This window comes from Pseudophryne corroboree, chromosome 8 (genome assembly GCF_028390025.1).
Source record: "Pseudophryne corroboree isolate aPseCor3 chromosome 8, aPseCor3.hap2, whole genome shotgun sequence".
In the NCBI taxonomy this organism is placed as follows: Eukaryota; Metazoa; Chordata; class Amphibia; order Anura; family Myobatrachidae; genus Pseudophryne; species Pseudophryne corroboree.
This window is the reverse complement of record NC_086451.1, coordinates 322,368,279-322,440,367: the sequence shown is the minus strand read 5'-3', so window position 1 is coordinate 322,440,367 and position 72,089 is coordinate 322,368,279.

Below are 72,089 nucleotides of genomic sequence, written 5' to 3'. Positions count from 1 at the left end.
AGTGTGTACTCCGAAAGAGTGTTTAGTGCCGCCGCTCACCTTGTCAGCAATCGGCGTACGAGGTTACATCCAGAAAATGTGGAGAAGATGATGTTCATTAAAATGAATTATAATCAATTCCTCCGCGGAGACATTGACCAGCAGCAATTGCCTCCACAAAGTACACAGGGAGCTGAGATGGTGGATTCCAGTGGGGACGAATTGATAATCTGTGAGGAGGGGGATGTACACGGTGATATATCGGAGGGTGATGATGAGGTGGACATCTTGCCTCTGTAGAGCCAGTTTGTGCAAGGAGAGATTAATTGCTTCTTTTTTGGGGGGGGTCCAAACCAACCCGTCATATCAGTCACAGTCGTGTGGCAGACCCTGTCACTGAAATGATGGGTTGGTTAAAGTGTGCATGTCCTGTTTTGTTTATACAACATAAGGGTGGGTGGGAGGGCCCAAGGACAATTCCATCTTGCACCTCTTTTTTCTTTTCTTTTTCTTTGCGTCATGTGCTGTTTGGGGAGGGTTTTTTGGAAGGGACATCCTGCGTGACACTGCAGTGCCACTCCTAGATGGGCCCGGTGTTTGTGTCGGCCACTAGGGTCGCTTATCTTACTCACACAGCTACCTCATTGCGCCTCTTTTTTTCTTTGCGTCATGTGCTGTTTGGGGAGGGTTTTTTGGAAGGGACATCCTGCGTGACACTGCAGTGACACTCCTAGATGGGCCCGGTGTTTGTGTCGGCCACTAGGGTCGCTTATCTTACTCACACAGCTACCTCATTGCGCCTCTTTTTTTCTTTGCGTCATGTGCTGTTTGGGGAGGGTTTTTTGGAAGGGACATCCTGCGTGACACTGCAGTGCCACTCCTAGATGGGCCCGGTGTTTGTGTCGGCCACTAGGGTCGCTAATCTTACTCACACAGCTACCTCATTGCGCCTCTTTTTTTCTTTGCGTCATGTGCTGTTTGGGGAGGGTTTTTTGGAAGGGCCATCCTGCGTGACACTGCAGTGCCACTCCTAGATGGGCCCGGTGTTTGTGTCGGCCACTAGGGTCGCTTATCTTACTCACACAGCGACCTCGGTGCAAATTTTAGGACTAAAAATAATATTGTGAGGTGTGAGGTATTCAGAATAGACTGAAAATGAGTGGAAATTATGGTTTTTGAGGTTAATAATACTTTGGGATCAAAATGACCGCCAAATTCTATGATTTAAGCTGTTTTTTAGGTTTTTTGGAAAAAAACACCCGAATCCAAAACACACCCGAATCCGACAAAAAAAATTCGGTGAGGTTTTGCCAAAACGCGGTCGAACCCAAAACACGGCCGCGGAACCGAACCCAAAACCAAAACACAAAACCCGAAAAATTTCCGGCGCTCATCTCTATACCTGTGGTGCATTTAAGTTTTGCACAGTATATATAGTAGTAGGCCATTGCTATTGATATATTACTGGTATATAATTCCACACATTAAAAAATGGAGAACAAAAATGTGGAGGGTAAAATAGGGAAAGATCAAGATCTACTTCCACCTCGTGCTGAAGCTGCTGCAACTAGTCATGACCGAGATGATGAAATGCCATCAACGTCATCTGCCAAGGCCGACGACCAATGTCATAGTAGAGAGCATGTAAAATCCAAAAAAATAAAGCTCAGTAAAATGACCCAAAAATCTAAATCAAAATCGTCTGAGGAGAAGCGTAAACTTGCCAATGTGCCATTTACGACATGGAGTGGCAAGGAACAGCTGAGGGCCTGGCCTATGTCCATGGCTAGTGGTTCAGCTTCACATGAGGATGGAAGCACTCATCCTCCTGCTAGAAAACTTAAAAGAGTTAAGATGGCAAAAGCACAGCAAAGAACTGTGCGTTCTTCTAACTCACAAATCCCCAAGGAGAGTCCAATTGTGTCGGTTCCGATGCCTAACCTTCCTAACACTGGACGGGAAGAGGTGGCGCCTTCCACCATTTGTACGCCCCCTGCAAGTGCTGGAAGGAGCACCCGCAGTCCAGTTCCTTATAGTTAATTTGAAGATGTCACTGTTGAAGTACATCAGGATGAGGATATGGCTGTTGCTGGCGCTGGGGAGGAAATTGACAAGGAGGATTCTGATGGTGAGGTGGTTTGTTTAAGTCAAGCACCTAGGGAAACACCTGTTGTCCGTGGTACGAATATGGCCATTGACATGCCTTTTCAGAATACAAAAAAAATCAGCTCTTCAGTGTGGAATTATTTCAACACAAATGCGGACAACAGGTGTCAAGCCGTGTGTTGCCTTTGTCAAGCTGTAATAAGTAGGGGTAAGGACGTTAACCACCTTGGAACATCCTCCCTTATACGTCACCTGGAGCGCATTCATCAGAAGTCATTGACAAGTTCAAAAACTTTGGGTGACAGCGGAAGCAGTCCACTGCCAACTAAATCCCTTCCTCTTGTACCCAAGCTCCTGCAAACCACACGACCAACTCCCTCAGTGTCAATTTCCTCCTTAGACAGGAAAGCCAATAGTCCTGCAGGCCATGTTACTGTCAAGTCTGACGAGTCCTCTCCTGCCTCGGATTCCTCCGATGCATCCTTGAGTGTAACGCCTACTGCTGCTGGCGATGCTGTTGATGCTGCTGGGAGTCGATCGTCATCCCAGAGGGGAAGTCAGAAAACCACTTGTACTACTTCCAGTAAGCAATTGACTGTCCAACAGTCCTTTGCGAGGAAGATGAAATATCACAGCAGTCATCCTGCTGCAAAGTGGATAACTCAGGCCTTGGCAGCCTGGGTGGTGAGAAATGTGTTTCCGGTATCCACCGTCAATTCACAGGGAACTAGAGAATTGATTGAGGTACTATGTCCCCGGTACCAAATACCATCTAGGTTCCATTTCTCTGGCAGGCGATACCGAAAATGTACACAGACATCAGAAAAAGAGTCACCAGTGTCCTAAAAAATGCAGTTGTACCCAATGTCCACTTAACCACGGACATGTGGACAAGTGGTGCAGGGCAGACTCAGGACTATATGACTGTGACAGCCCACTGGGTAGATGTATTGCCTCCCGCAGCAAGAACAGCAGCGGCTGCACCAGTAGCAGCATCTCTCAAACGCCAACCCATTCCTAGGCAGGCTACACTTTGTATCACCGCTTTCCATAAGAGGCACACAGCTGACAACCTCTTACGGAAACTGAGGAACATCATCGCAGAATGGCTTACCCCAATTGGACTCTCCTGGGGATTTGTGACATCGGACAACGCCACCAATATTGTGCGTGCATTACATCTGGGCAAATTCCAGCACGTCCCATGTTTTGCACATACATTGAATTTGGTGGTGCAGAATTATTTAAAAAACGATATGGGCGTGCAAGAGATGCTGTCGGTGGCCCGAAGAATTGCGGGCCACTTTCGGCATTCAGCCACCACGTGCCGAAGACTGGAGCACCAGCAAACACTCCTGAACCTGCCCTGCCATCATTTGAAGCAAGAGGTGGTAACGAGGTGGAATTCAACCCTCTATATGCTTCAGAGGATGGAGGAGCAGCAAAAGGCCATTCAAGCCTATACAGCTACCTACGATATAGGCAAAGGAGGGGGAATGCACCTGATTCAAGTGCAGTGGAGAATGATTTCAACGTTGTGCAAGGTTCTGCAACCCTTTGAACTTGCCACACGTGAAGTCAGTTCAGACACTGCCAGCCTGAGTCAGGTCATTCCCCTCATCAGGCTTTTGCAGAAGAAGCTGGAGGCATTGAAGGAGGAGCTAAAACAGAGCGATTCCGCTATGCATGTGGGACTTGTGGATGGAGCCCTTCATTCGCTTAACCAGGATTCACGGGTGGTCAATCTGTTGAAATCATAGCACTACATTTTGGCCACCGTGCTTGATCCTAGATTTAAAACCTACGTTGTTTCTCTCTTTCCGGCAGACACAAGTCTGCAGAGGTTCAAAGACCTGCTGGTGAGAAAATTGTCAAGTCAAGCAGGACGTGACCCGTCAACAGCTCCTCCTTCACATTCTCCCGCAACTGGGGCTGCGAGGAAAAGGCTCAGAATTCCGAGCCCACCCTCTGGCGGTGATGCAGGGCTGTCTGGAGCGAGTGCTGACATCTGGTCTGGACTGAAGGACCTGCCAACGATTACTGACATGTCGTCTACTGTCACTGCATATGATTCTGTCACCATTGAAAAAATGGTGGAGGATTATATGAGTGACCGCATACAAGTAGGCACGTCAGACAGTCTGTACGTATACTAGCAGGAAAAAGAGGCAATTTGGAGGCCCTTGCACAAACTAGCTTTATTTTACCTAAGTTGCCCCCCCTCCAGTGTGTACTCCGAAAGAGTGTTTAGTGCAGCCGCTCACCTTGTCAGCAATCGGCATACGAGGTTACATCCAGAAAATGTGGAGAAGATGATGTTCATCAAAATGATTATAATCAATTCCTCTGTGGAGACATTCACCAGCAATTGCCTCCAGAAAGTACACAGGGACCTGAGATGGTGGATTCCAGTGGGGACGAATTAATAATCTGTGAGGAGGGGGATGTACACAGTGAAAGGGGTGAGGAATCGGATGATGAGGAGGAGGTGGACATCTTGCCTCTGTAGAGCCAGTTTGTGCAAGGAGAGACTGATTGCTTCTTTTTTGGTGGGGCCCAAACCAACCAGTCATTTCAGTCACAGTTGTGTGGCAGACCCTGTCGCTAAAATATGGGTTTGTTAAAGTGTGCATGTCCTGTTTATACAACATAAGGGTGGGTGGGAAGGCCCAAGGACAATTCCATCTTGCACCTCTTTTTTCTTTCATTTTTCTTTGCATCATGTGCTGTTTGGGGACTATTTTTTGAAGTGCCATCCTGTCTGATACTGCAGTGCCACTCCTAGATGGGCCAGGTGTTTGTGTCGGCCACTTGGGTTGCTTAGCAAAGTCACACAGCTACCTCATTGCGCCTCTTTTTTTCTTTGCATCATGTGCTGTTTGGGGACTATTTTTTTGAAGTGCCATTCTGTCTGACACTGCAGTGCCACTCCTAGATGGGCCAGGTGTTTGTGTCGGCCACTTGGGTCGCTTAGCTTAGTCATCCAGCGACCTCGGGGCAAATTTTAGGACTAAAAATAATATTGTGAGGTGTGAGGTGTTCAGAATATACTGGAAATGAGTGTAAATTATGGTTATTGAGGTTAATAATACTATGGGATCAAAATGACCCCCAAATTCTATGATTTAAGCTGTTTTTTAAGGTTTTTTGTAAAAAAAAACACCCGAATCCAAAACACACCCGAATCCGACAAAAAAATTTCAGGGAGGTTTTGCCAAAACGCGTCCGAATCCAAAACCAAAACCCGAAAAATTTCCAGTGCACATCACTAGTTAAAACCTAAATTATGGTTAATCACCGTATACAAGGACATAACATCCGGGGTGACCAATAAAAAACCTGGTTTCCATTCTGCCATCATTAATCTAGTAATTGTTGATATAGTATTCTTCAAGTATGACGTGGTAGTTTTTACTATCGGTTGTAGTATATGGTCTATAAAACATGATAAATTTGATAACAGGCATTAAATTCCTGCCACTATTGGGCAACCAGGGGGTGTTTTCTTATCTTTGTGAATCTTAGGAAGAACATAGAGTACAGGTAAAGCAGGACTCTCTATAGTCATATACCCATGTTCATCCTTAGTGATAACAGCTTTTGTGAGATATAGGGGGTAATTCTGAGTTGATCGCAGCAGGAACTTTGTTAGCAGTTGGGCAAAACCTTGTGCACTGCAGAGGAGGCAGATATAACATGTGCAGAGAGAGATAGATTTGGGTGTGGTGAGTTCAATCTGCAATCTAAATTGCAGTGTAATAATAAAGCAGCCAGTATTTACCCTGCACAGAAACAAAATAACCCACCCAAATCTAATTCTCTCTGTACATGTTATATCTGCCCCCCCTGCACTGCACATGGTTTTGCCCAACTGCTAAAAAATTTCCTGCTACGATCAACTTGGAATTACCCCATAGTGCTAGAAAGACTTCCAACTTCTTGACAGTAATGCTGGGGTTTCCCCTTAATTTTTGATAGGTGGTACTATCTATTAACTGTCGCTTTACCTCCTTATTATAATCTGCCAATTTAATAATGACTACACTCCCCCCTTACCAGTGGGCTTAACCACTATCTCCTTATTATTTCTGAGTGTATTTTAATTGCATTCCTTTTGTTTTTAGATAAATTTTACCTTTCTATTTGGTTTAAGTTCGATACTTTCCAAATCGGCCTTAACTAACTTTTTTGAATGACTCTATAAAACTGCCATTCCTGTGCTTGGGACAAAAAGTTGACCTCCTCTTAAATTTTGGTCCTACATTAATATCCTCTGTATTATCCTTGTCTGAGATTTCTCCAAAATGCCTTTTGAGTGTCAGTCGCCTGATAAAATCTTTTATGTCCACATGGACCTCAAAATGTAGTTGAATAACTAGACATAGGAAACAAGCTCAGTAAATGATAAAAAAAAAGTCAGCAGAGCTGGTCCTCGCCAAATTGGTGCTTTAGGCAAGATTATGGCTGGTACCCCCACCTTCCCATGTGGGACTCTGAATAGGGTGTGGTCTCATGGGAGATAGTTTGGTCCCCTTCCCCCATTGTGCTGTGCTCCCATACAATGCATCCCCATTATCCACTTATGTCTCTCCAGCCCTAGCCAAAAGTGACCTGGGAAATTATCTCACAATTACTTGCCAAGTGTAGCCCATAAGCTACAACTAAGGTAGCTGCAGGGGCCAATCTCCGGAATGCATCATATAAACAAAACCATATGTAATATAAAGTTATCCAACTTGTGTCCCCTACCACCACTGTTTTCACCCACCTCTTCCCCATATCTATTTTATTTCACCTTTCCTTAATGTCTCATATTGATTTTTTTTTATTTTTAAATCCATATTTACATGTTGTCTTTGTTAAAATGCATTAGTCCAACACTTATAGAAGCCACTCTACTTGATAGTACAAACTAAACCATACTGTATGTAGAGATTGGCAGGAACCCCATGTGCATTATTACAGGTATCATGCATTTTGTTTACTGGTAAATGGAAGTAGTGACCTTGTGACCTAGTGATGATTTGGACAAGTGCTGTAATTCTATCACGGCAAGTGTTTACAGCCATGGCCCTTCTGGCATTTAATAGAGGTTCTAGGAGTACACTTACATTTACTTGTCATAGGGGGTCATTCCGAGTTGTTCACTCGTTGCTGATTTTCGCTATACTGCGATTAGCCGCTAACTGTGCATGCGCATTTTACGCAGAGCGCATGCGCTTAGTTATTTTACTAAAAACTTTGCTGTTTTGCTATAGCGTCTGTGGTGCTTGTCTGTCGCACTGGTGTTCGGTAAATGATTGACAGGAAAGGGGCGTTTCTGGGCGGCAACTCAGCGTTTTCCCGGCGTTGGCTAAAAAACGCTGGCACGTCAGGGAAAAATGCGGGAGTGTCTGGAGAAATGGGGGAGTGGCTGGCCGAACGCAGGGCATGTTTGTAATGTCAAACCAGGAACGAAACGGCCTGAGCTGATCGCAATCTGTGAGTAGGTCTGGAGCTACTCAGAAACTGCTAAGAAATTTCTATTCGCAATTCTGCTAATCTTTCATTTGCTATTCTGCGAAAATAAGATACACTCCCAGAGGGCAGCGGCCTAGCATGTGCAATGCTGCTAAAATCAGCTAGCGAGCGAACAACTCGGAATGACCCCCTATGAGTGAGTACAGGCTAGACATATTGCAAAAAGCTCTCATTCCCTTAATTTTGAATTTGTATTGTGAATGTACAGTATGTTAAGTTTGTCTTTCTGTACAAACTAATATTTTAATGGTGTTATTATATTCATTTTATTTTATGCCAATCTGATTTTGAATATTTAGTATATCATTCTGAAAATGTAGGTGTTAGATCAGAAATACTGGCAAAAATAAAAATGAAAACTCTGAGATTTTCACATTAGGTTATTTTAATTGCATGAAGCCATAATTCAACTTCAAAACCAAAGTAGAGCATAATGATACTAAATGTAAGTACTTTCTAGTGTGTTTGACAGCTGTGCAGCCAGTATGTTTTACTTACTTTATTTCTTATTGCCTTCCAGGTGAGAACTTCAAATGGCGCAGGAGACACTTATCAATAATAGAAATTTTAAATGTGCTTTTGAGGCCAGGTAATGAAATTGTATTCATTGTATATTTTCCATCTATTTCAGATATTAATTTTGGCTATTTGCTGTCAGTGTCAAATCACTTCTGTCTACATAATGTATGTTAATAATTTTATACATCAAAGATGGTCCCACAAGGGTCTTCCTTTTTTCTCTCCTTGGTATACCCAATATATGGATCAAATACCCATTTACTGTTGGTTGAGTACTTTTCTGACCTATGGTATGCTAGCATTAGACCTGAATGCTTGAGATACTAGGTACAGGGGTAGAGGGACATGTGATTGAAGAAAAGCTGCTCACTGGCTGAGAACAGATGCAGATGGTAATGCAGAGTACTTGTTGGAGATCAGACATTGATTGTAATGCTGATTACTTGCTGAGCACTTGCTGGAGAGCAGGTGCTGAGTGATGCAGAGTATTTGCAGGAAGTCTGATATTCACAGAATCACCACTATAGACAGGCACTAAGTGAAAAGAACAATTGCAGGAATTCTGACACTTAGAGTCCTTTGCTAAGAGACAGGCACTAATGTAAACAGAGCACTTTCTGAAGAACAGGCACTAAGTGGTAACTACAGAGTCCTTACCAATAACACAGACATAATGAGAATGCAGACAGTTACTATAGGGGCATATTTTCACAATTGTGAACAGATATTGCATGGATACAATTTACTGAATAATTTGCACGTCTTTAAGTTGAAATAGGTTGTTATTTAAGGGAAATCTTTACCAACCTTAAACCCATACTGAAATAGATCCATATAAAGTATTATTTGGCTGTAGACAGTTGCAGATCCAGAAAAAAATTACAGGGGGAGCAACATGATAGGGAAAGCGGGGAAGAGGTGCTAGATGTGGCCTCACTACAAGAGGTGTGGAATAGCAAGGTATGCCATCCCCGTGAGCAGCACGCCTTATTTTCATCATGCAGGGAGTACATACAAAAAACAAGTATATCACCCTTACCTGCTTGCTATGCTGTGGGTCTTGTCTCCTGGTCGATGACTGTGTCCTCATGGTGGCTGCTTCAAGTGATGTTAGCCTGGCTGTGTGTTATAGTCAGTCATTAAAATAAATGGAGACAGCACAGTTAAAAAGAGATGTGCACTCACAGTACTACACCCCCTTCAATGTACGGCTCACAGCATTTCCGCCTTCAATACACAGCATCCTCTGCATCGGATTCTTCAAAGTTAAAACCAAAGCACTTTCTCACACCCCACCACCAGACCGCTCCATTGTCCACATTACAGTACTCCCCCAACCACAGCCCCTTCTATATCCACTTCATGTGGCAGCACTCTTCCTCTCCCCAGCCCCTTCAATGTCCACAGCACACACTTCCCCTCCCCAGCCTCAAGTCAGGCACCTCAAAAGATTTTTTGAAACCTATTTGAATAATCATACTTTAATTTCCTGATCTTACAAGGTTGTTCTATAGTTACATAAAGTTTAAGTACTTACTATTGGCAGAACCAATTCTCTCTCATCTGTGCAGCTCTTGAGCTCAAGTGTAAAAGGTTCACTAGGCTCTTGGGCTACCTATCTATCCCTCTTTCAATGTTAGCCCTCTTTCTGTTTGTGTCCAGACTAAATTTATTAATGTGTTTAGAACTTTACAGTTAATATTAAAACCTATTGTGGTTCATTTATTATGTAATGAAGTTCCTAGTAAACTCAGTGATGGTCAGAGTGTGACTGCTTAGCCCATTAGACAGACATAACAGCCGGTTTACATTCCAGGAGTGGTCCATGCCACTTCCTGGTTGCGTTCCAAGCCTCAATGTGAGTGCGCATGAGGCAGCGCACGCACACTACCAGCTGAGGCCATGATCATGTTCCCTATTGTGCTGGTGTGCAGGACGTCATCCTGCTTACAATGGGCAGCATCTGTACATGTCTAATCCTAGCTTTTTTGTACAATGCCAGTTTATTACTCAGGCTTGTGCTTTCCAACTGTACGTTCCAAATTGTGGCACTTCCTACTTCCGGCCTCACATAGTACATATAATCTGTGTAAGTGAATAATAATTATATTTGTCACTTTTTATATTTTAAAGTTTTGTAGTGCATAAATAAAGTACTGTAGCTAATAATTTTAAAATACTGTATACATTATACATCATATAATGATTTAGCATAGTACCGTATTACCAAATACATTATATTTTAATATTATATCAAAATTAAATTAGAAATAACATGTTATGTAACCTTAGTGGCACCACTGTGTTTTCCATTGATATAACATTTAACCTGGCATACATGCTCAATATAATGAATTGCATTCTTAGTTGACTCAATAGAACTTAACATGCGAATGATATCCAAAATCATATTGACAATTATAATTACTATTGAAAACAAATAAGTAGTTTGATTATTAACCAGCATTTAATAACAATTTTTCAGATAGTGTTAACCAACATTATGAGACAGGGAAACCAAAAAAGTTCCTATAGAAATCATACAATATCTATCCCTTTGATTAAGCCTCCAGGAATTTATGTAAGTGTAAAAATAACAAAAAAGTGTCATGGGAGGCTGTGGGTTTTACCTTTGTTTTTTATTTTGTTTTTAATGTTAATGTAAAACATAGAGAAAAACTCCAAGAACATTTGAGAGACATTAAAAACAAAGTTAAAACTTACAGCTTCCCACAACACTGTTTAGAGGCCTATTATTTAAACACTAATGGTTTAAAATGTACTATATTAGAGCATGGTAGAGAAAATGAAAGAAGAGAAAGCAGAGAGCTACAACTTTCCAAAAGAGTCTTTTTTGGAAAGCCCTCATTATATCTGGCAGTGGAATGCATTTGCAATTAACCACCGCCCACACTGCATCCGGTCACACTATTGTTGGGACAGTGAGGCAGTGGGGTGGTAGTGCACATTTGCATTCTGACCTCCACCATTATTATATCCAGACACATTTCCATTATGAGAAATTGGAACTTTGTGTTTGAAAAAAGGGGGAAAAGAAAAGCTCCATTTACCATTAACACCACTTATTCCCAATATTAATAGTGATAGTATCTATAAGTCAAAAGAATACATTTCCCATAAGGCTATGCAGCTGGAGAGGAAATGTACATGCAATGCATTATGGGTGCTATATCAATTTTACCTTTTAAATGTTCAAAACACCATTTGACAGACAGTTTAATTATAAGTCTGTCCTCACATTAAAGTTACACTGATTTCTTATTCAGAATATTCAAATGAAGTGTTTCACACTAAAATATAATTACTTTATAATGTATATGGTAATACGTTACTATGCTAAATCAATATATGATATATAATGTATATGTTAAAATCTGATTATAGGGGAAGAAGTGTGTCTCACTAGGAAGTATATTAAGGCCACATGGCAAGCTCACATTACACACTGCTGTTTCTTCCACACACTAAGAAATTACTTTTTAGGTAAGAGAATGGCAGTCCTAATCTCACTCTAATTAACTGACTCTATATTGGTTGTTAAAAGAATGTATCATGTCAGATTGCTAAAAAAGTAATGACAGTATATAAAAATTCTTAAACATTTTAAGGGAAAACTCCATCACATTTTCCTAATGGATTGGTTGGAGACGACCTTAGAAACGGATAAATGGATTTCCAAGTTCTTTGACTCCTGGGAAAATGACATAACTACTTTATCAACAAATTTCAGAAACGGATTAGGCGATCTGTTCAAAATATGGAATGGTATGAAAAACGACTCTTACTGGGTGAGTCCCCTATAATATTGGAATGTTAAGTTACCCTTCATTGCAATGTCCAGGGCTGTAGTGATCCCTCCATATTCTTGTAATGATACTGCTAATGGGTGTACTGAACATGTTGTGCAATGTTTTACCAATAACTTTATGGAGCCGGATATCTGTGAGTATGATTACTGATTATGGGGGGTCATTCCAAGTTGATCGCTAGCTGCTGTTGTCCGCAGCACACCAATCAGGCAAAAAAATCAGCATTTCTGCACATGCGTATGCACCGCAATGAGCAGGTGCGTCGTATGGGTACAATGAGCATCGTGGGTTTAAACAGAGTGTAACGAACATTCCAGTTGCACGGCCGAATGCGCGAAGATTGACATGAAGTGGGCGTTTCTGGGTGTCAACTAACTGTTTTCAGGGAGTGCTTAGAAAAACGCAGGCGTGGCAGAAAAAATCCAGGCGTGGCTGGGCGTTTGCTGGGCGTGTGTGTGACGTCAAAAGCCATCCCTCCGTCATAAGAATCAATGCACACGAAGAGTAACTACAGGGCTGGTCTTGTTTTGCACAAAATGATTTTGCTGGTGCTCTGCTGCACAAGCGTTTGCACTTCTGCAAAGCAAAAATACACTACCCAGTGTGCGGCGACAATGTATTTGCACGGCTGCTGAAAACTGCTAGCAAGCGATCAACTTGGAATGACCCCCTATAGCTGATATTGTGTGTGTAATTGTACATGAGAACTTATTTGATTACTATTGTACTGTACGTGATGTGATGCTTCAATAAAATATGTTTAAAAAAAATGCTGAAACACTGTTTTTATTCCTATGCATTTTTGTTATACAAATGTGAGTGTTTTCCCTTTGTCTGTTTTATAAAAAAAACTATGTAACACACTGTGATATTATGCACTTTATTCTACAAATGTATGTGCCCATGCATCAAATATGTGAGTGTCAATTATTATGCCAAATGGTTAATATATTGTGGCACTACCTCCATGTTTATGTTTATTATTTTCTTCTAATGGGTTATATTAGCCCACTTTTATTATTATTATTATTATTATTATTATTATTATTATTATTATTATTTTGTATATAGGGTATATATTTTTTTGCATATAGCACAGATCCCATCTAAGCCTAGAATTCTGTCAGCATTTTTTTAATAATTTCTTTTGTACCCACGTTATATCTATTTATTTTAATGACATGTATGTCTCTAATTGGAGTCCACACTTATATGTCTCTAATTAAACTTTGAAGCTACGGGTTTGCCAGCCGCACAGGCTCAATATATTAAATCAGTGTGTCATGATCAGTAGCCCATATTCATCTCTAACATTCATATATCTGGAAGTTCTTAAATGTGTTCCGGAATATGCTCTACACAGATAGCCGGGACGCCAGGGAGAAGGTTCCTGATGTACGTTTCGCCAGAGGGCTTTGTCGTAGGAGAAAGCAGCTCCTTCGACAAAGCCCTCCGGTGAAACATACGTCAGAAGCCTTCTCCCCTGCGTCCCACCTTTCTGCGCAGAGTAGGGGCGCCCGTCTCACAGATTCCGTATACGGTCTCCTAGTCCTCCGTGACTATGAAGCCGATGCTGTTTACTAAGGGCTAATGCTAGCCACAGTTACATGCTCATCTATCTGAGCACCTTAAGCAGGCATAATTACCTCTTATATGCATAAGTACACTGGGCAGATAGTTATAGAATATATGCGGTATACCATGGCTTTCTAGTTCAAGAACCCATGCTGATATAATCCATGGCAGTGACTGGCAATTTGATACAATTGTACTTTATTCTATCCTTGTGACCAATAAGGTTTGAACATTAAGGAATTTGCTTTTATGCATGACACCTGCATGAGAAACCCTTATTCTTGGGATAATAATAGTGTGGCAGGAATTTCCAGATGCTTACGTGTTTACATACAGTATGTCACCCATATGTGAAATCTCTGCTTCTGAGACATATAGCCTGATTTACTGCAGCAATCTCTGCTAAAGCTATGAACTATTTAGTTTATTCAGTAGGATAAATCTTTTGTGTATATTGAACCTGCAGCTACTCTAAAGGCAACAAGAACACAACACGCCTCACAGTAGCAATAACGGACACCACACTTTGCATTATGTCTCAGCAATAATGTGTTACATAATGATACACTAATTGGCGAATGGATACAATTGCATCAACACTGTTTCTGTAAAATGTATCCTGTATTCATGAATCACTTAACAACAACCAGGGGTGTGATTTAATACACTGTTTATGCTTACAAAATTATTTTGATGTGCAATTGTTGCAAATGACGTTAATTGAATCTCATTGGCAGGGCATTGCCTCTATGTATTAAAGGTGTTATCCCCTTTCAACAGCAGGGCATGAATGGTGTTCACCTGACTTGCTGCCATTTATCTAGCCATTTAATCACAATACTATTTTTATCTTCCTAAGTAAGCCATTATACTTTGTACTTCTATCACAGGGGCCTCACTGTGTAGTAGTTCTCTCATCGGCTGCACTGGCTTTTTGCCATCAGCCAACAGCAGAAACAAAAATTTGCATGCCAAGACCCAGGTGATTCAACTATTTTTCCATTGGCTGGTGCCAGTACGGATCTCTCACCCCACATTCGATGCACCAGCAGATGCATGGCAGCAGAATCTGGAAGTCACTTTCTCAAAGCCATGCCTGCTCTTTTTCCATATTAAATATCTAATATATAAGGTGCACAGTCATACTTGTGATATAACATTATTATACTAGAAATAAGGTGCATAGTTGTACCTGTGATAGAGCATTATTATATTACACATTTTTGGAATCTGTTCTTCTTTTACATTGTGTGTTAATGTTGTGTGTCAAATATTTTGTCTTTTAAATTCTTGTGAGTATTCCTATCCCACTTTTATGATTTAACATTAAAAGTTAAGTTTTACTTTTTCTCTCTGAACAGACCCTTGTTCTCAATACAACAAAGATCAGTTTGAGTGCTCCCCTTATGAGAGTCTAGTGCCATGCTCTTCAGGCACTTTTTGTGTATTTGTCTAATTAAACTTTACCATATGTTTAGAAAAACATGGTTTTTACTTCCAATCACCAATAAATTCACTCATGTTAAATGACAAGATTGTCCCTAACTGGACACCATTACATGGAATTCTAAGAATTATAGCCATTTTAATAATAATAATAATAATAATAATAATAATAATATAAGAGTAATATAAATTCTGTACATACTTACTAGTTTAATGGATCTGCACCATTAGATTCATAGCATTTCCTTAAGAACATATTTTGGGTTCAATAGTGAGACTTCTGCATGGACCACTTATTATTGAAATATATTCCAGAATGAAAGACAATTTTATTTTTAATTCTATGTTTATAGGCCTCCTTTTTGTTTGAAATCATATAAGTACAATTATTTATTGTCCCTACAGGAAAGTTGTCACTTGTTCCTTTATGTTTTCATTATGAGCTCATGCTTATACAAGTCATACTAATTAAAACTTTCACCATAATAGGTAAAGTATCTTCCTATGCATGACCCTGAACTTATCAAGGAAAACACTGGTCTGATCTAACCTGATGTTCATGCAATCTATCTGGTATGTTGACAAATAATGAACATCTTCTGACTATAACTCCATTAGATTAGTCATACTAATTAAAAGTACTACCCCAATAGTTGAAATTTCTCCCTATATGTGACCCTGTACTTATCAGGGGAACCACTGGTCTGATCTAAGCTGATTTTCACTGGTCTTATTGTTGAATCCCAATAAAATGTGATTTCCATATTATGCATCTTCCAGGTATGAAACTGTGAAATGTTAATCCAACACATTTGTTGCACATTTATTTGAATTTTTCAAACCCAATATATTTGTTACTCATATATTTAAATTTATGCAAATGTATTCAATATATGTTTTCATTGATACACGTATTTATGCATCCTTATACAATTACTACTGAAGTCTCTTAGATATGAAGTGCATAGGGTTAATCACTAAAGGATTCATTCAAAGAACCAGTGAGAAAATGCTTCCCTTCCGATAAGGGTGAAATCTATGTTCACCAAAGTAAGGTACTGTATGACAAAGTGTCTGAATGTATTTTATTTTTCTGATGCTGTGTAACTTTTGCATTTTAATAAATTGTGATTGATATTATTTTTAAAATAAAATTGTATAAGGGTGTAAACCTATTTCTAATACTATGTGGGCATTACTTTCACTATGGATAGCATCTAGTCAGATTCCCAATTAAATAAGGTTAGAAGTTTTTTTTCAATTTTATCTGAAGTTTATTGGAGACCAGTGCAGCAAGTATGGTGTATGGGATGGTAACTGCGTACCGGTTAGAAATTGCCAGCCAGTACACAGTACCGCCGGCCCGACCGCCATACTTGCAGCCACTGATCTGCTGTGTGTGAGGGGTGGAGAGCGCAGCGTGCACCTCTCCTACCCCTCAATGTTCACTCCGGTCAACTCTACACTATGCACTTTATGATGACTGTGAGTTATTAAAAGCCTGCTTTTTTCTAGATAGTGAGTGCCTAATTGGAATACTTTTATTCTTTGCTATATATTTTTTGACTTATGGTCTTTATTGATGCACCCCACATTTCTGATTAAGTTTGGAGAGTGCAGACACTTGGAACTATATACAGCGGTGCATTTTTTGACTGTTCAAGCACTCTTTTGTATAGCACCACCCTTGGATCATATATGTTGTTACTGCTTTGACCATTTATACACACTACAGTGCCCAGATGAGTATTGATGAACATTACGTTGGATTACCCAAGGACTGTCAATGGTTTTAAATATGTGCTCTTTTCTTTTCTTTTTTCCCTTTTTGAGTTTTTTATTTGCTAACTTTTTGGACTGGTTTTTGTTTTGTGTATTTTGGATCACCTACGATTTCGGTACCACTTTGCCATCTGCTGATTATCCATTTCCTACTTTTTTCATTTGTGTATTGTTTATTTACCTGATTGTGACTATTAATGTCTATTGATCCAGGTCATGATCTTGATGAGGCGGCCTTTAATAGCATTGAAACCAATGTCATTTCTTTGACTGACAATGATGCTGATAAATTATTTGATTAATCTAAATTTCAAAACTCCCTGATGAAACACCAATGGATTTGTTTCATAAATTTTAAGACAAAAAAAAAGAAAATGCGAAGTGGAACACACAATTTCTGGACAATTTCTGTCTAATTATTACAGAACTAAAAGGATATCTAGGGGAATCAGAGTGAGCAACATACCTATGATCGGCCAAAATAGCATTACCTTTTGCACCAGATGGTGTGGCATTTTAAATAAATGCTCACTATATTTAATGTTACTGCATATTGAGGAAGTAAATACTGAATTGGCTGTCACAGCGCCACCGCGGTCTCCATACTTACCCCTCCGGGCGCGCTGGGTCTCCGTGCGGCCGTCCTCGCTGGCGGTTCCCGGCATCCAGCGATCCGTCCGGCCAGCGTGTGCGCTCAACGTCCACGGGAGGTGCGGGTGACGTCATCGGTACCTCCACCAATCAGGCCCTGGCGGGAAGTTCAAATTCAGATGCCGGGCAATGCTCCGGCGCCTGAGTATCATCGTTGCTGCGACTGTGGTGGTGATCTCCAGAGCTCCCGTTTCTCCGTGCTTCCCAGCACCTCCATGCCTCAGCATCTCCGTGCTTCCCAGCACCTCCGGGCCTCAGCATCTCCGTGCTTCCCAGCACCTCCGTGCCTCAGCATCTCCGTGCTTTCCAGCACCTCCATGCCTCAGCATCTCCGTGCTTCCCAGCACCTCGGTGCCTCAGCATCTCCGTGCTTCCCAGCATCTCCGTGCCTCAGCATCTCCATGCCTCAGCACCTCCGTGCCCCAGCACTCAGCACCTCCGTGCCTCCGTGCCTCAGCACCTCCGTGCCTCAGCACCTCCATGCCTCAGCACTCAGCACCTCCGTGCCTCAGCATCTACGTGCCTCAGCATCTCCGTGCCTCAGCACCTCTGTGCCTCAGCACTCAGCACTCAGCACCTCCGTGCCTCAGCACTCAGCACCTCCGTGCCTCAGCACTCGGCACCTCTGTGCCTCCAGCACCTCTGTGCCTCCAGCACCTTCATGCCTCCAGCACCACTGTGCCTCCAAGCATCTCAATGTCTCCAAGCGCCTCAGCGCCTTCAAACACCTCAGTAACTCTAGCATTTCGGTGCCTCCAGCACCTCAGTGCCTCCAACACCCCAACATCGCTTACAGTAAGCTTTTGGCCACTTTGTACACAGCAGTCAATTGGGGCTGGATTGGCAGTTTGGATATTTAAAGATCGAACACCTGGTATGTCCTATACTGTATACTCTTCCCAAAGTCCAAAAGCAATTGTATAATCCACCAGGATGTCCAATTATTTTAGCTTACAAATCAATTCTACAACTATTAGCCCAGTTTTTGATATTTCTTTATTGCCATTGGTTGTTAAGATGCCTAGTTATTTTAAATACACTAATGACCTTTTGGCTAGTCTAAAATCACTACACTCATGTCCTGATTCAATATGGTTAGCAACACTTAATGTGTCTTCGTTAAACACTGTCATTCCACACATTGGTGGTATTGAGGCAACAAAAAGGGCTCTTTTGATCAATAAACACCAAACCTCTACCATGAAATTTATATTAGAACTCACAAGACTAGAAAGCTATCCCAGAGCAGACACAAGTGGTCCGGCTTTGAGGAGAGAGTGTTGATCAGCCACAGAGCAGACGCTGGCAGACACACTATTAGCACCTGCCAGCGCCTGAGATAGAGTGTTGAGTGGTTGCAGAGCATACGCTGGCAGACACACTGTCAGCGCCTGAGACAAGATTCTCATACTGTACCCACTGAATGTATATGAATGCATTAAACATTAAGACCATAGAAGTAAAATCACCAGAAGGGTTATAAGCATACAAGGCATTGCATGTATAATGTGATGAGATCTAATATTAATGCGCCTATATTACACTGACATCACCCTTTTGATCAAGTAACTGGACTCATAAGATTTGTGTGTGATATATATATATGTGTGTGTGTGTGTGTGTGTGTATGTATGTATATATATATATATATATATATATATATAAAACACATACACATATATATATATATATATATATATATATATATATACAAACTCACCATTTGCAGTGTCACAGGTGGTCCCACAGGACACTAGCATGACAAATTGGGTATATTTAAATATTGGCATCTCACAATGCAAGTTCCAATGTTTACATGAAATCAAGGGGTTAAATGCACCTATCCTACTAGCACATTACATGACCACCATAAAACGAAAAAAAAAAGTAACAACACAGACATTTTAAGAACTGTTTATTATAATGTAAACAGACCAGGAAGTGTTACAGTTAAATTAATGACTCATTGTAACAAGCCAATAAGCAACATTGTATCAGAATGTGGCATTAGAGCTCTATACAAAGAGAGCCCTATTTTCCTGGGGAGAAGAGATAATAAGTGGACTAGATTGACAAGACAGGTATAACTGTATAAATATACAAAAAAAAGACAATTTAGCGGGGGCTACAGCGCCTTTATTGGAAGAGAGATCTTCATAATAGAATTAAGCAGACTCTGTTTAGATTTTTAATTCTATCACTTTTTTAACTTTAGATTCACTCTTTCAAATTTGAATTTTATTTCATAAATGACTGAATAATAATTAGTGTAATTTTAAATGATTATAATAAAGGATACACTTTGATAAAAATCACATATCAATTGTGAGGTTCTTAGTGCACCCAGATAACTGCTTCTGTTTGTGCGTGTATAGGTCACAAGACTAGTTCTTATAAAGAACCACTTTCAATATGGTGATCAGTATTACATTCAGAACAACGGGACCAACATCAGATCGGACCTAGTGCCAGCTTATACCAATTTATATATGGCGGAATACGAGGAGAAGTGGGTGTTGTCTCACTGCACTGGTCTAAGAGAAAATCAGTCTCATATTCTATGTTGAAACAATGCATTATCAACCACTATTTGAAAACTTGTAAGAGATATACTAAGTCGAATAAAGTGGTGATGCTCCCACTGAGTAGATAAGATTACGAAGAAGAGGACAAGCATTCAAAGAGAGATGCTAATAAGACTTAGAGCATGGTAGAACACTCTTATGGTAGTGTAGGGATTCAAAATGAGTAAAACTTAACTTTAATATTAAAACTTAAAAGAGCCTATAGGAGGCATGTATATTAATAAACACATATAAGAGGAACCAAGGTTCCATGTAAAGGCAAAATATGAACACTAACAATACAGATTAAATACACAAATATAAAAAGCACACAGGTTCGCTATTATTCACAGATGAAAGTACTCTTCAATTAATATTATATTCAATTTTCTGCAGTTTTCGTGTCCAATGGATATTGAAGTAGTATAGAATAAATAATAGACAGAACTGCCAAAGCACCTTCAGAATTCTGATGTCTCTCATTGCCTAAGCAGTGAATGAGAGATTCCTACTAGTGCCAGTCCGTGGAAATGGAAGTAGTATCAGAGATTCTGGCAACCTTTCTTTTCTGCTTTTGGCTGTTGTGTGCCAGAAACAGCACAGCCAATGAGAGAATTACGCTGTTGTCCTCATCAATGAGGGAAAACAGTAAATATGAAGGAGGTGTAGAAGATGTCAGTAGGTATTCCTGTTAATATATCATAACCGTTGCATTTCAAGACAATGGGCAGGGTAATACTGCATTCACACTCACGGACCTGGTATCAGTTATTATGCCAGGACTTGGTCAGCATTTTAACAATGGATACAGTTATTCTTTTCGGATCATAATATAGTTCTGCTCACTGTCCGGAGTCCACCCTTGAAGAGCGGGGTACTGTCATGAACCTTACTGTATTTCTGATGTTTGGTGTCTCACCTCTGCCATCTGTCATGGATCCTGCATCTTTTCTGATCACTGGGATAAAAAGCTTAGCAGTACCATGAGTTTCCTGAGTACTGAGTTCTCTGTCTGGAAGGTGATAGTTAACTAGCTGCACCTGTGTTGTTTAACCTGTGAATATGGAATTCAGCAAGTCTTTCTATGCTGTGCCTACACAGCAATCATTGTTGTCATTATACTATATGACTCTGACTCCAGTGGTCACTAGATACATTCTCCACTGTGCTCAGCTCTCTCTCTTGTTTGGGCCTAAAAGCCAGGATCTTCTGCTCATTTAAGGAGTTTAGGCTTCAGTGTTTTTCCGGCCTTCTAGGCCTCACTCCACATCAGAGCCTAACCTGGACTATTGACATGACAGAGTCTGATCACCTGACCATAAACTATCCAATCCTATGCCAGCCTGAGACTCCCTTAATCACTTGACCCTGTTCACAAATCACAAAGGACCACGAAGTATAAGTAAAGAGACTTGTGTTACAGAAGCTGCCAGTTCCTTGAGTCACACAGCTAGGTGTGAGCATAGTAGCTGAACTCCATAAGAGGTAACACTATTACCTTAGTACCTGTAAAACTCTGCTCTTTTGCTACCCGTTTGGATTACAGTTGTGTTACCAGTTATATCCAGTATCAGTCTCATCTTAAAGACACAGACGCAGTATTCTTCAGTCTCATCTTAGACACAGTCACAGTATTCTTCAGTTTTATCTTAAAGACACAGTTGCAGTATTCTTCAGTTTCATCTTAAAGACACAGTCACAGTGTTCTTCAGTCTTGTCTTAAAGACACAGCCACAGTATTCTAAAGTTTCATCTTAAAGACACAGTCACATTATTCTTCAGTCTCATCTTAAAGACACGGCCACAGTCTTCAGTTCTTCAGCCTCATCTTAAATTCACAGCCACAGTCATTGTTCTTCATGCAGAGTGCACCACCATCGTTTTACAATTATTAACTCCATTCTTCAGTTTAGTCATTGGGGTAACCTCAGCCTCTGTGAATTATTGTTACTCCATTAAATCTTACTTTTTGTACAAACTTCATCATCCATAGTCTTCCTTGAGCTCTTAATCTCACTGATTCCCACAGACTAGCCAATTAACACACAGTCCTCCAGATACCCGCACTGAGTTCACATATATGCCGGGTTCACAAAACTAAAGTCATGAAATATCTTTGAATCCCCTATGTGGGATTGGAGAGTTATTTTTCAATATATATATACATTTTTACTTAGATTCAATGCTTAATGCAGCTTTACTTTGTAATATTGTGACCATGGCACTTCCAGTATTGCCATTTGCGTTTCAGGCAGGTGGAACGCACAGCACTTCTGATTCCAGTCTGGCATTTCTTTGTCTTGTTTTGAACTTAAATTTGATGGTCTTTTAACACCTTTTAAGCCCCTGAGATGCGGGCACAGAGGTGGTGCAACCTTAGGTATGTAATGTGCTGCTAGATTTAGTTATTATTGTTGTTTATATGTTATCTTTTCTTCTGATTAATACCCCAGGATACATTGCTATAATGGGTGGTTCCTTTTGACAATTGATGGGGGTATAAAGGTCTGTTCTGGTGATGGTTGTCATACACTCTTCTGGATGATTGGTGATTATATCATACTGCTGCTATGTCCTGATGAAAATCATCATGGAATTGAAATGTTGACTCTACACTATGCACTTTATGATGCCTGTGAGTTATTAAAAGCCTGCTTGCCCTGCCAGAAGAGTGAATGACAACCATCACCCAGAACAGACCTACAGTATATTCCGCCATCAATTGTCAAAAGGAACCACTCATTATAGCAATGTGTCCTGGGATATCAAACAGAAGAAGATCTGAAATAACATATAAACAATATATACTATATATATATATATATATATATATATTAGTGGTGCAAGTTGAAAAAATGTCTTAGTGGTACTGTGTGGGCTTGGCTACATGCCACAAAGGGATGTGGGCACTAAAAATAGGGGCATGTCAACATGACATGCCACCCATTTCTTGATACTCTGGGGACATTTCTTTCCACTCCAAATGCACCTTACTTATATGGTGGTTTCTCACAATGGGGAACCTCTGAAGAAATGTATTTTCCCTGGTCAGACGTCTTCAATGGGTATTCATTCATGTAGAAAATCCCATGGTCTGGAAGATGCCTGTTTGTGTAGGAATACAAAAATGTAATTGTCATACAACAGTCGTTCAACCAGAGTCATGCCACCTGTGTCACCTTCTACCCCCTTCATATCTCAGCACTACCATCATCTTACCCACGCATTTCTCAGCCACACCATTTTCTTACCCCCTGCATCTTTCAGCCACACCATCACCTTCCCGCTGCTACTCTCAGCCACATCATCATTTCCCACCTGCATCTCTCAGCCACACCATCACCTTCCCGCTGCTACTCTCAGCCACATCATCATTTCCCACCTGCATCTCTCAGCCACACCATCATCTCCCCCATTACTCTTAGCCTGCCCCCTTTAAATCTTTGTCTCTCAGTCCGCCCCCTTTAATTCAGTCTCTCAGCCTGTCCCCCCATTCACTCTGTGTCTCTCAGCCTGCCCCCTTTACTGTGTTTCTCAGCCTGCCCCCACCCCTCATTTACTCTGCATCTCTCAGCCTGCCCCTGTTCACTTGCAGTCAGCAGTGCTCACCTCTGATTTCTGTATGAGGCATGCAGGGCCTGAGAGATTAATCCATCTGGCTAGCCCGTCATCTCAGACATCTCAGTCTGGAAGTGGGGGACGGGGATGAAGAAACTTCCAAGTCCTACTCATCCCCAAAATCCCAGAGCTGCTGACTTCCCCTGTCATCCTCTTCATGTCCACAGCCGAGCACCTCCCCACCATTGTTTGGTCAGAGGAAGGAGCCAGAGTGCTAGCGTGGCTGCCAGACTGCTCTGTTCTATGTATCCACCTTCCCCACCTGTGCTCTCCTGGAAACCCCTTTTTGGGCATGGCGGTAGCAGTATCAGAAGCCAAGCCCCATGCGGTTGTCATGGTACCTGGGCCAGCTGCAGCAGCATGCCGGAGGCAGTTTATACAATTTATATAGGTGAGACACTTACCAACACACCTGTTGTATAGAATTTTTATTTAAACAATGTGGTGACATTCCATGATGAACCCAAAATCTAGGAATAGGTGAGTGCTGTGGAATAGTGATTTGTGTTTGTTAGATTATTTTTAAAATGAATCTCTTTGTGAACACATTATCTCATGCATCTTGTTTTAACTTAATTATTGCTTGTTTCAGCTGTTTTACTGGATGCTTTACAACAGGGGTATTGGTAACTGTCTCACCTATATAAGCAAAGTTGCTGTGGGCTTTAGACCAGGTAGCTTACCTAAAGTTTTATACTAATGTGATAGCTATTTTTATGACAATTATTTTGACCAGTAGAGTAGGACCTGCAGTATAGTGGAGTCCCTTGCCAGGGGCTGCAGGCTTAAACACATTTATCAATACATGAACTAAAACTCCAAAGTCTATTATTGTTAGTTAATATAGTGAGAGCAGAGCCCCTGTGATTTCTTTATAAACCACATGGTCACATACAATGTTGTACCCCAAATCTAGAAATAGGTGACTGCTGTGGAATGGTGTGTGTATATATTGTTGTCGGAATCGGCTGAACAACAAGGCTGGATTGATACAGAAACTAAGACATTATTGATGAGAAGACTCCAAGGACTCCAGTGTTTTATGTGATTCCCAAGATACATAAGGACACACAGAGACCCCCTGGCAGACCTATCATATCTGCCAGGGGCTCTCTGTGTGAGCCGGCGGTAGTATTTATAAATACATGTTTACAGCCCTGTATCATGGGAACATTTAAGCACCTTAAAGACACTTTGTCACTTTTACGCACTTTAGCCACTTTTTTCTACCATTCCCAATGATATCATACTGGCCAGCATTAATGTGGTAGGGCTGTACACTTGCATACCACATGAAGCTGGCATTGAGGTGGTAGGCAAACTTATCACAGGTAACAGCAGGTATACAGGTCCCAATGTGAATTTTATTATTGAGCTTTTAAAATTCATTTTGATGCATAATTATTTTATATATGATGGTAAGTTTTTTATTCAAATGTCAGCCTGTGCCATGGGATCATGCGCAGCACCTGTATACACTAATGCATATATGTATATGGTAGAACAGGAATTGTTTTTTTCTGATGTGAATGTCAGTCGACAGATCTTTTACTACAACTATTATATAGATGACAACTTAATGTTGTGGATGGGCACGGAAGGGGCATTGAGTAATTTGGTTAAAGCACACAATGAGTTCCGGTGCCCAGCGAAATTATCACTCACTATGAGTACGGATTAAATCAACTTTCTAGATGTCAATATTGCATGTATAGACCAGAAATTGCAGACTAAATTGTTTTCAAAACCTACTGATCGCAATACATTGCCTAAATATAATAGTTTTTACCCCAGAGCCACCATCAGGGGTTACCATACTCTCAATTTATCAGAGTATGTAGAATTAATAGCGATCCAGAAGAGAGAGAAAAACAGTTAAATGTTATGGTTGGCAAATTTGTGGAGATTGGTTATCCCCTCCGAGATCTGATAACAGCCCAGCAAAAGGCGAGTGGGATCAAAAGATCGGTCCTATTACAGGAAAAGGATACTGGGGCAGCCCCAAGTCAAAGGGAGGCACTGCCCTGATTCAATCAGATTGATGTTAAAAGCAACTATACTACTAAACGAGCTAAAGCATTATGGCCAATAATAACTAATGATCCCCAGTTACCAGCTTTGAAAAATACGAAACTTATGCCCAGTTACGCCAGGGGTCCAAACTTGAGGGACCTTCTGGTGAAAAGAGACATCACGGGTATACAACTTCCCAAAACCCATTTTTTGACAAAAAAAGGGGGATACTATAAATGTTCGGGCTGTGTCACGTGCAGTTACATGATTGCAGGCAATAAGTTCAAACACCCGCACATGGGCAAGACGTTACATATTAAGTATCCGATGTCATGTACATCAAGGTATGTGATTTATTTACTCTCTTGTCTGTGCGGTTTACATTACGTCGGGAAGACAATTTAAAGAGAGAATGGCCCAACATAGGGGGGCCATAAGAGCCGTTATTAATGAGGGGAAAAGTGACCAGGCTGTAGCGTGGCATTTCCTCATGGCTAAACACTCAATGGCTACATTGAGATACAGAATAATTGATCAAGTCACACCCAATTTGAGAGGGGGAGATAGGGATAGGCAGCTGTTACAGCTGCAATGTAAATGGATACACCGCCTAAATACATTAAACCCAAATGGCCTTAATGAGACATTGAATATTAGCTGCTTTTTATAAAGCAGTTTAAGTGGGGTCCCTATATTACAGATAGAGGTTTAGTATTTCATTGTCACACAGGGATGAGGCATGATAGTATAAGGATCAGAGGCCTTTGGATAAAATAACTTCTCTCATTGTGAAGGGCACACTATTAAGTAAAAACCCTTTGTGGATCTACATCTTTTCGGAGATTACCCTCTGGCAGGATTCTGTTATAGAGACTGTGGCATAGACACATTTTAGATTTGTTTAGTAAGTTTGAGGAGTAGTATATTATATTATATATATATATATATATATATAGAAAAAATCCAAGAATAACCACACAGGTGATTGTACCCAGAAATACCAGCACACAGCTTAGATGCAAAAGAAGAAGTTTTACTTGTCCAGAAAAGTCATTTAAAAAGGCAACAAGCATATAGCACACATGATGGTAGCAGCATGAATAGATCAATGAGTACTTATCATTCCGACAGCTGTTTCGACTATCTTCATCATGGGAATAGATAAAGTGACATGGTGCTGTACACTGCCATCCGCAGTGTCTGGTTCCAAAGTGACGTGTGCCTGAAAAGCTTAGCCCATGAGTGCATTAAATAGTGTGTGAAATACTTACCTGTAAGCTGTCTCACCTGTTCCCCGTCACACGTGGACATCAGCTGCGTTACATCCAAGCAGCACGGCATGCCGTGAACCGGAAGTGACGTGCAGGGGAGGGTATTAACCGCTGCACATCGTCAGTGACCAAACGATGGAGCCGGGACCTGTCCATCCTGCACGGAGACATAAGTCTCCGTAACTGTGTCCTGGTGTGAAGAATCACCCTCGGGCCGCGCGTCACTTCTAACGCGTTACCCGTGGCAACCAACAGGTCGTGCTTAAAACAGTCCGGGTAAAAGAACACACCCGGAACTGAAGAAGCATCAGACCTGTTTCCGGGGACAAGGGGAGAGGCGCACAGGCAAAGAAAAACAGTGTAAGATAACATTGAACTAATAAAAATGAATAAAAATGAAAATAAATTAGATGCACACTTACATCCTGATGATGAATCTACTGATAATAAAGCATGTCTATGGCCAGTCATAAATGATTTAACAATGGATTGAACTGAATTTAAATCTGTCACTGACTACATTCTTAGTTATTATACATAAATCATGCCTTATAACAAAGCCCCAATTTATAGGCCTTTCAGTAAGTAGGTATATAAATCAACTGAAGTGTGCATATAAGCATAAACAGTTAATCTAATTAATAAACAAATAAACAAAAAATACATAGATAAGACAATGGATCCGGATGCAGAGTCATCAGGCTCACATGTGTTCACGTACATAAAAAATGTGAAGTGAAAAAAATGTAAATATAAAAAAAGAAAAGAAAAAAATATATTTATTTATAAAAAAGGTACCAACGAAAATTCCTCATTAAGTCCCAATGGTGAAAGGGAAAATAATCGTCGGATCCAGCGGCATTCCTGTTGTAATAGCAGCTTATGCCGGTCACCACCCCTCTTCAATGGTGGTATGTGGTCAATGGGCATGAATAAAAGATCTTTAATGTGGTGACCTTGATGAACGAAGTGTTTAGCAACTGGCGGAGTGGAATTTTCAATTTTGATGAACGCTTTCTTAATTGATGACCGGTGCAAGGCCATCCGTTCTTTGAGCATTCTAATAGTCTTTCCGACATATAGTTTCTTGCAGGGGCATTGGATCACGTAAACGACATATTTGGTCTCACATGTCATTCGATGTTTCAGTCGAAAAGTGTCTCCCCTAGTTGGATGGACGAACGTGCTACCTGTGTGCATATGCTTGCAATTAACACAGGAGCCACATTTGTGTGCTCCTGGTTTCAATTTTAGCCAACCATTGCCTTGTTGCGACATTGGTGCTATATCAGAATAGGTGATCTGATCCTTGAGATTTGGACTACGTTTGTAGCTAAATAATGGTAAGCTGTCACAGAATTTTCCCATAGTCGAATCTGCCTGTAAAATATGCCAATGCTTGGAGATCGCACGTCTCATGGCACCAGAGGCGACAGAATATGTGCTGGAAAAGACCAATCGTCCAATCTCTGGATCTTTGTTCTTGGATCTTAATACGTCTGAACGTTCCATCTGGAGACATCTCGTGATCGCTCCTTGTATCTCAGTCGGATCATAGCCCCTCTCGATGAATTTCTTGCCCATCTCGGTCAAAGCAGCTGGTAATAATAATTCATCCGAAGTTATGCGTTTCACTCGTAAAAGTTGGGAGAAGGGTAGTCCCTTCTTTAATGGCTGCGGATGGAAGCTCGTAGCCAACAAGAGAGAGTTTTTATCTGTAGGCTTCCTATAAACCTGGGTGGTGATGGACCCGTTGTTTAATTTGATCGTAACATCCAAAAAATTAATAGACAAAAAGTCGTGAACACATGTGAGCCTAATAGACCCTGGAATTTGATTTAATTTGGTAATAAATTGTTGAAGCTCGACCTGTTGGTTGCCACGGGTAACGCGTTAGAAGTGACGCGCGGCCCGAGGGTGATTCTTCACACCAGGACACAGTTACGGAGACTTATGTCTCCGTGCAGGATGGACAGGTCCCGGCTCCATCGTTTGGTCACTGACGATGTGCAGCGGTTAATACCCTCCCCTGCACGTCACTTCCGGTTCACGGCATGCCGTGCTGCTTGGATGTAACGCAGCTGATGTCCACGTGTGACGGGGAACAGGTGAGACAGCTTACAGGTAAGTATTTCACACACTATTTAATGCACTCATGGGCTAAGCTTTTCAGGCACACGTCACTTTGGAACCAGACACTGCGGATGGCAGTGTACAGCACCATGTCACTTTATCTATTCCCATGATGAAGATAGTCGAAACAGCTGTCGGAATGATAAGTACTCATTGATCTATTCATGCTGCTACCATCATGTGTGCTATATGCTTGTTGCCTTTTTAAATGACTTTTCTGGACAAGTAAAACTTCTTCTTTTGCATCTAAGCTGTGTGCTGGTATTTCTGGGTACAATCACCTGTGTGGTTATTCTTGGATTTTTTCTATATGATTACACCAACCGTGCACCAGCGTTTTCTAAATGATAAGTGAGAAGCGGCTGCTTTTGTGGATTTATATATATATATATATATATAACACACACACTGTCCGGACCGGCACTCCCCCTCCACACTTTACTGCTTAGGTGCCATCTCAGGAATGGATAAGAAGGTAGAACATGAAGCAAGCGGCACTCAAAGTCTGGTGAAAAGTCAAATGTATTTCACACACATAGGTGAACCAACGTTTCGGGGACCAAGCGCCCCTTTGTCAAGGTGAACAACAAAATACATAATAAAAAACATACCTTATAAAGAAGGAGAAAACCCGCCAAGTGTTCCAAATCACGCCTGCCCGGCCGCCCGTGGTCCGTCTTCCGTTCCGGCTCTCCCGGATGACGTCATGCTCAATGCGCCCTGCGTGCGCGTCGTTGCCTCGGTTACCCGATGCTGTACACGGCCGGGCTGCGGCGCTGATCGTGAAAAAATAAATATAAATTATGTATTTTGTTGTTCACCTTGACAAAGGGGCGCTTGGTCCCCGAAACGTTGGTTCACCTATGTGTGTGAAATACATTTGACTTTTCACCAGACTTTGAGTGCCGCTTGCTTCATGTTCTACCTTCTTATCCATTCCTGAGATGGCACCTAAGCAGTAAAGTGTGGAGGGGGAGTGCCGGTCCGGACAGTGTGTGTTTTGCATTTGGAGTTACTGGAAGCTTGACTCCCAGCACTCCATCACGGGGCAGGGCACCCCCAAAATTTTCTAAATACCGCTGCACATTGAAGCAGTATTCTGGCCAGGAGTGAGCATCTTTTGCACAAGCACTTACAGCACTTCAGCACCAGCACTTTTGCACTGAGCACTTATGGATCCCATGGCTACAGATGACTCCCCGGGGTGCAGAGGAATGTACCCTACACTGGGAGAGTCCTTCAGTTTTACAGACGATGATGCGGAACGTCTTAGATTTAAAGAGCAGCTGGATCCCCCCGGCACTGAGGGCAATATTGAGGACATTTACCATCAGCTCCTCAAGCTGAAACGAAGGGAAACCAATTTTTTATTACACGGGATCTCCTTGTCTGAATACCACAGACAAAAAATGATCCCGCGGGGCTTTCGTGTCAGGAATGTGCCCACTATAGGCAGACACAGCCCAGATTTTTGTAGAAAATGGGTCGGGATCCTAAACAAGTGCAGTATGGACCTTATTTTACTCGTTGTGGAAGAAGCAGGTAAAGAACTGAGTGGGACACGGGAGAAAATCCTCAGTATTGAAACCTTACACAAGTCCATGTTGCAGAACGATTCCAACAAAGAATGGTTAAACAAGCTGCAGTACCAGATAGACCGATACAAGGGAGACCTGGTAAAGTTTAAAAGAAATAAGCTTCACACGGTGAAGGAAGACTATGACACCAATCGGGTGTATAGGTGGTTGATGGGAGAAAGTGCACAAACATCAGGCCCATATAACCACAGAAGCAGACACAGCTGGCGCAAGAGAAGAGAAATGCAGCAGAATGTAGCAGGCACCTCTAATAGCGACAGCGAATGTGGTCTCTGTGACTCTGAAGGACCGGCCCTGGAGCCCAGTGTCCCTTTAGGGACCCCGCCGGTGGCTCAAATCGAAAAAGGGCGAAGAGGCAGGCCACCCGCAGGGGTGGCCAGTGCACTCGGGACCAAAAGTGCCACTACAAACAAAAAACGATGATTTACAATCTCTCCAAGAGAACACTCTCAGAGACAGAACAGAGCGTATTGGAGAAAGGCCTGTCTTTCGTACCTACCAGCACATTTAATGATTTCAGGTGGAACATTGAGCTTCACCATTATGCACGCAAACTCAGACGCCAGGAGTACTTCCAAATTTCACCGGATAAAGAATCTTCACCCACTGATTTGGACTGCAAGCACCAAGATTTCCTCAATAAACGTTCTATATCCACCTTTGACCCCATGTCCACTAACGCCTCAATTAAAGCTTTCACCAGATTGCTGGATGATTCCGTTCACAAATACAATAAGGCAGCAGCCACTGTTCCAAAACACCATAATTTATCTAAAGAGGAGGAAACTGCATTAAAACAATTAGGCGAATATAGGGACATAGTCATCCGTCCCGCGGACAAGGGGGGAGGGGTGGTAATATTGGACTTGGAATATTATGTGAAGGAAATACAGGGTCAACTTGCGGATGGTAACGTATATGAAGAATTGGCCCGTGACCCCACCGTCGAATATCATAAAGCACTAAAAAGCACTTTAGATGCAGCCAAGGATAGTGGCAAATTAACCACAAAACTGCACAAAGCACTTTTCCAGGAAAATCCCCTAGTGCCCATTTTTTTCACGGTACCCAAACTGCACAAGAACCAATTGTCCCCACCAGGTAGACCCATCATTGCTGCCAGAGAATCTATCTTTCAACCAGTATCAGTCTTTCTAGACAGTATATTGCAACCGTTTATCCTGAAGCACAAGCACTTTATAAAAGACACTACCAGTTTCCTTAATCGGCTGAGGGAAATTCGGCAGGTACCGGATGGAACCCTCATGTGTGTAGTGGATGTAGTTAGTCTTTATACTAACATACCACATGAGGCAGGTTTAACAGCTATGGAAGCATTCTTGAAAAAAGAAAACATGGACAAATTGGACATTCCATTGTTCATGAACCTCCTCCGCATGACCCTAGAAAAAAAAATTATTTTTATTTAATGGCAAATTCTATCGCCAAAAGACGGGGTGTGCGATGGGGAGCAACGTCTCCCCATCGTTTGCAAACATCTACATGTTCGAGGAAGAGGAGAAGGTGTTTTTTGAAGAAGAGTCAGTCTTTCAACATATTATATTTTTTTCCCGGTATATAGACGACCTCTTCCTCTTATGGACAGGGGGTGCAGAAAGATTTGATCAGCTGATGCACCTTACTAATTCCATACCGAAGGGTGTCAAATACACCTATCAGACCAGTACAAGCTCCATTCATTACCTGGACGTACAGATTTCCATCATGGAGGGTACATTGCAGACAGGGGTGTACACGAAACCAACAGACAGAAATACCCTGTTGAGAGCCAACAGCCACCACCCCAAAGCCCTCAAAAATGGTCTGCCTCGCTCCCAAATGATCAGGGTGTCTCGCCTGATAAGTGATCGAGATAAGCTGGAAGAAGAGCTTGACAAGATGATTCTGAAATTCAGGGAACGGGGATATGATAGACAACTCCTTGCAAAGCATAAGCAGGAGGTAATGCACTTGTCCAGAGAGTCCCTTCTCCTACCCAGTAAACGTTCAAGGAGTCCGGCCATTCCTTTCATCTCCAGATTCAACACCACGAGTCCGGTAATACAGAGAGCGACTAGAGCCTTGTGGCCCATCATCGCTTCGGATCAGTCGTTACCGATTTTTAGGGGGACACGACCAATGATGTGTTTTTCTAGGGGCAGGAACATCATGGACGTAATAGTCCACACCGATATCACGGGATTCCAACGACAGGAACAGACTTCATCTACTTTCCTGACCAGACAGCCTGGATGCTACAAGTGCATCAAATGCACTACGTGTGAGAACATGATAATCGGTTCCAGATTTGACAACCCTCATCGAGATAAAACGTACAAGATCAATCATGTACTTACCTGCACTACCACTCACATTGTCTACCTCATAAAATGCCCATGTGGTTTCCACTATGTGGGAAAATCAGTAAGGACTCTTAGGGAGAGGATGGCCCTCCACCGGTCGGCCATCAAGCAAGCACTGGCAGGAAAAGAGTCGGAGCAACCAGTGGCAAGACATTTTGCGGCGGCCAAACACACCATGAATGACTTGAAACACATGATTATAGACCATGTTCCCAAACACATTAGAGGGGGAGATAGGGACGGCAAACTTTTGCGTTTAGAAACCAAATGGATTTTTGAATTGAACACAACTAATCCTCATGGCTTGAACGAGAGACTGAATTGGAACATTTTTAAATAAGCAGTAGTAATACAGAATTAATAACAGCAGTAGGGGTATAGCTGTTGTAACTGTACCAAGTAATCAGAGAACTATTGCATGCATATTGGAGATTTCCTCTAAAGAGTATTTTTATCTGGCAGTATTAGAGGTGATACTTGGTGACTCTGTAGGAGGTCCAGCAGGGGGCGACTTTATAAGTTTAATAGTCTTTGATCTTTATATTGTTTTATTGACAGTGGTTACAGTCCCTGTTTTTATAAAACAAGAGACCATATACACATCACCCATTCTGTATCAGACTGTCACATGAAGGACAGCAATCCAACAAGCCATACGGGTGATCCTTTTGAACTCACCACGCTTAGTTTACGTAATTTATCGTATTGGAGGGACTGTGCATAGAACACATTCTCCCAAGTATCACCTAACTGTAGTAATTGATTTAGTTTTAGAGGTGGTTGGATCTGTAATATTTGCTGTCATGCACTATTTATTTTTTCACGATCAGCGCCGCAGCCCGGCCGTGTACAGCATCGGGTAACCAAGGCAACGACGCGCACGCAGGGCGCATGGAGCATGACGTCATCCGGGAGAGCCGGAACGGAAGACGGACCACGGGCGGCCGGGCAGGCGTGATTTGGAACACTTGGCGGGTTTTCTCCTTCTTTATAAGGTATGTTTTTTATTATGTATTTTGTTGTTCACCTTGACAAAGGGGCGCTTGGTCCCCGAAACGTTGATTCACCTATGTGTGTGAAATACATTTGACTTTTCACCAGACTTTGAGTGCCGCTTGCTTCATGTTCTACCTATATATATATATATATATATATATATATATCAGCAACTTGATGTAGGTCAGTTACATGAAGGAGGTGGTTATTACAACCATTTCTCTTTAGAACATGACACTTTATAGTTTAGAATGTATTTATCACTGATTTTATGCACTGTGTTTTATGAAATTATCCAGCAATATGGTTTTCATTCACTAGATGGCAGTAATGAGCCTCGTATTTATTCAATGGGTACACACCATACTTACCTACTCTCCCGGAAGCTGCGGGAGGCTCCCATTTTTGGGGGTAGCCCCCCGCACCCCCGGAAGAGTAGGCAGGTCTCCCGCATCCTGCTCGCACCCTAGTGATGCGAGCAGGATGGAGAGATAACCTCCCGCATTTGCGATCCGTCGGGTGTAGAAGGGGTTAAAATTACGCAAATCGCGTCATTTTAGCCCCGCCCCCTTCCCACGGACCCGCGAATCGCGGCAATTTCCCGATGTGGGGGCGGGGCTTAGTGATGTCACAGTCCGCCCCCGCCCCCAAAGACACTGCAGCGTCTCCTCTCCGGGCTTCTCCCAGAGAGGAGAAATAAAATGTAGGTAAGTATGGTACACACGTGAATGAATTAGTTTGTTTTATAGCTACACATGCCTATTATTGCTGATTATCAATTAAGGCTGCACTGTATCATGTTCATTGTTTGCTTTAATTAGTTTTATATGTATCTTTAAGGCCACATAGAGATGCGGCTCTTGTAGCCACAACGCTATGGTAACCTGACCAGCACTGTTGTTGTGACCCGGCGGACGTCACTTCCGGTGTGATGTCACGGTTGGGACCAGAAGTAGAAGCACGAACGCCGGGGACACACGATGGGGAGCTGCAGCGTGACCTGGAGACCTTTAGGTTCAGGTATTTAAGCACTGTTTGTATTGCACTGTGTGATGTGTGTGTGTCCTGATGACAGGAGGCAGTACCCGAAATGTTGAAATAAATCACCACGATTTTTCACTTGGTTTGAAGTCCGGGAGTGCCTCTGTTTTCTGGGGAGTATTGGAGGGGGTTGACAGGTCCTTTGAGAGCACCCTGGCAGGTTATTGAAAAGCTTTCCAAGGAGTGCCGGCTTTTGGAGTTTGGCATATCTATCTATCTATCTATCTATCTATCTATCTATCTATCTATCTATCTATCTATCTATCTATATGTATATACATATGTATATACACACACACACACACACACACACACACACACACACACACACACACATATATATATATGTATATACATATACACATACATACACACTGCTCAAAAAAATAAAGGGTACACTTAAACAATACAATGTAACTCCAAGTCAATCATACTTCTGTGAAATCAAACTGTCCACTTAGGAAGCAACACTGATTGACAATCAATTTCACATGCTGTTGTGCAAATGGAATAAAAAACAGGTGGAAATTATAGACAATTATCAAGACACCCCCAATAAAGGAGTTGTTCTGCAGGTGGTGACCACAGACCACTTTTTAGCTCCTATGCTTTCTGGCTGATGTTTTGGTCACTTTTGAAAGCTGGCGGTGCTTTCACTCTAGTGCCAGTACATCAAGAGACGTGGAGGAGGCCGTAGGAGAGCAACAACCCAGCAGCAGGGCCGCTACCTCCACCTTTGTGCAAGGAGGAACAGGAGGAGCACTGCCAGAGCCCTGCAAAAGGACCTTCAGCAAGCCACAAATGTGCATGTGTCTGCTCAAACGATCAGAAACAGACTCCATGAGGGTGGTATAAGGGTAAAAAACATCCACAGGTAGGGGTTGTGCTTACAGCCCAACACCATGCAGGATGTTTGGCATTTGCCAGAGAATACCAAGATTGGCAAATTCGCCACTGGTGCTCTGTGCTCTTCACTGATAAAAGCAGGTTCTCACTGAGCACATGTGACAGACGTGACAGAGTCTGGAGATGCTAAGGAGAACGTTCTGCTGCCTGCAACATCCTCCAGCATGACCGGTTTGGCAGTGGGTCAGTAATGGTGTGGGGTGGCATTTCTTTAGGGGGCTGCACAGCCCTCCATGTGCTTGCCAGAGGTAGCCTGACTGCCATTAGGTACCGAGATGAGATCCTCAGACCCCTTGTGAGACCATATGCTGGTGCGGTTGGCCCTGGGTTCCTCCTAATGCAAGACAATGCTAGACCTCATGTGGCTGGAGTGTGTCAGCAGTTCCTTCAAGACAAAGGCATTGATGCTATGGACTGGCCCACCAATTCCCCAGATCTGAATCCAATTGAGCACATCTGGGACATCATGTCTCGCTCCATCCACCAACTCCACGTTGCACCACAGACTGTCCAGGAGTTGGCGGATGCTTTAGTTCTGGTCTGGGAGGAGATCCCTCAGGAGACCATCTGCCAACCTCATCAGGAGCATGCCCAGGCATTGTAGGGAGGTCATACAGGCACGTGGAGGCCGCACACACTACTGAGCCTCATTTTGACTTGTTTTAAGGACATTACATCAAAGTTGGAACAGCCTGTAGTGTGTTTTTCCACTTTAATTTTGAGTGCGACTCCAAATCCAGACCTCCATGAGTTAATAAATTTGATTTCCATTGATAATTTTTGTGTGATTTTGTTGTCAGCACATTCAACTATGTAAATAATGAAGTATTTAATAAGAATATTTCATTCATGCAGATCTAGGATGTGTTATTTTAGTGTTCCCTTTATTTTTTTGAGCAGTGTATAATATATATATATATATATATATATATGTATATAATATATATATAAGGATAGAAATAAGGCGGCACTCAGGAGACTTGTACGTGGTGAAACCAACAGGTGCTTTTATCAACGTTTCGAGGATCGTGACCCTGTCTTCAGGACACACACAGTGTGTCGCCTTATTTCTATCCTTCTGTATACACGGGCTGTCGGCCTGGATGGAGGGCACCGGAGCGCCTTTTACTATTTGCTGTCTACCATTGAGTTCCGGACCAGTACTCTCTCTCTCTCTCCCCCTATATATATATATATATATATACACACACACATATATATACACACACATATATATATATATATATATATACACACACACACACACACACACACATATATATATATATATTGTGTACAAAAAGTGCAGATAGCGCTACAACCTGAATATTCTATAACCAGATATCCCTGAGATGGGAGATCATAAGTTACACATGAAATAGTGCAAAGCAAATTATTAAATTATTTAGAGAACACTCCCAGATTAAATGGTGTCGCAACCAGATTTCAAAATGTCCAATTCCCAAGGGAACTTAGTTTTCAAATTTGTTCTAGTGATAAATCAGTTGCGCCTTCAGTGTTTGTGAATAAAACGTTGCAAATCCTTAAGTGATAGTTAAAAAATGCGTACCAGACATATGCAGAACATTCGCCTTGTTTATGGTGTCTTTGCATCTGGATGTTCCTTACTCGTACTAACTCTCCGTTCCCATCCGTCCAGGCATTGGTGTGGAGTTTGTACGTATATGCAAGACAATGTGTCAATATACTGCTCTTAGAAAAGTGACTTGGTGCTATTTTTGTGCAAAGTTAGCAGTAAAGTGAATATGTGCAGAGAAAGTGCTGTAAGTGCTTATTAAAAATATATGAATAAAAATGAATATATTACTGGCAGTGTGCTAGTTCCCTTTTTTTCTTAGGTAATGTGCTTAAATACCATTTCTTAAGGGTGCAACACCATATAGCTCAGTATTCAGAGGAGATCTATAGAGGAGGTATATTTATATGAGGCACTTACATCTAGAGTTGCAATGAATTAAAAAGATGCTGCCGTCATTCCGTCATCAGACTTATATACCTCTCTATTGTATTCCGTATAGAAGAGCTTCTTGCGAGCCAGATAATAAGATGTGAGTGACCGGAGAACCTGGAGCTGTGTGGGTGCGGCTCAGAGACACATACACAAAGCTAAGGGACGGAGGAGGAAGTGTGTGTAGCACAGAACTGCTGCAAGAGGCAGGCTCTCCGGAGCGCAGTATTCTCCAGCTCTGATCACAGGAGCCAGTCTCCCAAAGAGAAGGCAGGCCAGGAGAATACTGCGCTCCGGAGAGCCTGCCTCTTGCAGCAGTTCTGTGCTACACACACTTCCTCCTCCGTCCCTTAGCTTTGTGTATGTGTCTCTGAGCCGCACCCACACAGCTCCAGGTTCTCCGGTCACTCACATCTTATTATCTGGCTCGCAAGAAGCTCTTCTATACGGAATACAATAGAGAGGTATATAAGTCTGATGACGGAATGACGGCAGCATCTTTTTAATTCATTGCAACTCTAGATGTAAGTGCCTCATATAAATATACCTCCTCTATAGATCTCCTCTGAATACTGAGCTATATGGTGTTGCACCCTTAAGAAATGGTATTTAAGCACATTACCTAAGAAAAAAAGGGAACTAGCACACTGCCAGTAATATATTCATTTTTATTCATATATTTTTAATAAGCACTTACAGCACTTTCTCTGCACATATTCACTTTACTGCTAACTTTGCACAAAAATAGCACCAAGTCACTTTTCTAAGAGCAGTATATTGACACATTGTCTTGCATATACGTACAAACTCCACACCAATGCCTGGACGGATGGGAACGGAGAGTTAGTACGAGTAAGGAACATCCAGATGCAAAGACACCATAAACAAGGCGAATGTTCTGCATATGTCTGGTACGCATTTTTTAACTATCACTTAAGGATTTGCAACGCTTTATTCACAAACACTGAAGGCGCAACTGATTTATCACTAGAACATATATATATATATATATATAAAATCCAAAATACACCTTTATTCTGCACTATATTATAGCTGCCCTCTGACACGGTCCTACTGTTAGTCAGGTCCAAGCAAAACACATCCAGACAATGAATCAGAGGGCGCTACTAATCACTCCTCAGCAAAACAATTGACCACTTCTATAATTAATATCAATTTATTAAAAAGCACAATCTGCTGTTAGAGATAACCCTTTCACATACACATAACAATAATTTGTGTCATAGATGAAAATGAAGGGTATTATTTCTCTCTCTTCCACCCTGACGCATTTCGTCCTTTACGGACTTCTTCAGAGGGATGATCAATACAGCTATACAATCCAAAACTGACAATCATAGAGATCTTCAGATCTTTAGGACCTTATAACAGTACAGGTTTGTTGGACAATTCTATACAATCCAAAACTGGCAATCATAGAGATCTTCAGATCTTTAGGACCTTATAACAGTACAGGTTTGTTGGACAATTCTATACAATCCAAAACTGACAATCATAGAGATCTTCAGATCTTTAGGACCTTATAACAGTACAGGTTTGTTGGACAATTCTATACAATCCAAAACTGACAATCATAGAGATCTTCAGATCTTTAGGACCTTATAACAGTACAGGTTTGTTGGACAATTCTATGCAATCCAAAACTGGCAATCATAGAGATCTTCAGATCTTTAGGACCTTATAACAGTACAGGTTTGTTGGACAATTCTATACAATCCAAAACTGACAATCATAGAGATCTTCAGATCTTTAAGACCTTCTAACAGTACAGGTTTGTTGGACAATTTTAATAAAATGAGCCCTCAATCCATAATTCGTAAGGGGCCAAACAATCAAAAATAATTTTAATCCCACTTTGGGTGAATCTCAAAAAATGAGTGTGTATTTCCACAGATGAATAAACCTCATTCATGTGTGCTCCTGTGTGCTCTCCCATAGTGCAAGTCTATATGCTTTTAAAATAAGGCAATATTGAAAGGATAAAAAAGATATAAAACAAGGATAATTGCTGTATATGTCAAAGATAGGAAGATATATAAAAATTGCTTAACTGAAGACTCTGTAGTAAAATCAAGTATCACCCAACGCGTTTCTTCTGGTCTGACTTCATCAAGGGGTGTTATTTTAAAAGCATATAGATACATATACTAATTCATACTGTCACTATTAACCATTTGTCATGCATCCAATGTTTTGTAAATTCGTTTTAACTTTTTAAGTGTTAGAACTAATAAACCCTGTACATATCTTTTTACTTACACAGTCCATTTATATTTATGCCATCAGTGGTCGCCTAGAAGTATCTTATCCATTTTTTATTTTTTACTTTTAACTCAACACATGTACTAGTGCAGGATCAACTTAGGATATAGCATACGCCCTTTATATAGTAGGGAGTGGAACACAGAGACTGCTTTTTAGGGGCACAAAATTGCTGACATATAGTCATAATATAGAGTACTGCATTTTTAGTGCTGTTGGTATCCCCCATACACACATTTTATATATATATATATATATATATATATATATATATATAAAAATAAAATTATCCAGAGGCATGCTCTGAAGATGAAGGTCTCTAGTGAGTCCCAATGTCCTAATGTAAACTTATCACCGTAGCTAAGTATTAATTGGTATCAGGGGCGCCGAAAGGCTGAACGGATGACCTGGGTTCAGGCTTTTTGAAGGGGCCTGTGTCAGTTTCTGATGGGGACAAATGTCCCCCTTTGCAGCACATGGTGCCATCACACATAGTATTAATATTTTTTTATTTTTTTATTTTCTTTCTGGAGGTAGTGTGACCATGCCTCGTAGACTTGGCTACCCCTTCCCAGTACTAGGGTATGGTTCAGCTCACATTGGCGCTGATAACTATTCAGTAAACATTTTTGTTTTTTACAATACTGTTTCTAAGTGCATCATTATGTCTGCTATATGCCTCACTCAGATAAAAGTTAATGTCTCCCTTGTTATAGAGGAAGACCATATGAAGACATATACAGTATTGTATATTTCTGTTAGTAGCAATATCAGTTACAGGTACCCAAAATATGTTGAAAAAACACACTGATTATGATGCAAATGGAAAAAAAAAGTTATACTTCGTGATGCGCATCAGCTGCCTGCAGTGATACTCTTAAGGGGGGTACTCACGGAGCGATATTCTAAGCAATCTGACAAGATTGCTTAGAATATCGGCATGATCGCTCCGTGTGTAGCCCCCTCAGCGATAGTGATGCGCGGCCCCGCACATCGCTATCGCTGCTGCTAGATTGGCCTGCATGCAGGCCAATCTAGCGGGTCGCTCACTTCACCCGCTGGGTGAAGTGAGCGCCCCCCCCATCTCCCCCCGCACGCTCAGCACAGATCGCGCTGTGCTGAGCGGCGGGAGAGATGTGTGCTGAGCGGTTCGCTCAGCACACATCTCTCCTGCATCGGCCCATCTATATGGGCCTTTACAGTCTCACCACACCAACAGTTTCTTCATCTTTTCTTCACTGATTGTGCATATTGTATATTACAGAATATTGTGGGGGTATTTTAAAATTATTTTCTTAATTTTTCATTTCATTCAATCACTAGAAGGAATATATTGTCTAATAATAAAATATATTTTATTTAACTTATCTAATACATAAAACATGGTTAAGTGCAATTATATGTTGGTGTGAGTATGCCAGATGTTAACCTGGTGAACATGCTAACTGATACAGAGCCAATGTCTCAACATACTGTATGTGCATAAATATATTTTTATATAAGGCTTTTTATAGCCTATTTTGTATAATAATTATTCCCCAACTACGCATTAGCTCCATATTGTTGTGTTACAATACTTGTATTGCTACAGTTTTATAATAAAAAGGCACTGCAAGTTTTATTTTTGAGGAACCACTTAATTTTTTTTTTTTTTTTTACTGAGGCTGCTTCAGTAAGCAACACACTTTTTTCTTTAGTGATATTCCTGAGAACAGCTATAGGGTCTAATAATAAGCTGATTTGTCAGTTGCTTTCCCTTAAGATCAAAATGACCTTTACTGCATAAGCAAAAAGTCAAAGGTGACTAAATATAGTGAATGAAGTAAATGATATAACATTGCAAAAGGTTTTGTTAAACAAACAGTGCTTTGCTCCAATTTCTGATTGACAGTACATGATTTAGAAATGTATAATTGATGCATTGATTCAGAGAAAGGTATTACTCAGGGAAGTAGCATTTCTGCTTCATGTATGTCCTGCAGAGTTTTTACCAGTGACCTATAGTTATCTAAAAGATGAAGTCAAGCGTGTAGTGTTCTGTAGAGTCACTGTTTACAAACTAAAAGGGATCAATCCTTTATCAAATTGACCTTTCTTAGCAAAGGAAATATAAATACTTTAGATGAGTATAGAGCACTATTTCTGCAGAAGGTTAAAATATTACCCATCATTCCTGACTGTGGTTAATCTACTGAGGGAATTAAATGCTTGATTCTGGTTATGTTCCTCAGATGAAAGAATGAATATTTGATTGTGGCTAGTATGTGAGGTTTAAGTGTCAAGCCACTGTCCAGGACAACAGCAAGATTCTGCACATGTTCATTGGGCCTAATTCATACCTGATTGCTTGTAGCAGTTTTTTGCTGCGCTGCAATCAGATAGTCGCCGCCTACAGGGGAGAGTATTTTAGCTGTGCAAGGGTGCGATCGCATGTGCAGCCGAGCGGTACAAAAAGATCTTTTGCAGTTTCTGAGTAGCCCAGGACTTACTCAGCCGCTGCGATCACTTCAGCCTGTCCAGGACCGGAAATTGACGTCAGACACCCACCCTGCAAACGCTTGGACATGCCTGCGTTTTTCCAACCACTCCATGAAAATGGTCAGTTGCCACCCACAAATGCCCTCTTCCTGTCAATATCCTTGTAATTGGCTCTACGAATGGATTCTTCGTGAAACCCATCAAACAGCAACGATCTGCTTTGTACCCAAGTGACGCACATGTGCATTGCGGTGCATATGCATGTGCACTTCTGACCTAATCGCAGCATAGCCAAAATATACGTTATGGTAAGAACTTACCGTTGATAATGTGATTTCTCTTATGTCCACAGGTATCCACAGAATAACATTGGGATATTGTCGAGCGACAGCGAAAATGGCACCAACATGGTCACAAGCTTTCTGGCCTCCCAGGATGCATTGGGGCCTCCACTATATAGTCCCGCCAACTGACTCAGTCAGATCAGTTCTTTCCACAGCGATTTTAGGCAGGAACATTAGGTAAAGACCTGTACAGGCGATAAGAACACACATACACACCCTTCCATACAAGAAGGTAGAGGTTTAGTGATTGTCTAGATCCACAAATCAGATGCGTCAGGGTGGGATCCCTGTGGATACCTGTGGACATAAGAGAAATCACGTTATCAACGGTAAGTTCTTACCATAACTTATATTTCTCTGGCTGGGTCCACAGGATTATCCACAGGATAACATTGGGATTCCCAAAGCCATTTTAGTGGTGGGGACGCTCCTGATTGCACAGGAGGACCTTTCGCCCGAAGTCTACGTCATGAGAGGCAAAAGTATCCAAGGCATAATGTCTGATGAATGTGTTTATGGAAGACCATGTGGCTGCCCTACATATCTGTTCTGCTGAAGCACCCTGTTGTGCTGCCCAAGAAGGACCTACCTTACGTGTAGAGTGTGCAGAGACATTAGCCGGAATAGGGAGATCTGCATGAGAATAAGCTTCTGATATTACCATTCGGAGCCATCTCGCCAGCGTCTGTTTCTTAGCAGGCCATCCTCTTCTATGGAATCCGTAGAGGATGAAGAGAGAATCTGTTTTCCTGATGGCACTAGTACGATCTATGTAGATTCTTAAAGCCCGGACCACGTCCAGCAACGCTTCTCCCGCAGATAGTCCCGATATCTGAAAAGCTGGGACTACAATTTATTCATTCAGGTGAAACTTTGATACCACCTTTGGAAGATAGCTAGATCTCGTTCTGAGAACTGCTCTGTCTGGAAAAAACTTAGGAAAGGAGACTTACATGATAATGCTCCTAAATCTGACACTCTTCTGGCTGACGCCATTGCCAGTAAAAAAAGAACTTTAACCGTTAACCACTTAAGATCTGCTCTCTCAAGTGGTTCAAACAAAGGACCCTGGAGAAATTTAAGAACTAAATTCAAATCCCAGGGAGCTGCAGGAGGAACAAATGGAGGTTGAATATGTACTACTCCTTGGAAAACTGTACGCACATCCTGTAAATCAGCAATCTTCTGCTGAAACCATACAGTCAACGCCGAGACTTGCACCCTCAAGGAAGCAACTTTCATCCCTTTATCCAATCCTGCCTGAAGGAAATCCAAAATCCTAGCTACTTTAAAAGATCTCGGATTGTAATTTTTTCCAGTACACCAGTGAATATAAGCTTGCCATATTCTATGATACACACGGGCCGAAGAAGGCTTTCTTGCTCTAAGCATGGTTTGGATTACTTGTTTCGAAAATCCTTTAGCCTCTAAGATAGAGGTTTCAACAGCCACGCCGTCAAAGATAGGCGATCCAGATGACTGTGATAACAAGGACCCTGCATTAACAGATCTGGACATTGAGGGAGCAGTATCGGTGCTTCCACGGACATTCTCAACAGATCTGTGTACCAATGCCTTCTTGGCCAAGCTGGAGCTATTAGAATAATTGCTCCTTTTGTCTGTTTTATCTTTCTCACAACTCTGGGTAACAGAGATATCGGAGGGAACAGATATGCCAGCTGAAACCTCCATTCTACTGACAGTGCGCTCCTGGGTCCCTTGTTCTTGATCTGTACCTCGGAACCTTGTTGTTTAGACGAGACGCCATAAGGTCTATCTCCGGTAGACCCCATCTGTTCATCAGTGTCTGAAACACTTCCGGGTGTAGTGCCCATTCGGTTTCCTGAATGGTGTGACGACTGAGAAAATCTGCTTCCCAATTTAGTACACCCGGGACAAATACTGCTGACAATGCCGGGAGATGGAGTTCCGCCCATCTTAGAATGGGAGTTACTTCCTCCATCAGACTCTTGCTGTGAGTTCCTCCTTGATGATTGAGGTATGCTACTACTGTCGCATTGTCTGAGCGGATCTGGACTGGTCTTCCTTGTAGATTGTCCTTTGCCCCTAACTAGAGCCAAGTAAACGGCCCTTATCACCAACAGATTTATCGGCAGGCGACTTTCACTTGTGGTCCATTTTCCCTGGAACCATAGGCTTCCGAGTACCGCCCCCCCAGCCTAGCAGGCTGGCATCTGTTGTCAGGACTTGCCACTCTTTTATCCAAAAGGGTCTCCCCTTGTTTAAATGGTCTGTCTGTAGCCACCATGCTAGAGACCTTTTTACATTTACTGGAATCTTTATCATCTGCTTCTTTATCGTTTGATGATTTCCGTTCCATTTGGTCAAAATCAGGTGCTGCAATGGTCTGGAGTGGAATTGCGCATATTCCACCATGTCGAAGGTTGATACCATCAGACCCAACAGTCGCATTGTTGCATGGACTGACATTGTCTGGGCTTGCAACGCTTCCTGAGCCATGACCTGCACTTTGACTATTTTTTTCTCTGGCAAGAGATCTTTCTGTAGGTCTGAATCCAATATGGCCCCCAAATTAACCATCTGCTGTGACGGATTCAGGGACGACTTATCCCAATTAATGAGCCACCCGTGTCTCTGTAAACAAACGATCGTCTGTTGAAGATGACTCAACAGTAAATCTTGCGACTGTGCTAAGATTAACAGGTCTTTGAGGTATGGGAATTTTCTTATCCCCTGCTTGCGCAGACAAGCTGCCATAACCACCATGATCTTGGTAAACACCCTGGGTGCTGTAGCTAGCCCAAAAGGCAGAGCTTGGAACTGGAAATGTTCCTGGAGGATGACAAACCTTAGGTAACACTGATGTGACAGTGCTATAGGCACATGTAGGTAAGCATCCCGTACATCCAGAGATACCATGTAATCTCCCGGTTCCATAGCCAACATTATGGAGCGTAACGTCTCCATGTGGAACTTCGGGATCCATATGTATTTGTTCAACATTTTCAGATTTAGAATTGGTTGATATGACCCATTTGGTTTCTGGATTAGAAATAGATTGGAGTAATACCCCTGTCCCTTTTGTGATGGAGGTACTGGGACAATCACACCTGACTGCAGTAATTTTTGGACTGCTTCTTGTAGGGCATTGGCCTTCGACTCAATACGAGACGGGCTGGTGCAAAAACTCTTTGAGGAGGCTGCCTCCTGAACGGGAACCCATACCCCTGAGATACTACCTTCTGCACCCAGGCATCTGCTGTTGACTGTTGCCATATGTGTGCAATTTGAAGGAGTCAGCCCCCAACCCTGGAATCCTCCAGGGTTTCTGTTCAGGTTTGGAAGCTGGCTTTTTGCTAGCCCACTGCTTCCTACCCCTGGATTTAAACTGGGGTTGTTTAGGTTCCTCTTTTGCTTTCACTTTGCTTTGCCAACGAAAAGAGTGAAATTTTAAACCCTTGGACTTAGGGTTATAGGTAGCCGGAAATCTGACCTTTTTCGATTCAGCCTCTGATTCTAGGATATCCGATAAAGGTTTTCCAAATAATATATTACCCACAAAAGGCAATGCTTCCAATTCTTTCTTGGATTCCGCATCTGCCTTCCAGGTACGTAGCCAAATTGCTCTGCGAGCGACTATTGTCAAGGATGAAGCTTTAGAAGCAACTGTACCTATATCAATTGCTGCTTCTTCCAAATACTGGGCAGATCGTCTTAAACGGCAAAAACGATCCTCTTGCTCCCCCGAAGGAGAAGGGATGCTGTTCTCTAGTTCCTCTATCCATTCGCCCATTGCCTTTGCTACCCAGGCCGAAGCCATAGCAGGTCTTACCACTGCTCCTACTAGAGAAAAAATATTTTTCAAAAGGCTCTCTACCCTTCTGTCTGTGACATCATTCAAAGAGGTAGATGACAGTGGTAAAGCAGATTTATGCACGAGTCGCAGAACATGTGCATCTACTTTTGGAGGAACTTCTCTCTTCGAACAATCCCCAGCAGGAAATGGATAATAAGAATCCCATCTCTTAAGAATCTTATACTTTTTACTGGGCGCTGCCCAAGACTCATCCATAATTTCCGTCAACTCATCTGACTCTGGAAATTCAGCTTTCACTGATTTTGTTCGTTTAAATACAGGTGCTTTTGCTTTTAACGCTGTCTTGGCTGGCTCTTCCAAAGAAAGCACAGCCTTCACGGCATTAATAAGTTCAGCTACGTCTTCTGAACTAAAGCTCTGCGACTTATCATCATACGGAGTTGAATCTATTGTTTCCTCATCATCACGCGATGTATCATCTTGTGTAGTCTGCCACACAGACGTATCTGTCTTAGTCTTACCTGCCCCTTGGTTGCCTGTAGAGGCTACTGGAACCAAACCATAGGAAGGGAGCTGCATGTATTGGTTCATAGTGTAACCTAACCCCTGAGGTGGTGCTACAGGAGCTAACCTGTCCGCTATTGAAGACAGAGTCTTTGCAAACATATTCCATGGTGGTTCTGTTGGTGGTTGAACCAACTCCTGTTTTTTACTTCGCTGAAAAGCTAAACAGTTTGCACACAAACCCTCATAAGTGACCAATTGATTCATATCAATTACCCCTGACTTACAAGATAAGCATGTTAGGGCTATAGGAGTGCTTGATAAATTCTCCTCATCACTTTTGCCACTCACAGACATGGTATTAACCTGTTATCGACTACACAATTTGTGACTGAAGAACACCCTATATGTCAGTATATAGAGGGGAGATCAATCTGACCACAGTGCACCTGATTTGAGAGTCAGAACAGGACTGACATTACATAGAAAAGTCAGCACACATACTAGCAGTCAGTCACATGTTAAAGCATTAGACATTGTCATATGAGAATACAAACTCTATAACAACTTATACATAAGTAGGAAAATTGTACTTCTGTTTTAACTGGTTCTATTTTCAACATAACATGCAGAAAACACAGTAATATACAGGTCTCATATGCAATAGGTACTAAAAATTAACAATGCATACTAAAAAGTAGAGAGAATTTCTACTACTGTATACCCTGCCTCCAGACAGCTGGATACAGGGAGACTCACCACACTTCCATATCCAAGCAAATACGCTCGTAAGACGCTGAGTGGATTCATACGCTACTAGTGTACACTGCCGCTCTTGATAACTGATAACGAACACGGACGCTCACCAACGGACACGGACGCTGAGCGACTTCCACGTGTATGCAGATGCTAAGGCCTGCGACTCGGTCTGGTGGGTTTATATCCAGTGTACACAACCGCAGCGTCTAAGCTGCGACCGAGTACCCTCGTGGTAGCGTCTGAGCCGGAAGTGAGGTCATTTAGTTCATGAAATGAGAGACACGTGGGAACTGGCCATGAACTCAGAGGAGGAGCGGCCAGGAAAGCGTCTGAATCCCCCTGTTGACTTAAACTCCCAGGATCGCGGCCTCTACCTAGTCCTGGCACCTATGATCCCTGGAGCGTAGCGCTGTCACACTCGAGATGTTCGGCGCATCAACACACTGTTTGTAGTCTCCACCAAATCAGTGTAGCTGTGTCCTGACCCCTCTAGTAAGAGGAAGTCCATAGACTCACCGTCTCCCCATGCTCCTGCCACAGCCTGGTTACGTCTGCTGGACCTGCTAGAACATCCGACACAGACGCCCGTCGAGACAGCACTGATTCCCGAAGGTAAGCGTTGTTGTGACCCGGTGGGGAGTTGTTGGAGCGACTCTTTCTAATATGCGTTTAAGACGCTGTTAAGAGAAGTCGCTCTAAAAAAACATTATTGTAAGTCTATAAAAATAAAGTAATGAAAACTTGAGGCTGCTTTCACAGCAGCCCTGTGACCATGCGGCTTCCTGCCGCACCAAGCAAAAAACTGATCTGACTGAGTCAGTGGGCGGGACTATATAGTGGAGGCCCCAATGCATCCTGGGAGGCCAGAAAGCTCGTGACCGTGTTGGTGCCATTTCGCTGTCGCTTGACAATATCCCAATGTTATCCTGTGGATAATCCTGTGGACCCAGACAGAGAAAAAGCTAGTGTGCAATCAGGTCTGAATTACCCCCATTGTTTTGTAGTTGTGAAACTACAAGTGTCCTGTTGTTTGGCTATATTGCAGTCTTGTCCTGTGACCTATCGTAAGGACCTCTGTTTTGTCAAGACCCAGTCTCAGCCAACTGGCACTCATCCACTCCACTCCTGGATCTCAGCTAGACAGCCATTTAAGGTTGTTATTTGGTTCTCAGTACCTGAAGCAAAGTGCCATATAGTTCGTTCTTCCTCATTCCTGTTACAATAATGCAATGATGTAAAAGTTGGCCCTGCTCAATTACTACATGCGTCCACATATACCTATCCTCAATTGACCCTACTTAGCCCCATTTTGTGACCACAGAGTTTGCAGTGTAGCCATCTCATGCTACCTTTTCTTAAAATCGGCATCTCACACATTTTATCAAAATCTGCATCTTAATGTTCTACTTTGTTCGAATCCTATCCTAATGCTTTAGTACACTAGTAGCAAAATTAAATGATCATCTAGGTAGATGATGATTGACGAACTACGTAGCCTAGAGGAGTGGTCAAGAGAATGAGAACCACAGTTTAATGATAAAACATGCAAAATCATGCACTTGGATCCCAAACATCCAAATGCTAAATATATTATTAGTGGCATGATACTGGAAACTACTGAAGAGGAAAGCGATCTACAGTAGGTGTCACTATTTCAGGGGACATAAAGACAGGTAAGCAATGTAACAAAGAAATGAGGAAGACAAGTCAGATGCTTGGTTGCATAGTGTGAGGAATCAGCAGCAGCAGAAAGAAGAAATAATGCCACTGTATAAGTAATTGGTACGGCATCATCTAGAATACTGTCTTCAGTTCTAGAGGCCATGGGTTTGATGTACGAGTTTGTTGGCCGTGCACAGAATGGCTGATGGGCCGGTCGTGTCAGGCAGAGAGCCGGGTAGGCCGTGCACAGCCTCTGGTACTCGGCACTGGCCACTCCCCCACCTCCCCTCCAGTTTCCAAACAAATGTAGGCATGCCGGCAGTCCATATCCCCATGACAAGCCCCCGCGTGCGGGTTGCGCGCCCCTGCCCCCCATCTCCATGGAAATGGGGGCGTACCGCAAGTCAACGCCTTCCTGACTCGCGGCACGCTTCCATGTTTAGTGCCCACGCACCCCCGTACATGTCGCACGTGCCGCATGGCATGCACGTGCCAGAGCCAGTTCGTCCCTGGCCGTGCAGGATGCCAGCTGAACTCTGACATTTTTTTTTAAGACGATGTCACTTACAAGGCATGGTTCTGCCTTGTAAGTGATTGCCCCTTTAAAAAAAAAGTTGAAGTTCGGCCAGCATTTTGCATTGCCGAGTTTTGGTTGCCAAACTCGGCCAACATGTGGCCCCATATCTCCAGAAGGATATTAATAAATTACAGACTTAGAAAGAAGCGCAGCTAAAACAGTGCAGGGCCTAAATCACAAAACTTACCTGGAAAGACTAAAATATCTTAATGTGTATAGTTTGAAGCAGAGAAGGCAAAAGAGGAACATGATAGAAATTGTCAAATAAATCAAGGGTTTTAACAAGGAGGGAAGTATTAGAACACGAGGACATGCACTGAAACTGGGAGATAGGTTGGACATTTGAGTAAAAATTATTTCACAGAAAGGGTAGTGGACAAGTGGAATAGCCTCCCATACAGTAGAGACATTTAAACATGTTTGGGATAGACATTAGGGATGTGCACTTGAAATTTTACGGGTTTTGTGTTTTGGTTTTGGGTTTGGTTCCGCGGCCGTGTTTTGGGTTCGACCGCGTTTTGGCAAAACCTCACCGAATTTTTTTTGCCGGATTCGGGTGTTTTTTTCAAAAAACCCTAAAAACAGCTTAAATCATAGAATTTGGGGGTCATTTTGATCCCAAAGTATTATTAACCTCAAAAACCATAATTTCCACTCATTTTCAGTCTATTCTGAATACCTCACACCTCACAATATTATTTTTAGTCCTAAAATTTGCACCGAGGTTGCTGGATGACTAAGCTAAGCGACCCTAGTGGCCGACACAAACACCTGGCCCATCTAGGAGTGGCACTGCAGTATCACGCAGGATGGCCCTTCCAAAAAACACTCCCCAAACAGCACATGACGCAAAGAAAAAAAGAGGCGCAATGAGGTAGCTGTGTGAGTAAGCTAAGCGACCCTAGTGGCCGACACAAACACCTGGCCCATCTAGGAGTGGCACTGCAGTGTCACGCAGGATGGCCCTTCCAAAAAACACTCCCCAAACAGCACATGACGCAAAGTAGAAAAAAAGAGGCGCAATGAGGTAGCTGTGTGAGTAAGCTTAGCGACCCTAGTGGCCGACACAAACACCTGGCCCATCTAGGAGTGGCACTGCAGTGTCACGCAGGATGGCCCTTCCAAAAAACACTCCCCAAACAGCACATGACGCAAAGAAGAAAAAAAGAGGCGCAATGAGGTAGCTGTGTGAGTAAGATAAGCGACCCTAGTGGCCGACACAAACACCTGGCCCATCTAGAAGTGGCACTGCAGTGTCACGCAGGATGGCCCTTCCAAAAAACACTCCCCAAACAGCACATGACGCAAAGAAGAAAAAAAGAGGCGCAATGAGGTAGCTGTGTGAGTAAGATAAGCGACCCTAGTGGCCGACACAAACACCTGGCCCATCTAGGAGTGGCACTGCAGTGTCACGCAGGATGGCCCTTCCAAAAAACACTCCCCAAACAGCACATGACGCAAAGAAGAAAAAAAGAGGCGCAATGAGGTAGCTGTGTGAGTAAGCTAAGCGACCCTAGTGACCGACACAAACACCTGGCCCATCTAGGAGTGGCACTGCAGTGTCACGCAGGATGGCCCTTCCAAAAAACACTCCCCAAACAGCACATGACGCAAAGAAGAAAAAAAGAGGCGCAATGAGGTAGCTGTGTGAGTAAGCTAAGCGACCCTAGTGGCCGACACAAACACCTGGCCCATCTAGGAGTGGCACTGCAGTGTCACGCAGGATGGCCCTTCCAAAAAACACTCCCCAAACAGCACATGACGCATAGAAGAAAAAAAGAGGCGCAATGAGGTAGCTGTGTGAGTAAGATAAGCGACCCTAGTGGCCGACACAAACACCTGGCCCATCTAGGAGTGGCACTGCAGTGTCACGCAGGATGGCCCTTCCAAAAAACACTCCCCAAACAGCACATGACGCAAAGAAGAAAAAAAGAGGCGCAAAGAGGTAGCTGTGTGAGTAAGCTAAGCGACCCTAGTGGCCGACACAAACACCTGGCCCATCTAGGAGTGGCACTGCAGTGTCACGCAGGATGGCCCTTCCAAAAAACACTCCCCAAACAGCACATGACGCAAAGAAGAAAAAAAGAGGCGCAATGAGGTAGCTGTGTGAGTAAGCTAAGCGACCCTAGTGGCCGACACAAACACCTGGCCCATCTAGGAGTGGCACTGCAGTGTCACGCAGGATGGCCCTTCCAAAAAACACTCCCCAAACAGCACATGACGCAAAGAAGAAAAAAAGAGGCGCAATGAGGTAGCTGTGTGAGTAAGATAAGCGACCCTAGTGGCCGACACAAACACCTGGCCCATCTAGGAGTGTCACTGCAGTGTCACGCAGGATGGCCCTTCCAAAAAACACTCCCCAAACAGCACATGACGCAAAGAAAAATGAAAGAAAAAAAGAGGTGCAAGATGGAATTGTCCTTGGGCCCTCCCACCCACCCTTATGTTGTATAAACAGGACATGCACACTTTAACCAACCCATCATTTCAGTGACAGGGTCTGCCACACGACTGTGACTGAAATGACGGGTTGGTTTGGACCCCCACCGAAAAAGAAGCAATTAATCTCTCCTTGCACAAACTGGCTCTACAGAGGCAAGATGTCCACCTCATCATCATCCTCCGATATATCACCGTGTACATCCCGCTCCTCACAGATTATCAATTCGTCCCCACTGGAATCCACCATCTCAGCTCCCTGTGTACTTTGTGGAGGCAATTGCTGCTGGTCAATGTCTCCACGGAGGAATTGATTATAATTCATTTTAATGAACATCATCTTCTCCACATTTTCTGGAAGTAACCTCGTACGCAGATTGCTGACAATGTGAGCGGCGGCACTAAACACTCTTTCGGAGTACACACTTGTGGGAGGGCAACTTAGGTAGAATAAAGCCAGTTTGTGCAAGGGCCTCCAAATTGCCTCTTTTTCCTGCCAGTATAAGTACGGACTGTCTGACGTGCCTACTTGGATGCGGTCACTCATATAATCCTCCACCATTCTTTCAATGGTGAGAGAATCATATGCAGTGACAGTAGACGACATGTCCGTAATCGTTGTCAGGTCCTTCAGTCCGGACCAGATGTCAGACTTGTGTCTGCCGGAAAGAGATATCCAAGGTAGGTTTTAAATCTAGGATCGAGCACGGTGGCCAAAATGTAGTGCTCTGATTTCAACAGATTGACCACCCGTGAATCCTTGTTAAGCGAATTAAGGGCTCCATCCACAAGTCCCACATGCCTAGCGGAATCGCTCCCTTTTAGCTCCTCCTTCAATGCCTCCAGCTTCTTCTGCAAAAGCCTGATGAGGGAAATGACCTGACTCAGGCTGGCAGTGTCTGAACTGACTTCACGTGTGGCAAGTTCAAAAGGTTGCAGAACCTTGCACAACGTTGAAATCATTCTCCACTGCGCTTGAGACAGGTACATTCCACCTCCTATATCGTGCTCAATTGTATAGGCTTGAATGGCCTTTTGCTGCTCCTCCAACCTCTGAAGTATATAGAGGGTTGAATTCCACCTCGTTACCACTTCTTGCTTCAGATGATGGCAGGGCAGGTTCAGGCGTTTTTGGTGGTGCTCCAGTCTTCTGTACGTGGTGCCTGTACGCCGAAAGTGTCCCGCAATTCTTCTGGCCACCGACAGCATCTCTTGCACGCCCCTGTCGTTTTTTTAAAAATTCTGCACCACCAAATTCAAGGTATGTGCAAAACATGGGACGTGCTGGAATTTGCCCATATTTAATGCACACACAATATTGCTGGCGTTGTCCGATGCCACAAATCCACAGGAGAGTCCAATTGGGGTGAGCCATTCCGCGATGATCTTCCTCAGTTGCCGTAAGAGGTTTTCAGCTGTGTGCGTATTCTGGAAACCGGTGATACAAAGCGTAGCCTGCCTAGGAAAGAGTTGGCGTTTGCGAGATGCTGCTACTGGTGCCGCTGCTGCTGTTCTTGCGGCGGGAGTCCATACATCTACCCAGTGGGCTGTCACAGTCATATAGTCCTGACCCTGCCCTGCTCCACTTGTCCACATGTCCGTGGTTAAGTGGACATTGGGTACAACTGCATTTTTAAGGACACTGGTGAGTCTTTTTCTGACGTCCGTGTACATTCTCGGTATCGCCTGCCTAGAGAAGTGGAACCTAGATGGTATTTGGTAACGGGGGCACACTACCTCAAGAAATTGTCTAGTTCCCTGTGAACTAACGGCGGATACCGGATGCACGTCTAACACCAACATAGTTGTCAAGGCCTCAGTTATCCGCTTTGCAACAGGATGACTGCTGTGATATTTCATCTTCCTCGCAAAGGACTGTTGGACAGTCAATTGCTTGGTGGAAGTAGTAAAAGTGGGCTTACGACTTCCCCTCTGGGATGACCATCGACTCCCAGCAGCAACAACAGCAGCGCCAGCAGCAGTAGGCGTTACACGCAAGGATGCATCGGAGGAATCCCAGGCAGGAGAGGACTCGTCAGAATTGCCAGTGACATGGACTGCAGGACTATTGGCATTCCTGGGGAAGGAGGAAATTGACACTGAGGGAGTTGGTGGGGTGGTTTGCGTGAGCTTGGTTACAAGAGGAAGGAATTTACTGGTCAGTGGACTGCTTCCGCTGTCGCCCAAAGTTTTTGAACTTGTCACTGACTTATTATGAATGCGCTGCAGGTGACGTATAAGGGAGGATGTTCCGAGGTGATTAACGTCCTTACCCCTACTTATTACAGCTTGACAAAGGCAACACACGGCTTGACAAATGTTGTCCGCATTTCTGGTGAAATACTTCCACACCGAAGAGCTGATTTTTTTGGTATTTTCACCAGGCATGTCAACGGCCCTATTCCTCCCACGGACAACAGGTGTCTCCCCGGGTGCCTGACTTAAACAAACCACCTCACCATCAGAATCCTCCTTGTCAATTTCCTCCCCAGCGCCAGCAACACCCATATCCTCCTCATCCTGGTGTACTTCAACACTGACATCTTCAATCTGACTATCAGGAACTGGACTGCGAGTGCTCCTTCCAGCACTTGCAGGGGGCGTGCAAATGGTGGAAGGCGCATGCTCTTCACGTCCAGTGTTGGGAAGGTCAGGCATCGCAACCGACACAATTGGACTCTCCTTGTGGATTTGGGATTTCGAAGAACGCACAGTTCTTTGCGGTGCTTTTGCCAGCTTGAGTCTTTTCAGTTTTCTAGCGAGAGGCTGAGTGCTTCCATCCTCATGTGAAGCTGAACCACTAGCCATGAACATAGGCCAGGGCCTCAGCCGTTCCTTGCCACTCCGTGTGGTAAATGGCATATTGGCAAGTTTACGCTTCTCCTCCGACAATTTTATTTTAGATTTTGGAGTCCTTTTTTTACTGATATTTGGTGTTTTGGATTTTACATGCTCTGTACTATGACATTGGGCATCGGCCTTGGCAGACGACGTTGCTGGCATTTCATCGTCTCGGCCATGACTAGTGGCAGCAGCTTCAGCACGAGGTGGAAGTGGATCTTGATCTTTCCCTAATTTTGGAACCTCAACATTTTTGTTCTCCATATTTTAATAGGCACAACTAAAAGACACAGAGGTAGCTACAGCCGTGGACTACCGTACTGTGTCTGCTGCTAATATAGACTGGATGATAATGAGATGAAATCAATATATATATATATATATAATATCACTAGTACTGCAGCCGGACAGGTATATATATTTATTATGTAATGACTGATGACGGACCTGCTGGACACTGTCAGCTCAGCAGCACCGCAGACTGCTACAGTAAGCTACTATAGTAGTATGTATTTAGAAGAAAGAAAAAAAAAACCCACGGGTAGGTGGTATACAATTATGGATGGACGAGTGACTGCCGACACAGAGGTAGCTACAACCGTGGACTACCGTACTGTGTCTGCTGCTAATATAGACTGGATGATAATGAGATGAAATCAATATATATATATATATAAAATCACTAGTACTGCAGCCGGACAGGTATATATATTTATTATGTAATGACTGATGACGGACCTGCTGGACACTGTCAGCTCAGCAGCACCGCAGACTGCTACAGTAAGCTACTATAGTAGTATGTATAAAGAAGAAAGAAAAAAAAAACCACGGGTAGGTGGTATACAATTATGGATGGACGAGCGACTGCCGACACAGAGGTAGCTACAGCCGTGGACTACCGTACTGTGTCTGCTGCTAATATAGACTGGATGATAATGAGATGAAATCAATATATATTATATCACACTAGTACTGCAGCCGGACAGGTAGATATATTTATTATGTAATGACTGATGACGGACCTGCTGGACACTGTCAGCTCAGCAGCACCGCAGACTGCTACAGTAAGCTACTATTGTAGTATGTATAAAGAAGAAAGAAAAAAAAAACCACGGGTAGGTGGTATACAATTATGGATGGACGAGCGACTGCCGACACAGAGGTAGCTACAGCCGTGGACTACCGTACTGTGTCTGCTGCTAATATAGACTGGATGATAATGAGATGAAATCAATATATATATATATATAATATCACTAGTACTGCAGCCGGACAGGTATATATATTTATTATGTAATGACTGATGACGGACCTGCTGGACACTGTCAGCTCAGCAGCACCGCAGACTGCTACAGTAAGCTACTATAGTAGTATGTATAAAGAAGAAAGAAAAAAAAAACCACGGGTAGGTGGTATACAATTATGGATGGACGAGCGACTGCCGACACAGAGGTAGCTACAGCCGTGGACTACCGTACTGTGTCTGCTGCTAATATAGACTGGATGATAATGAGATGAAATCAATATATATTATATCACACTAGTACTGCAGCCGGACAGGTAGATATATTTATTATGTAATGACTGATGACGGACCTGCTGGACACTGTCAGCTCAGCAGCACCGCAGACTGCTACAGTAAGCTACTATAGTAGTATGTATAAAGAAGAAGAAAAAAAAACCACGGGTAGGTGGTATACAATTATGGATGGATGAGCGACTGCCGACACAGAGGTAGCTACAGCCGTGGACTACCGTACTGTGTCTGCTGCTAATATAGACTGGATGATAATGAGATTAAATCAATATATATATATATATATATATATATATATAATATCACTAGTACTGCAACTGGACAGGTATATATATTTATTATGTAATGACTGATGACGGACCTGCTGGACACTGTCAGCTCAGCAGCACCGCAGACTGCTACAGTAAGCTACTATAGTAGTATGTATAAAGAAGAAAGAAAAAAAAAAACCACAGGTAGGTGGTATACAATATTATATATATATATTATATACAATTATATATATATATATATATATATATTAAACTCACTGGTGGTGATTATTAAACTGGTGGTCAGGTCACTGGTCACACTATTAGCAACTTGCAAGTAGTACTACTAAGCAGACAATCACAATATATATTATACTGGTGGTCAGTGTGGTCACAATGGCAGTGTGGCACTCTGGCAGCAAAAGTGTGCACTGTACGTTATATGTACTCCTGAGTCCTGCTCTCAGACTCTAACTGCTCCCCACTGTCAGTGTCTCCCCCACAAGTCAGATAATACAGTCACACTATCTATCACTTCAGCAAGTAACTACTAGTACTCCTCCTAATGCTCCCCAAAATTACTACTGTGTCTCTCTCTACTGTCTCACTCTCTTCTCTATAAACGGAGAGGACGCCAGCCACGTCCTCTCCCTATGAATCTCAATGCACGTGTGAAAATGTCGGCGACGCGCGGCTCCTTATATAGAATCCGAGTCTCGCGATAGAATCCGAGCCTCGCGAGAATCCGACAGCGGGATGATGACGTTCGGGCGCGCTCGGGTTAACCGAGCAAGGCGGGAAGATCCGAGTCGCTCGGCCCCGTGTAAAAAAAACTGAAGTTCGGGCGGGTTCGGATTCCGAGGAACCGAACCCGCTCATCCCTAATAGACATAAGTATATATTCACAAAGAAATAAGGATCAAATAGGGTTTCAGGTAACAATATGGTTAAAAAAGGTTCCTACTACACTAGATGGGCTAAAGTAGTCTATAACATATCTGCTGTCAAATTCTACAGTATGTTTTTATGTTAAGAAGTAAAATTTAGGAAAAAAATGCACTTTGGGTAAAAAGGCAAAAGACAGAGTTGCTTTGCATCGTGGCACATCACTATGCTTAATTTAATTCTTTATACCAATTACTTTGCTACCAAAATTGCTAATTTATGTATGTATTATGGGGGTCATTCCAAGTTGTTCGCTCATTGCCGATTTTCGCTTTATTGCGATTAGTCGCTTACTGCGCATGCGCATGGTTCGCAGAGCGCAAGCACTTGGTTATTTTACACAAAAGTTAGGTATTTTACTCACGGCATAACAAGGATTTTTCATCGTTCTGGTGATCGTACTGTGATTGACAGGAAGTGGGTGTTTCTGGGCGGAAACTTGCAGTTTTCTGGGCGTGTGCGAAAATGCTGGTGTTTTTGGGAAAAACGGGGGAGTGTCTGGGCGAACGCTGGGTGTGTTTGTGACGTCAAACCAGGAACGAAACTGACTGAACTGATCGCAATGGCTGAGTAAGTCTGGAGCTACTCAGAAACTGCTAAGAAATTTCTATTCGCAATTCTGCAAATCTTTTGTTTGCAATTCTGCTAAGCTAAGATACACTCCCAGAGGGCGGCGGCTTAGCGTGTGCAATGCTGCTAAAAGCAGCTAGCGAGCGAACAACTCGGAATGAGGGCCTATGTTATTTCTATAGCGCACATATATTCCACAGCACTTTATCTCCTATATAATAGCCCAGATCTGTCACTCTGTGACAGTTTGGCTAACATTGGGCATGGCTAGGAGCTCTCATTGGGTTAGCAGAAGGTCTATCACACCCAGTCCACAGCTGATTGGGCGGAAAATGCCCTCCCACACAGGTTATATCCAATGGGAGGCTCTGCCCTTTGGCTGCTGTGTGTTCCCAGAGCAGGATTAACAATTTGGCTGATGGAGCTGCAGCTCCAAGTCCACACTCCAATATAGGCTCACTGCATCTGCAGCATCATAGGTGGATCCGGGGGGGAGGGGGGGGACTGGGGCCAGTGTCCCCCCAGTCATTTCTGACAGGGAGAACAGCAGCAGCAATACTGCTATTTCTGTCAGTCAGATTTGATAAAAGACCCGGCAGATACTAGGATCTGCAGCAGCTCTAACAGCAAGTCCGTGTGGTAACCAATGGGGATGCTGGAGCTGCAACTCCAGCCTCCCCCTGCTCACACTGCAACCTACCTCCCCCACTGCCAGCCAGACAGAGTCCAGTCCAGGCGCGAGGAGTTCAAATGCTGGCATTGAGTAAAACTGTTACTTATGACGGCGCAGATGGCTTCATTAGCCCTCACTGCACCGCAGTTTCACAGCGCTTCCTCCTTCACTTCCTTTACCACCATGCAAGGTGCAGTGAAACTCAGCTTTAGCTTTGAGAAGGCGGCCCGTGTGACTGTGACAGGGCTGTCCTGCAGATGTCTTATGTTGCTTGTTGGAGATCCAGCTGGCTGATTCTACTAATTAAAGATGGGCAGTTCGTGTCCTGCAGTCTGAGTCTCAGTGCAGTGCCCAAAACAAGGTATGCTGCACCTGCCACCACCAACTAAAAACTTTAATAATTATATTGTGCTGGGGTGCCTTCCAGGCTCCCATAACTAATGGAACAAGTGACCAAAATTCCAAAGCCCAATCGGCCTTACCATCAGGGTGAAACATTGGCAATAAACCAGGATGCGCTCCTACAGCCAATCATTACCTGATGGCGTATTCTGTGATGCCACACCCCCTGTGATACCACTCCCCTTATCTGGGAGCACGCATGCCTTAGGTGCATGTAAATATAACTATTACCGTTCCCCTATCATGGTGCCCCTTTCATTTTCTTCTGAATCCGCCCCTGTGCAGCAACATACCCTTCAACAATTTACACATAAAAATCAGTACAAATTCAAAATGGGGGCATGGCCATTGGTAAAGTGGTGTGGCCATGCCCCTTTTTGTATACTTTCAATGGAAGTTTGGAGAGCCAAATATTGGTACAGACCATAAAAAAAGGTACTGTACCTGCCAAAGAGCTACAGTTGGAAGGTATGCCACTGCATCTGCAGCAAGTCTCTGCGCTGTAGATAGGGGAAAAAAATCCTTTTACTGCAGCGTCCTATGTCCTGCTGCCAGTCCGCCTGCCCCCTCTGGCATCAACAATCCCCACTCCCTTGCCGTGGCACCCCCACAACTGCCCCTCCCCCAATCGTGGCACCCCTGGACCCCATCCGCGTCTCCTCCGCACAGACACTCCCCCAACCACAGCACCTACTAGGTGATTCATCAGGCCCTGCGTGTGCTGTTCACCCCATTGCAAGGGGCTACGAACCCCTTAACCATCGCATCTCTTTTGTCCGTGCAATATTAAACCACTCACACAATTATGATTGGAGGTAATACTCCATATAATACAGGGTTAAAGGGGCGTAGCCCCATACGATGGTGTGAAGAGCGCCCGTAGGGCGCAATGAATCACCTACTAGAGAATATTTGGCCATTCACATCAGTCTCTGCCACAGTGGAGTTTACACTCTATATCAGTGATTTTCAACCTTTTTAAACTCGTGGCACAGTAAACAAGATTTTAAAATTGCCAAGGCACACCATCAGGTTTTTTAATAAAATATAATACATATAAAAAGCAAATATCGACATTTAATATATGCTGATAAATATTTGTTATTATTTCTCTTAAAATGAGTAGAAATAAACAGGTTTTACTTACATAAGAAGATCAGTGGAAAACCTCTGCTTGGTGATGTCTCTTGTCCGAGAACGGATGTTTGTAATTCCACACCCCTGCCACCCCCCCCAGTGTAATAATACACGTGTATCCCTCATTGCAAATCTGTACAACTGCCTCCCAAGTGTAATTATACACACATGCCCCCCCACTTTAATTCCACACACCTGCCCTCCCATAGTAATGCCACACACATGCCCCTCATTATATTTCCACACACCAGCTCCCCCCATATTATTGCCACACACCTGCCCTCCCAGTAATTCCACACACCTGCCCCCCATTAGTAATGCCACTAACCTGCCCCCCCTAGTAATGCCACACACATGCCCCTCATATTTCCACATACCAGCTCCCCCATATTGATGCCACACACCTCCCCCCCTAGTAATGCCACACACCTGCTTCCCCCTTAGTAATTCCACACACCTGCCTCCAGTCCCCATAATAACTTCTCACACTTTAATAAATTATAAATCTCTCAGGGAGGAGCGCTGGGACTGCACCAAGCAGCATGGACCAGCAGTGTGTGAATGGGTGGGCGGTAGAGCGGGAATGCAACATGCAGTGCCAGGCAGTCCCGCAGCAGCCAGATATGTAAGCCTGCTCGGCAAGCACTGCATTTCCATTCTGCAACATTTGGCCCGTGACCTATTGTGACTTATAGGTCATGGGCTGGATGTTGTAGAACGGAAGTGCAGCGCTGGCCGAGCAGGCTTACATATCTGGCTGCCAGCTGCTGTGGGACTTTCTGGTGGGTGGCGGGTCTCTGGTGGCCAGTGGCAGGTCTGTCTGGCGGCACGCGGTGACGTGTCTGTGTAGCTGCTGTGGGTCTGTGCGGTGGACACCTATGGCAGGTGGTGGCACACCTAGCAACTGGTCACGGCACACCAATTGAAAAAGGTTGCTCTATATTCCCTACCACATGTATACACATTCTTGCTAGGGTTAATTTTGTTTGGAGCAAATTAACCTACCAATATATTTTTCAATTGTGGGAGGAAAGGGGAGTGCCTGCAGAAAACCCATGCAAGTATGAGGAGAATATGAAAATTCCACACAGTTACAGTCATAGTGGGAATCAAACCCATGACCTCAGTGCTATGAGCTGGCAATGCTATTTATTACACCATCCGTGCTGCCCGTGGTAATCCTAGGTACTATACTGTATTTAGTATACTATTAGATATTTAGTACACTCTTTGTGAATTAAAATCCAAAATTTGTAAAAATGTACTCAAGCATAAGAATTAACACCCATGATAAAGCATCTACAGTAAATCATGCAGGTGTCTCATGCCATATGGCACAAAAAGCATTGCTGTGTTAGGAAACATTTATGACATTAATGTATTATGTGTGTGTAAATGTGAGAGAGGACTTCAACTAATACATTTATTTTTATTTATTTTATTTGAGAAATAGGCAATTTAAAATATTTTGCTAAATATTTATTTATTCTAAATATTTTTGCAAGTTATGTTTATATCCAAATCTGTTCATTACATCACAGACAGTAAATGATACAACTGATTTTATCACATAAAACATTTCAAGTGGTATTGCACCACCAAGGGGTCAAAAATTTAAATTAAATTTAACAGTTGATAGTATACCTACGGCAAATGCAATATTGTTTATTTAATTAACAAACCATTAGAATTATTTTTAACAATTGCTTTTAACTGTCTTAGGTCTGGTCAGACAAGAAAAAAAAAATTCTGACATCTACCTTGCAGTAATGTTGGTAAATAACCTTTCTTGTGTTAAAAAATAAAGCATAATTATTTAAGTTGCATAATTATTTAAGTAATTGAAACAGAAAAACAAAAGTTTGTAATATCATAGGTAAAGATGTGCGTCAGACCATTTTTGCCGGTTTTGGTTATGGATTTCGGCCATGGCTGGTTTTGGTTTTGCATTTTTTCCAAAATTGACATAAAAACAGCTAAATCCAGATACAGGTTGGGTATCCCATATCCAAATATTCCGAAATACGGAATATTCCGAAATACGGACTTTTTTGAGTGAGAGTGAGATAGTGAAACCTTTGTTTTTTGATGGCTCAATGTACACAAACTTTGTTTAATACACAAAGTTATTAAAAATATTGTATTAAATTACCTTCAGGCTGTGTGTATAAGGTGTATATGAAACATAAATGAATTGTGTGAATGTACACACACTTTGTTTAATGCACAAAGTTTTAAAAAATATTGGCTAAAATTACCTTCAGGCTGTGTGTATAAGGTGTATATAAAACATAAATGTATTATGTGCTTAGATTAAGGTCCCATCACCATGATATCTCATTATGGTATGTAATTATTCCAAAATACGGAAAAATCCGATATCCAAAATACCTCTGGTCCCAAGCATTTTGGATAAGGGATACTCAACCTGTAATTTGTACTTTTTTGTTCCTAGGGTATTCTTCACCTCAATAACAATAATTTTCACTCATTTCCAGTCAATTTTGACCACTTCAGAGCTATAATATTGTTTTCATTTGTTTTAGGCCAAAGGCTGCAGTGAGCTGGCTGGTTGTTAAGTGACACAGTGGCACAAACACACAGCAGTCTATAACATATCTAAGAAACACTGCCACACAGCGGTGGTAGAAATTAAAAGTGATGCATGATGGAATTGTCCATGAGCTCTCCCATCCCACCTTATGTTGGATAATGAAAGGACTTCCCCTTAAGTGGCTAAAAAGTGCTTGGTTTGTTTGGTTCCCCACAAAACAATTTTTTGGAAGGAGTATCTCGGATCACTAATGAGGAAGTTGATGATGAGGGAATTAATTAATCTTGTAAAAACTATTTCATGGAGGAGGTGCCTTAATGGTTAACATCCCTCCATATTCTAACTTTGGCCTCACATTTGGAGCAGATGCATTCACAAATGTTGTCAGGATTTGGGCAAACTTAATTCCACATCCACGAGGTGGCTTTTTTGGTCTTATGCCCAGGCATCACAATGGCTTTCTTTTCATCACGGGTAAGAACTTCAGCCACTGGTGGCTGACTTACTGTATGCAAACATCATCAGCATCCTCATCCTCAGTGTTGGATACTTGTAGTATACAAATACAGTATTCCCTTCCTCCTATTCCACTTCCACACAAGCATCCTCAAATTCTATTCTGTCCTCATCGCCATCTTTACTTGTACTGCTCCCCACATTAACAGATGGTACAAAAACGGTGGAAGGAGGTGAAAGTTGCTTTTCTATGAGGACACATAGCTAATGCGGACACCCCTAGACTTTTCTCAGGGATGTGTGACGGTTCTGAACACAGTTCTACTGTCTTAATGGTTTTAAAAAATGTTACACCTCTTTTAGGTTCAGAGGGAAAGGTCTTTCATCTTTTTAAGAGGCCGAAGAAGATGCCTCACTGACAGTTTCAGAACCACCACTCATAAATAAAGGTCAAAGCCTGAGTCTTTCCTTACCACTGGGTGTGGTGAATGACATGTTCCCAATTTTCTGTTTTTCTGTTTTTGCACTAAACTTTCCCTTAAAATAGGTGTTTAAGTATTTGATTTTACCCCTGTAAAATACAGATTTTTTTTATTTCAGATGCCGTGATTTTTTTAAACCCTCTTCGCCATTGAACATCAGCTTTAGATGATGTCCAATGACTAGTATTGTCATCTTGACTGACAGCAGCAATAATATTTGCATACTGCTCCTGCTCTTTTCTAAACTGATTGTTATCCTTTTTTTAACTGGCAGCTCGGCTTACACTGTGTCGAGTTACAACGCTTTTATGCACTTGCACTGTGGTGCAGTGTGCAGAACAGTACAAACAAATTATGTAACAATTTTATTTATTTTTTAACTGGCAGCTCAACTCACACTGTTTGGAGTGAGACTGGTTTTACCTACGTGCACTTGGGTACTACAGCATACTGGGGTGCAGTGGATATTACAAACAATAACAAAAAAAAATATTTTATTTTTATTTTTTTGCTGACAGATATAGAGTCACTCTGTGGACACAGCACAGCCAATTAGATGGACACAGTGACTGTGCTGTCACTGTGTCCATCAAAAAGCCCTTAGATGGATACAGTGACAGCAGCACAGCCCCTTAGATGGACAAGGTCACAGCAGCCTAGCCTCTTAGATTTACACAGTGACAGCAGTGCAGCCCCTTGAATGGACAGAGACAGCAGCACAGCCCCTTATGGGCACAGTTACAGCACTTGTGTTCCGCACAGCCACTTGGATGGATACCGCAGAGTAGAACACAGCATACAGCATCATGACTGGAGTAAAATGGCACAGAGTCCAGGCAGCGGCTCCTTATGTGGAATCCAAAACCTGTGAGAATTTGGAACCAGGAGGATGATGTTCAGCCTCAATATGGAATCCGTCTGGCGGGAAAACCCGAGCTGCGATTTAGGGAATGCAAACCACTCATCTGTAATCATACTGTAGGTTGCTTGAAAACATTTTTTGGTGACTCTTAGACAAGTCTTGCCACTTCTGTGTATAAATTATGCTCTATATATGGCTAAATATACTGTACAATATATGACTGAAAAATTTATTTTGCTACTTGCCTTTGTCCTCTGATATTTTATAATACATTTTTCATCTTACTGTAACTGTGGTGAGAAAGATACCAGTTAAAAAACATGATGCATAGGAGGAAAACAAATCTAAAATAACAAAAAAAAAAAAACCTTGAACAAATTCTAAACTTCCAAAGGCCCAGTGAAGTCAAATGCTTTTGCCACATACTGTACAATGAAATCACAAGTATCGCCCTCTAACTAATGTTCCTCAATGTTCAGATTTTAGGATCTGCCCTGTCTGGATCCATCAAGAGTAATCAGTGGATACAGGATCAGATATATTCTAGTCAGTCACTGTAGTAACGCTATAGAAAAGGCTAGCCACTAGGTAGTTACCAATGACTGCCCAGAACTGGATTTGGACCAGACTGGAGCTGAACTGAAAACAACTGGATGGAACTAGAACCAGTAATGGAGCTGGACTGGAACAAGATTAAACTCTGGCTGGACTGGAACTGGTAAGCTTCAAGACAGGTAGGGATGGGTAACTGGATCTGCTATAGAAATACTATCAGCTGGCTTATACTTGTACTTCCCCTAGTAGCAAAAAGACATCAGGAATCACACTATGGGCCTTATTCAGCTTCAGTTGCAATTTAGCAAAATTGCAGATTGGTCAATTATCAGACGGTTGCACATGCGCGATCCCTGGATTTGCTATTCTGTGCGCGCATCTTGCTGGGATGCTCTCACAGGTTAATTGACAGGAGGTGGGCATTCATAGAAATTGCTCCAGGGAGGAGTATGTACTTTGTTTTACTTTTAATTAAGTCAGGAGATGATTGCTTATTAACCAAGGTCTAGGGGGAGACTTCCAAAGCGTATTATCCCAATATATTGTAGTGTTAAAGGAGTAGGATCGGACCATAAAAAGTGGCATCGTGAGCCTTAGCAATCTAGTGCAAAGTTCATTTATCCATCAAGCACAATTTGATTCCAGCGTTTGACTTATGCACATGAAAGAAATAATATGATTATGCACCTTGTGGAGTACAGCTCACCACACATCATATATAGTAGGTTATACTCGAAAAGTACCTCTCTGAAGGTTTTGGTCAAGTCAGAGGTAGGGAAAGTATAATGCATTGGTTTAAATGAATCTGGCCATTTAGGGTACATGGAACATGTTAAGATTACCACAAAAGTAACCCTGAACCCTGGCAAACATTCTGTATTGGGTTACAAAGTAATAAAAAAAAAAGTCCAATATGGAGTGCATAAGCAGACACTAAAGGTGCATACACATTAGTAGATTTTGAGCTCAAAGTAGCTCACTTTTAGGGTTTTGAGCTACTTTAAGCTCAAAACCTCCTAGTGTGTATGGCTGGGCGATGAGCACTGTCAAAGTCGAAAAATATAGCGACCTATGATGCCTTGTACTAACCCCATGCGCTTGCCCGCTGCACGTGCACATTCTCTCCCGTGCGTGCGCATATTCGCAGTTGCGTGACGGCGCCTCCACGGTCGTGCGCTCAGGAACGTGGTATGCGCATTTACGGTAGAGTTTGTGTGCGTCTGGCGGGCGACTCGATCGTTACATAGTTAATCTAAATAGTGTATTTTATAGGTTATGGTCCCCTTAATAATATCAGTAAGTTTGTTTAGTGTAACTGGTTCATGGAAAGAGAGATCCCTCTTTACATGATACGAAGGGTCAGACAGGTTTTGAGCAGTGGTGTTTAGTATGCAACGGAAGAGTATATTATTAGTAACATTCCGGTGTTGGTTTGAAAGAGATTAATCGCTCCTGCGTATAGTTATGTTTATAATAAGAATTTACTTACCGATAATTCTATTTCTCGTAGTCCGTAGTGGATGCTGGGAACTCCGTAAGGACCATGGGGAATAGCGGCTCCGCAGGAGACTGGGCACAAAAGTAAAGCTTTAGGACTACCTGGTGTGCACTGGCTCCTCCCCCTATGACCCTCCTCCAAGCCTCAGTTAGGACACTGTGCCCGGACGAGCGTACACAATAAGGAAGGATTTTGAATCCCGGGGAAGACTCATACCAGCCACACCAATCACACCGTACAACCTGTGATCTGAACCCAGTTAACAGCATGATCACAGAGGAGCCTCGGAAAAGATAGCTCACAACAATAATAACCCGATTTTTGTAACAATAACTATGTACAAGTATTGCAGACAATCCGCACTTGGGATGGGCGCCCAGCATCCACTACGGACTACGAGAAATAGAATTATCGGTAAGTAAATTCTTATTTTCTCTGACGTCCTAGTGGATGCTGGGAACTCCGTAAGGACCATGGGGATTATACCAAAGCTCCCAAACGGGCGGGAGAGTGCGGATAACTCTGCAGCACCGAATGAGAGAACTCCAGGTCCTCCTCAGCCAGGGTATCAAATTTGTAGAATTTAGCAAACGTGTTTGCCCCTGACCAAGTAGCTGCTCTGCAAAGTTGTAAAGCCGAGACCCCTCGGGCAGCCGCCCAAGATGAGCCCACCTTCCCTGTGGAATGGGCTTTTACAGATTTTGGCTGTGGCAGGCCTGCCACAGAATGTGCAAGCTGAATTGTACTACAAATCCAACGAGCAATAGTCTGCTTAGAAGCAGGAGCACCCAGCTTGTTGGGTGCATACAGGATAAACAGCGAGTCAGATTTTCTGACTCCAGCCGTCCTGGAAACATATTTTCCGGGCCCTGACAACGTCCAGCAACTTGGAGTCCTCCAAGTCCCTAGTAGCCGCAGGCACCACAATAGGCTGGTTCAGGTGAAACGCTGACACCACCTTAGGGAGAAACTGAGGACGAGTCCTCAATTCCGCCCTGTCCGAATGGAAAATCAGATAAGGGCTTTTACAGGATAAAGCCGTCAATTCTGACACGCGCCTGGCCGAAGCCAGGGCCAACAGCATGACCACTTTCCATGTGAGATGTTTTAAATCCCCAGATTTAAGTGGTTCAAACCAATGTGATTTGAGGAACCCCAAAACTACATTGAGATCCCAAGGTGCCACTGGAGGCACAAAAAAAGGCTGTATATGCAGCACTCCCTTGACAAATGTCTGGACTTCAGTAAATGAAGCCAGATCTTTCTGGAAGAAAATCGACAGGGCCGAAATTTGAACCTTAATGGACCCCAATTTGAGGCCCATAGACACTCCTGTTTGCAGGAAATGCAGGAATCGACCCAGTTGAAATTCCTCCGTTGGGGCCTTCCTGGCCTCGCACCACGCAACATATTTTCGCCAAATGCGGTGATAATGTTTTGCGGTCACATCCCTCCTGGCTTTGATCAGGGTAGGGATGACTTCCTCCGGAATGCCTTTTTTCTTTAGGATCCGGCGTTCAACCGCCATGCCGTCAAACGCAGCCACGGTAAGTCTTGAAACAGACAGGGTCCTTGCTGGAGCAGGTCCCTTCTTAGAGGCAGAGGCCACGGGTCCTCTGTGAGCATCTCTTGAAGTTCCGGGTACCAAGTCCTTCTTGGCCCAACCCGGAGCCACGAGTATAGTTCTTACTCCTCTCCGTCTTATAATTCTCAGTACCTTGGGTATGAGAGGCAGAGGAGGGAACACATACACCGACTGGTACACCCACGGTGTTACCAGAGCGTCCACAGCTATTGCCTGAGGGTCCCTTGACCTGGCGCAATACCTGTCCAGTTTTTTGTTGAGGCGGGACGCCATCATGTCCACCATTGGTTTTTCCCAACGGTTCACAATCATGTGGAAGACTTCTGGATGAAGTCCCCACTCTCCCGGTTGGAGGTCGTGTCCACTCCCGGACTGAACACTGCTGACAGTGCTATTACATGATTCTTAGAGCATTGTAAATGGCCCTTAACTCCAGAATATTTATGTGAAGTGATGTCTCCAGGCTTGACCTCAAGCCCTGGAATTTTCTTCCCTGTGTGACTGCTCCCCAGCCTCGCAGGCTGGCATCTGTGGTCACCAGGACCCAGTCCTGAATGCCGAATCTGCGGCCCTCTAGAAGATGAGCACTCTGCAACCACCACAGGAGAGACACCCTTGTCCTTGGGGACAGGGTTATCCGCTGATGCATCTGAAGATACGATCCGGATCATTTGTCCCGCAGATCCCACTGGAATGTTCTTGCGTGGAATCTGCCAAATGGGATTGCTTCGTAGGAAGCCACCATTTTTCCCAGGACCCTTGTGCATTGATGCACTGAGACTTGGCCTGGTGTTAGGAGGTTTCTGACTAGCTCGGATAACTCCCCGGCTTTCTCCTCCGGGAGAAACACCTTTTTCTGGACAGTGTCCAGGATCATCCCTAGGAATAGAAGACGTGTCGTCAGGATCAGCCGCGATTTTGGGATATTGAGAATCCAACCGTGCTGCCGCAGCACTACTTGCGATAGTGCTAACCCGACTACCAACTGTTCCCTGGATCTCGCCCTTATCAGGAGATCGTCCAAGTAAGGGATAATTAAAAACTCCTTTCCTTCGGAGGAGTATCAACATTTCGGCCATTACATTAGTAAAGACCCGGGGTGCCGTGGACAATCCAAACGGCAGCGTCTGAAACCGATAGTGGCAGTTCTGTACCACAAACCTGAGGTACCCTTGATGAGAAGTGTAAATTGGGACATGGAGGTAAGCATCCTTGATGTCCAGAGACACCATATAATCCCCTTCTTCCAGGTTCGCGATCACTGCTCTGAGTGACTCCATCTTGAATTTGAACCTCTGTATGTAAGTGTTCAAAGATTTTGGATTTACAATAGGTCTCACCGAGCCGTCCGGCTTCGGTATCACCAACATCGTGGAATAATACCCCTTTCCCTGTTGCAGGAGGGGTACCTTGATTATCACCTGCTGAGAATACAGCTTGTGAATGGCTTCCAATACCGCCTCCCTGTCGGAGGGAGACGTTGGTAAAGCAGACTTTAGGAAAACGGCGAGGGGGAGACGTCTCGAATTCCAATTTGTACCCCTGAGATACCACCTGAAGGATCCCGGGGTCACTTGTGAGTGAGCCCACTGCGCTCTGAAATTCTTGAGACGGGCCCCCACCGTGCCTGAGTCCGCTTGTAAAGCCCCAGCGTCATGCTGAGGACTTGGCAGAAGCGGGAGAGGGCTTCTGTTCCTTGGAACTGGCTATCTGCTGCAGCCTTTTTCCTCTTCCTCTGCCACGGGGCAGAAATGAGGAACCTTTTGCCCGCTTGCCCTTATGGGGCCGAAAGGACTGCGCCTGATAATACGGCGTCTTCTTATGTTGAGAGGCTACCTGGGGTAAAAATGTGGATTTCCCAGCCGTTGCCGTGGCCACCAGGTCTGATAGACCTACCCCAAATAACTCCTCCCCTTTATAAGGCAATACTTCCATATGCCTTTTGGAATCCGCATCACCTGACCACTGCCTCGTCCATAACCCTCTTCTGGCAGAAATGGACAGCGCACTTACTCTTGACGCCAGTCTGCCAATATCCCTCTGTGCATCACGCATATATAAAAATGCATCTTTTAAATGCAATATAGTCAGTAATATACTGTCCCTATCCAGGGTATCAATATTTTCAGTCAGGGAATCCGACCAAGCCACCCCAGCACTGCACATCCAGGCTGAGGCGATTGCTGGTCGCAGTATAACACCAGTATGTGTGTATATACATTTTAGGATATTCTCCTGCTTTCTGTTCCTTAAGGGCAGCCGTATCAGGAGACGGTAGTGCCACCTGTTTTGACAAGCGTGTGAGCGCTTTATCCACCCTAGGGGGTGTTTCCCAACGTGCCCTAATCTCTGGCGGGAAAGGGTATGATGCCAATAACTTTTCAGGAATTGTCAGTTTTTTATCGGGGGAAACCCACGCTTCATCACACACTTCATTTAATTCATCAGATTCAGGAAAAACTACGGGTAGTTTTTTCTCACCAAACATAATACCCTTTTTAGTGGTACTTGTAATATCAGAAATGTGTAAAACATCTTTCATTGCCTCAATCATGTAACGTGTGGCCCTACTGGAAGTCACATTCGTCTCTTCACCGTCGACACTGGAGTCAGTATCCGTGTCGGCATCTGTATCTGCCATCTGAGGTAACGGGCGCTTTAGAGCCCCTGATGGCCTTTGAGACGCCCCGACAGGCCCAAGCTGAGTAGCCGGCTGTCTCATGTCATCAACTGTCTTTTGTAAAGAGCTGACACTGTCTAATTCCTTCCATAAGCTCATCCACTCAGGTGTCGACCCCCTAGGGGGTGACATCACCATTACAGGCAATTGCTCCACCTCCACATCAGTTTCCTCCTCATACATGTCGACACAAACGTACCGACACACAGCACACACACAGGGAATGCTCTGATAGAGGACAGGACCCCACTAGCCCTTTGGGGAGACAGAGGGAGAGTATGCCAGCACACACCAGAGCGCTATATATATATACAGGAATACCACTATATAATGTGC